At 45.0% G+C, this 72,089-nt stretch overlaps 1 protein-coding gene across 2 annotated transcripts; it reads right to left on the bottom strand.

Annotated features, from left to right (window-relative positions):
* Positions 1 to 12,858: 12,858 nt before the first annotated feature.
* Positions 12,859 to 61,684, bottom strand: BABAM1 (BRISC and BRCA1 A complex member 1). 2 transcript variants are annotated; one of them, XM_069216430.1, is made up of 9 exons: positions 61,496 to 61,684; positions 57,277 to 57,601; positions 51,770 to 51,828; positions 47,213 to 47,333; positions 39,847 to 39,925; positions 35,265 to 35,289; positions 34,671 to 34,800; positions 33,537 to 33,623; positions 12,859 to 14,346 (listed from the first exon to the last, which is right to left on the bottom strand). In XM_069216430.1, the coding sequence occupies exons 2-9, from the start codon at positions 57,547 to 57,549 to the stop codon at positions 14,146 to 14,148; spliced, it is 975 nt and encodes a 324-aa protein (XP_069072531.1). In that variant the 5' UTR covers positions 57,550 to 57,601; positions 61,496 to 61,684; the 3' UTR covers positions 12,859 to 14,145. The 2 variants fall into 2 exon arrangements, with proteins under 2 accessions (XP_069072531.1, XP_069072532.1); XM_069216431.1 differs by having other exon boundaries at positions 61,589 to 61,680.
* Positions 61,685 to 72,089: the final 10,405 nt, after the last annotated feature.

Here is a 72,089-nt window from a genome sequence, read left to right as displayed (position 1 = left end):
AAGGCGTTTGATACGCTGGAGTGGGACTTTCTGCTGACCACAATGAGCCACATGGGAATAGGCCCCAACTACATACGCTGGGTCTGGACACTGTACTCCAGCCCACAAGCCAGGGTGAAGATGGGCGGGGTGATCTCCGACAGTTTCCCGATCACTAGGGGTACGAGACAGGGCTGCCCACTATTGTTTGCGATAGCAATGGAACCACTAGCGGCAAAAATACGCTCCATGGGACGCAGCTGGGGAATAGTCAGGAACGGGGTCCATCATACAATTTCGCTATATGCAGACGATGCCTTAATATATATCCGGAAAGGCTATGAGGCTGTCCCTTCAGTAATATCTCTATTGGCTGAGTTCGGAGACCTGTCAGGTCTAGTGGTAAACTGGGAAAAGTCTTGTGCGTTCCCGCTGGTAAAGTGGCCATCCGAAAGACAAGGGGCTCCCCCGCTGGGGCGTCTGAAATGGTGCTTTGAAACGTTCAAGTACCTCGGGATAAACATATACCATAGTACAGAAGATCTCAGAGACGGGAATCTGGGCAGGCTCGCTGCAGTTTTGGAAAAAGCTACCGCTCTCACCGCCAGGGAAGGTGGCGATCGCAAATATGCTGATATTACCCTGCTATACTACTTCGCCGCCTTACCGATTATTATCCCCAAAAGCTTTTTTGGCAACCTGAATACAGCGCTGCTGCAACTCATTTTGGGCGGGGGCAGACCGCGGGTGGCCCTAACCACGCTGCAACGACCAGTAGATGTGGGGGGCCTGGGAGCCCCCAACTTCGACCCCATTACGCAGCCGCACAGTGGGTCCAGAATTGTTAAAGTGGCTGGCATCCAAACGCCCCAAGGCGGAATCTATTAATCCACTGTTGGCAGTGGCACACGCGTGCTGGGCTAAATATGTGCAAAGTGGCGGTAACAAGCTCCCCTACTCCCCGTACATTCCGCTGGAACACCTCCCTGGGTGGACGAGGGCCGGTACGCAAGCGCCGACTGTGTGGACAGAGGCAGGAGTACAGACAGTGGGTGATTGCTTCGAAGACGGCAAGCTGATGTCCTTCGAGGCCTTGCAGGCCCTCACCGAGGTAAGCCCCGGCCAATTCCTGCCATATCACGCCATATGCCATGCAATTAAACAAACGTGGTGGGCAGGTACCACAGAACCAGTCTCCTCCCCTGTAATCCATCAGATTCTACAACATAATGCCCAAACAAAAGTAACACCAAGTCTGTATAAAATCCTTAATAAACCCCCTGAGCCGCACGCAGAGAGAGCTAGGGAGAGATGGAACGCCGTTCTTCCTGACCCGATTCCACAAGCCGAGTGGCCGAAAGCTCTGTATTATGCCCGAGGAGTGTCAAGGAACCCCAGATTCAGGTACACCCAGTTCAACCTCACACATCAAACATACTTGTCCCCGGCCAGGATAAAGCGAATGTTCCCCGACTCTGAACCGACATGCCCTAGATGTAAAGCGGCATCTGCACATTTCTATCATATGGTCTGGGAGTGCCCTAGCATAAAAAAAGCTTGGACGGAGGTGGTGCAGGGGATCTCCGTACTAACGGGGCTCGATTTGGCAGTAGACCCCCAAGTCCTGTCTATTGGGGCTGAGGACAAGAGCTAAAAAACAAAGATACTTGCACAAATTTGTAGACCTAGCCTGTTTGATGTATAAAAGATTGATAGGTATGCATTGGAAGGCGCCCTCAGCGCCCGATCTGAACTCTTGGCGCACCCTAACACTACGCTGGGCCCGCACGGAACACCAGGTACTAAAAAAGCTGGCGTGGGAGGGACAACAACACACAGGGTGTGACGCCTGGGGAACATTGGTAACTAAACTTGAGGCCAAAAACGATGATAAGCCCCCATGAACCGGGGAATACACAGATTGAATAAGCACAGCACAAATCCTTCCGTGCACTCCACGCGGAGGCTCAACTCGACGGGCGGCATGCCATCACTGAACGGGCAAGAATATTTATAACACATAGGGCAAATATTCAACCTCCATCACCATTTGCCGTTACAAGGCCCGCACTAGGCCACCACCAGGCGACACGTGGTACAGGTTCAGCAGTAAAAGGCCCATATTGGTCACACAAGCGCAACCCCTCAGATATGTAACACACTCTATAGTTTCCAGCCACTGCAGCAAGTAATGTTACTGAAGGTTAAGAAGTGGTCCGAGACGCGTTTAATGTGTGGGGTTGTTATATGTTTTTCATGCAGATCAATGGGATCCTGTTGTCGATAACTGTATAACTTGTAACGTATATCTGAAACATAAAATTTATAAAATATAAAAATTAAAAAAAAAAAGATGTAGGATGACAGTAGGGCGACTGGGGACCAAAATGTTAACAGAAATTAAAACTGTCAAAAGCAGATGGATGAGGGTGTCTTAAGTAAGGAATGAGTCTGTGAGTGGAAAGGGGATAAAGAAAGGGACAGGCTTGTCAACCACAATACACTGGGCTCTTCAGACTGCCCAAGGGTACAGAGACTTTGTGCCTGGTCCAGTGGTGTTGGCATCTACCTACCTCTACTTGACAGAGTGGCCCCTTCACATATATGAGACTTTCTAGGACTTGGCGATGAAAGGTCCAGCTCCATCTTGAGGGTTGGTGGGATTTAACGAGTTCCCTCTTTTTTTGTGCCCGAGAATCCCAGGGGGATAGATGCCTGTGAAAAAACCCAAGACACCTGAACCTACTTGGCCTAATGGTTTTAAGCTGGAGGGCAATCTCTGCCTCCAGGCAATAATTACATAGCCTAGTGATATGCTTAGGTTCTGACTGGAATGCAGGGCCTGGAATGGGCTTGTGCGGGGGTTGTTGCGGAGACCGGCAGTTGGAGGAAAGGCGAAAGGACGTGTTCAAAAAAATCAAATCATAAATATTTATAAAGCGCGCTACTCACCCGTGCGGGTCTCAAGGCGCTAGGGGGAAGGGGTTACTGCTGCTCAAAGAGCCAGGTCTTGAGTAGTCTCCGGAAAGCGGAGTGGTCCTGGGTGGTCCTGAGGATGGTGGGGAGGGAGTTCCATGTCTTGGCCGCCAGGTAGGAGAAGGACCTCCCACCCGCCGTGGTGCGGCGGCGAGAGCGAGGTTGGCGGAGCGAAGAGGACGGGTGGGAGTGTAGAAGCTGTTCAAGGTGGCTCCTATATCTTGTTACTCAATAAACGTGCACAGCCACGTACCAAGTGTGTCTCGTTATCTCTAATCGCAACATATATTTGGCGCCGAGCGGTAGGAGCCACCTCAGGAGCCTGCACGTTCAAGGTACAGATTCTTGCATGCCTCCATCCTTCCAGGAACAGCGCGGAACGGACGACGTGGAAGGAGTCACCTCGCTTTCAGAGGCGGTGAGAGCCGTTTTGGGACTTCCTCAGAGGTCGTATTTTACGACTTTGGCTGACAGTTTTACTAAGCGCATGCCGCTACACTCACGGTCTGCGTGAGCAGAGTGTTTGCGCGCGCGCGCGCGCGTTCCCATCGGACGTCGCATCCGCTGTGAGCTCATTACTTGGTAACCCTGCAACAAGAGAGCTCTTACGGAAGGGCCTCATTGTGTGGATCGGTTACTAGGCAACGCCAGTAATCCTTGCTGTGCCTCTGATTTCTTCTAGTTAACATTCGCTTTTTTTTTTTTTTTTTTAACTATAATTAACGCTGCATCCTCAGAACACATTGGAGAGCACCTTTGCCAGTCGCATGGACTGTTACCTGCATTCTTCGCTATAATACTTATTTGGAGTGCAGTTTCACAGTGGTTTTGCAGACATTACTCAATAATACACAAATTAAAGAGCAATATTAAAAGTAAAGGTAGAACGTGTCCTGTATCATGCAATCTGTGTCTGCCCCTCCACCATTTTTAGAGTCTCCAGGAGAACCTCCAGTTTTATGGTCTCAATGGTTTGATGCATTTGAGACTTATTTGGGTGCTATTGGTGCCTCACGCTACAGACCTGAAAGGAATTTTTTTTTGTTATTGCACTCCCTAGGCTTTGAAGGCCGAGAAACTTTAAAACATCTCCCTGATGTTGTAGTTGCAGAAGGCGAAGAGTTGGACGAATACCAGGAAACAGTAAAAAAACTTGTTCTGAGATTTGACAAACAGCAGAGCCTCGTCGTGTTCCTTCATAAATTTTTCAAAACATCCCAGTTACAGAGTGAGTCAATTGATGAGTTTGTTAGTGCACTTAGGAAATTTTGTGCACAATGACAGTTTGGAACATTCTGGGATCAACTTATCAGGGATCAACTCATAGGACATTGCGTTGACAGACACATTCAACAAAAGCTACTTACGATGGGTGACCCGTCACTGGAAGAAGTAATCAAACTGGCTAAGAGTATTGAACTTGCTCAAGCATCTCTTAAAGAATTATCTGTCCAGCATGAAGAAGAAGAGAAAGTCAGTGTCAGCGTCGTATCCACACATAAAGAACACAAGAGTGTGAACAATCAATTTTTCAAACAAAACAATATTTGTTTTAGATGTGGAAATTTTCCGCATGCAAAGGACTCTAAGGGTTGCCCGGCAAAGGGTGTTGTATGCCACAAATGTGGTTGTACAGGCCGCTTTGCAAAAGTGTGTCAAAGTAGTGTGAACAAGAATGTCAAAATCAACAGCGTCTCTGAAGCCAGAGAGGTTTCAGATCAGTATTTGGAGAATGAGTTCCGTGATATGATTGTTGTGGTCACAGATGAACAAGCTATTTCAGGGAATCCTGAGGAATGTGTAGACCCCTATGTGGATATTGTTGTAGGGGGTAAGACCATACATTTGCTTGTGGATTCTGGTGCACGTATCACCATGGTTACGTCAGAGTTATTTAATAAGACATGGGGTTCTAGGAGATTGTTTCCGCCTGATAGAGCTCCAGTTTCCTATGAAGGCAGGAGGATAGAACTTGAGGGTTTTATCGAAGACATTTTGGAATTCAAAAGGCGCAAGATCCGGGGAAAAGTGTATGTAGCAGTCAAGGGGCTGAACATTCTGGGTTGGTTCCATCAGGGCCTTTTCGGTATGGTACTTAAGCCCGGTACGAGCGAGCAGGTTATGGTAGTTAAGGATCAAGGTGGTTTAGATCTCCAGGGCCTACATAGAGATTTCCCCAATGTGTTTGTGAAGAAATTGGGATGTATTAAGGGTTTTAAACATAGAATTAAAATCAAACAAGGTGCCATTCCTATTAAACACAAACTGAGAGCAATTCCCTTCAGTTTGAGGGATGACCTTAAGTTAGAGTTGGAAAAACTACAAGGATCAGGGGTTGTCTAGCCTGTGGTTGTCTCCCATTGTGGTGGCTCGCAATGGCAAAATGTGTTTATGTGTTGACTTAAGGAGCTTGAACAAGGAGATCTGGATTGACTCATTTCCCCTTCCCAGAATTAATGATTTGTTGGAGAAACTCAATGGTGCTGAGTGGTTTTCTAAGATTGACTTAGCTTCAGCATACCACCAGGTGGTGCTTGAAGATGACTCTAGACATTACACTGCTTTCAACACGCCTTTTGGTAGCTTTCAATTTCGCAGGATGCCTTTCGGTCTTGCCTCAGCAGCTTCAGTTTTCCAGCGTAGTATGTCACAACTGTTGAGGGATATTGAAGGGGTTCTGGTTTTCCAGGACGATGTCCTCATTTTTGCTAAACAGTTAGCAGAACACGACACTGTGCTCAAGTTAGTTTTACAGATTTTTGAGGATAATGGCGTGATTGTGAAAGGCAAAAAGTGTGAATTTTGGAAGAGAGAGATTGAGTTTTTGGGACATGTCATTTCTTCGGAGGGCGTCAAACCTAGACCTGGTTTAGTCAATGCTGAGTTGCGCTCTTTTGTTGGATTGTGCGAGTTTTATTCCAGGTTTATTCCTGATTACGCTATCAAGATGGAGTGTTTGTCCAATGTGTTGAAAAATGGTGTTGCATTTGTTTGGGACAAGGGTTGTAAGGACACCTTTGAATTAGTAAAATCTGAAATGACCAATGCCAAAGCATTACGTTCATATGATCCCCTTTTAACGTGTAAGATCATGGTGGATGCCAGCAAGTATGGTTTAGGTGCTGTGTTAGTCCAAGAAACTGCACAAGGAGAAGCCACTATTAGTTATGCCTCTAGAGTATTGAGGGAAGCCGAGTTGAATTACTCTGTAATAAAAAAGGAGTTATTGGCATGTGTCTGGGCAAGTGAAAAGTTCAGAAGTTATGTTTGAGGTAGAAGATTTGTAACTGTGACTGATCACAGACCACTACTATTATTTTGAGGGGTGACAAAATCAATTACACTACTCCACGTATTGCTCGTCTTACCACAAACCTTTTGCAATACAATATAGAGGTTGAGTATTTACCTGGTAGCCTTAATGTAAGGGCTGGCTTCCTTTCAAGATTACCCATTGTTGAGTTGGATGAGTTTGATGCAGAAGAAGATAGGGAAGACTGTTTTGTTGCCAGTGTGGATCTTCTAGTGTGCTAGGCTTTCAGCAAAACTGATTGGAAAGAAGGGGACCGCGATTATGCAGTTTTAGCCAAGGTTAGAGAGTATGTGATCAGTGGTTGGCCGAAAGAAAGGAATGTTTCCTTGTCTTTACAACCATTTTGTAAAATTGCAGACGAGATTTCCACTGAAGATCAGATACTGGTGAGAGGTGTATTCCGCCGCATGGTATTCGTTCTGGTTTGATAAATTCAGCACATGAGGGTCCTTTTGGTGCAACAATGACCAAACGGAGATTAAGAGAGAATTACTTGTGGCCATCTATGGATAAAGATGTGGATGTTGTAGTCAAGGGATATGTGATTTGTAATACTGCTGAGAAGGGGCTGAAAGTGTGTACGCTGCCTCTACACCCTATTAATATTCCAGAAAGTCCTTGGTCAAAGCTAGGCATAGACATGGTTGGGCCATTTAATTTTCTCCCTCACGATTTGCGGTATGCTTTTGTTCTCATGGACTATCACAGTAGGCGGCCGAAGGTTCGTTTTTTCGCCACACCGTCTGCAACCAATGGAGTCAATTTCCTTAAAGATATTTTCATGTGTGAAGGTTTCCCTGAAGCCATTATTTCTGACAATGGAGTGCAATTTGTTAATTCTGAAATAGAGAGTTTTTTTAGAACAGTCTGGCATTAGGCACTTGAAAAGTTCATAATCATCCGCAAACCAATGGTTTGGTTGAGAGAATGAATTGAGTGGTTGGGGATTGCATAAAATGGGCAAGACACAATAATTTTGACATCCAAGAAGCAGTTAAGACCATGTTATGGTTTTATTGTTCTACACCTCATTCTTTGACTAAGGTGTCTCCTTTTGAAGCGTTAAGAGGTCGCAAACCAACTTCCATTTTGTTTCCATCCTGGTTAGCAAGTTCAATGAAAGGAAAGGGGATGAGTGAAAGGAATGGTGTTTACAAGTGGGAAAATGTGGATTTAGGACAGGAACGTTTGAAGAAGAGATACGACTTTATCAAGGCCACCTAACTGTATGATTTGCCGGGGGATTTAGTGCGGATTTAAAAAAGTATGTTTGTTAAAAAAAAAGGTGATGCTTGTTTTAGTGAACCTGTTAGGGTAAAACAAAAAAAAATTGTGGCAATGCAGTAATGGTTGATGGAGGTCGGTGGTGGAATTTGTCCAAGGTTGTAAAGATATCCGAAGACCCTTCTCAAGGTGTTGAATGTGAGAGTGGTTGTAGTAACAAATGTGAAAGAAGTTGTAGTAACGGCCCTACTATACAGGTTAAAGATTCGTTTAGTTCAAGTACCCAAAAGGGAGCCACTGATTCTGGGAAGATGATTGTACGCAGGTCTACCCATAATTCTTTTTTTAACCTTGGAAGCGAAGATCAGATGTGTGTCATTTTTAGGGACTCACAAACCTTATGGCGGAGTCCTAAAAAAAAATTATAATATAGAAAATATTCTTTTTTTTTCTTTGGGGCCTGGAATGGGCTCGTGCAGGGGTTGTCGCGAAGACTGGAGACCGGCAGTTGGAGGAAAGGCAAAAGGACGTGTTCAAGATGGCTCCTATATGTTGTTACTCAATAAACATGCACAGCCACTCACCAAGTGGGTCTTGTTATCTCTAATCGCAACACCTAGCTTGACCTGATGGACACTTAATTTTCAATACCTATCCTGCCTACTCTTCAGAAGGATTTGAAGTTTTTCTGGAATGACGAAATGTGGCAGCTTTACTACCTTTCCATCTGTCACTCTATGTATCTTTGTTTTTTCTTAAAGTTTTTCCAACCATTTTACTTCATCAAGAACTCAAGTGTTCACCTAATCTTTTATCTTACCAGTATCCTTCTAATGGCCCACAGAACTTCCATGATCATAAACCTTGACTCTGGATTTCATATTCAACCTTACGAGATTAGATTGTACACTGCATCAGTTAGTGACATTCCTAGTATTCATCACGGTGTCCCAGTTTTGCCCCTTGGAGCAACCCAGGACAAGCTCCTCTGAATTAACAGGGAACTGCATATAGCCCTAGATCACCCCAGCTTTCCCTTATGGGAGCCTTTCAACTTTATGGAACTTATTTTTGCTTCACACCACCTTTTCAAGCTACATGTACTAAGCTTGGCTGAGGCATTGTTGATCCTCCAGGGATACAAGGTCTCAAAAATCGTCTTCTGTACACAAATTGCTCAGAGCATCAGGCTGGGACATTTGTAATACTTTCCTGCAGAACAGACTCCAGTGCTGTGTTTTGCTTTGGTTGGCAGAATCTCCACTGTTTGCTAGGTGAACAGGCTGCACACAGGAAGGAATAAGAACAACAATCTTGATTTGAAACCCATGGGACTACTACTTTGACAGCAATCCAGTTGGCAAAGCTGACCACCTTCAATACAGTAGGAGCCAAGACAGGTAAAATCAATGGTTTCCCCGCCACCCATTAAGTATAAATACTAATAATATGCCCGATTTGAACTTTAGTCGACAAATTCAATATCTTTGATGCTGTGCTACAACCCTTGATTTGTACTCTATTATCTCTCGTGCTCTGCTACAATCAAGGTACCAGTGATGTTTCTTTAAAAAAAAAAAAAAACACACTGGAGGAGAAACCTCACAGTAACTACCAGTGGAGTCATTTACATTGTTGTGCTCCTTAGATCAATCAGTAGGAGGCGGGGCTTCACAAGTCATGTGTGTTGTAATCCTAAAGTCCCTTGTGCTTTGTGATTGTTTATGGTGCCACACTCCCCGATGCACATTATTGCTTTGATCAATTCTGCAACATTGCAGTGAGCAACTAGGTGTTTTAAATTCTTCATAAGGTATACGGCTTTTTATGGTTGAAATGTTTAATAGTCACAGTGATAGATAAAAAATAACCCATTACTTTACCTACATAAGGTTGGATCCCAAACTCACCATGGAACATCAAGTCAAGAGAACGCCAGCCACCTGTTTTGGGATTCTTAAGCTACTAAGGAAGATTATTGGTCTGCTTCCGCCATTGGCCAAAAGATTGGCCGTACAAGCCCTGATTTTATCCAGATTAGATTATGGAAACAGCCTCTTTTTGGGATCTCCAGGTTATGTGGTTAACAAACTACAGTTGGTACAAAATGCTGCAGCACGTCTGCTCTTTAATCTGCCTAGGACCACATCAGCTAAAAAAGCTCTGATTGAACTGCACTGGCTTCCAGTGGCAAAAAGGATAAAGTTTAAGGCTCTTTGCTTCTTCCACAGAGCTCTATATAAAAAGGATCCTCATTATCTAAAATCATTAATTTCACTATATACACCCACAAGAGTTTTGAGATCGGCCTCTAAAGCCCTGGTAGTGGTACCCAAAGTAAAGAGAACATCATGGGGAGGAAGATCCCTGAAGTACCAGGGGGCCAGACTTTGGAACTCCCTACCCACGAATATTCACATGTTGAATCAGGAGACAGAATTTAGGAAGGCCATTAAAACCTGGCTATTCTAAATTCTTCTAAGTTCCCTCTCTCCAGGGACGTTTGAGATTCCTCAAGTATGTTCTAAACTTTCAAACTGATCAGCGCTACGAGGCCTCTGGGTAGCTGGCGCTATACAAGTCTCAATAACATAACAATAACATAACATAAGTACACAACAGCTGTAACCCAGAGAATGGTATTGAGAGAGATGTTGATATGAGATAAAGCACCACTACATTTCATCATAAACATATTGCAAGTCACAAGAAGTTCCATGACCTTTGTAAGGCCAGGAACTAATGTACAGAAGAGGGTATTTTATTCCTTATACACATTAACCTTCTCACAAACCATTTAAATACTTGGTGTCTTGTTTTTTCATGATCGTTGTAGACATGAAGAATGCAAGCAAAACCTGTACTGGAAAATTAAATGGACTAAAAAGTATTATCTGTTAAATGTAAATCAGGCTAAAATATTATGCCTCAGATTATGTAGAAACATGCAGAGATTCTACCTTTCCAGTAACAACCTTTAGCAAAGCTAAAAATGTCATTAATAGTTCCTTTCTACTGACCATATTTTCTTTTCAGAAAAGCATATCAGAGGAAAAGCCAGTTCCCATCTTACCTGTCTAAAATGGCAGCTTGAATAATCCAATGTGAGCTGCCCATAAACCTGGCTTCTGGCGCAGGTACTGTGACATAAAAGTCATAATAGCTTATATTTGACCAACTACGTCATTTCTTTATTAAAAGTGACTAAATACATCACAACTTGACTAGAACTAAGAAATTAGAGACAGGCTTTTGTACAAGGATTTCTAGCTCCCAGGTATTATAGAAATCACAAGGCTAGTCTAGCTGCGCACAAAGCCCTACAGATGTATTCCATATTAACCCTTGTAACAAGTGGAGTGAAACATGTTGCTAGAGATGCACACTTATATGCTTTGCTGTGTGCAGCCTGATAATGATCACCGGACACATTTGTCAAAGTGAGAAAGAATAAAAGTACTGATTAATCAATTGTCAACACTTTTAGATATTGTCTGGAGAGTGATGAACATGAATAGAGACTAACAGGTGACATCCTTTATGGGAAAGGACCACAGTGGAACTGGTCCCCTGCTGTTGTGTCCAGTCATGAGGGACTGGCTTTATAACAGTGCTGATGAACATGCCTGACACTGAATTTTCACTAGTTTGGTGCACAAACAAGTTGGCTCAAAATCAGAAGGGCCTAATGCCGGATTCTCTGTTCCAATGTCACAGTAAGGCTGCGACAGGGTGCAGGATTTTTCTAAAAAAAAAAAAATAATACACTATAAGACACAAGCAGCATTGAAATGGTGGTGTTTTGTTCAGCTACTCCCAATTTCCTGTTGAGAAACAGACATACATCTTCTCAGCATCTTGAACTTCTGCAGAGGAGAAGGAGTTCAGACTGTTAAGATCTAAAATGGGTTCATCCTCCCCTTTTCCTTACAATGAGTAGTGGAAGTAATTCACTTGCCCTCTTTCTGCAACATGGTTGGCTCAGCTGCCCAAAAAAAGGTGGAGCACTTCCATTCCACGCAGAAATTCTTGTGATACTGACTGGGGAAGATGAGGCGTGGATGGTGGGGGCTCTAAAGCATAGTTGCTGAGAGTACGCATTCTTCAGTGCCCTGGGTACAACAATGGTAGTAGAAAAAAAAAATACAGCATCTCACATTGCCCACGTTAAGTGGGATTCTGAAATGGCCTGGAGGAAGATGGCTGGTCTGGGAAAGGCACAGGGGACTTCTTGGGTGATAAGGAAGTGGCCTGTTCTTCACACCCTATGGCAACATATCCTGTGTGTCTGCCAGCTTCCTGAGAAAAGGAAGGTGCTAGCTACAGGCTTGTATCTAAATGACTCCCTAGCCTTGACAAACTATGCTGGAAGGCAGAAAGGATGGCTGCTACAGCCTGAATGACAGCAATCTGGCATCTTACATCTTGGGATCAAATACGTTCTTTTATCAGAGTAAAGATTGATGACTCTCTTGGCCTTTAGCTGCTGCATGGCATATCCATGAAGTGCCTGGAAATCAGCAGTTTCTGCCAAACTGCTGCCTTTGCCCTGCTTTAGCACGCACGATTGCTCTTCCTGGACATGTTAGGAGCAATAACGTAGTAGTCAAAATTATGCCAGAGAAAGTTGTAATTGGCCATTATCCGGTATTGGATCTTTCATAAATTCACATGCTTGAATCATCCCAGTCTTCGAAGTGGGAGTCCCACGGTACATGAAAAGCATGAATAAACAAACAAACTTCTTTTTTTTCCCTATAGGCTATAATGGTAACCCAAATCACTCTTATAGCCTATCTAAGTCCTTTTGTGAAAAGGACCCAAACCTGGCTGCTGGCCAATCAGGCACCAGCACCCTCTAGAATACTCTCCAGAGAGGCTCTTTCCCTAGATCCCGCATAAGGAATAGGCTGAGTGGGTGAGAACAAGTTCCAATCCATAGTTTCCAAAAAAGGAAACAGGCAAATGTGCTCCTATACACCGAAATGGCGACATAATGTGCATGTTTATCACATATAAATGTGGTATCAACATGGACACTTTTATATTAAAACAGCTACAGAATGAGAGTCAGGACCTGCAACTAACTAGATAAAAGCATAAATATTATGAATTTTGGTTACGTTAAGCATATAGAGTCACATAGTGAAATAACTACGCAAAAAGTGATGTTGTGAAGTTATCAAAGATTTTGAATGTTAAACCAAAGAAGAACATGATATTCCAGACAGTGCACAAAACCTTGAACACCAATTACTATCAGCACAGTATTTGACAGATTCTAAACTGACAAAGTTCTGTGACACTGCATAACACCGAAAAAGCACTTCCACAGAAAAAAACAATGTGAGAAAGTCACAGAGCAGTGTGAGTGGTGGTGTATTTTTATTACACTAAATCAGAAATGTTCTCAAAATATCCTGATTAGCTAATAAGACAAGAAGATAAGTGAAATCTATTATAGTAGAAGGTACAAAAAATCCTAACTTTATTGGTTCACCCTGAAACCAACAAAACATAACATTTCACCAACAAGATCCTCATCAGACACCTATACATATTGCCACGATACTTTACACAAGGTTGAATTTGACTTCCAACCTTCTGCTACAGGGTCACATGAGCTTACAACACCCTTTCATCATGATAATGACCGGTTATAGTGTTCCTGGACACCATCAATATAATTGAAATGATAGTTATTTGGCTTTTGGTTCTTTTAAATTTGTTTTAAAATGTTTCTGCACTTGTTATCATGGTTTTGGCTTTTCTGTAACTTAATTACATCTTTGCACATCTATCAGACTTCAAGAATAATTGTAGGATTTCATGTCACACAAATGTAATATCATTTATGTCCACATTAGTTTAAAATGGAAACATGAATGTATATTTGCATGAGCGTCCTACTTAAAACCCCGCACAATGTGAGACAGCCATTTGTTATTAATCAGAGAATTCAAAAGACTGGAACACAGTTGGATGAATCATCTCTTTTCACTGGGCCTAAATAAGTCAGAAGTGCTCAACTGGTCGTTTTCTGTGTTCTCTGTCTCTAGTGGAGATGTATCCACTTTGTTTCTCAGCTGCCAATATTAGTGTAGCATGGAGCAGTCCAGGCTGTCAGAGGCCACAGGGAAGCAAAGATGGATACTGGCGAGTATAAATGCAAACTGTGATTTAGGGGGAGTAATAATATAAAGCTGCAGTGCTACATAATAATGCCTTACGAACTCTGAGAACTGATCTAGTAAGGGAGGAAGATTTTTTGCATGCCAGACGTGGCAAAACAATGAAAAGGTCTGGTTCTGGTTTAAAAAAAAAAAAAAAAAAAAAAAAAAAGGTACAAGATTTTGGGAAAATAGCTGAGGGGAGCTGTAATGTGGTGCAGCGACTCTACTGAATGAGCAAAATAAGGCTTAAGTGCAAAGGATGTGGTGTTTCAGAGAAGTGCAAGGAAGTGCCCAGGAAGATACTTCACGCAGGCCTCAGTCGTTGCTGTTTTTTGCATCATTGCCTTTCACCCACAATCCATATTTGCAACACTCTGAACTATACCAAAAATGCCAGATAAAAGCAACTTTCACAGTGCAAGCGCTCAAGAGTCCACGAGGGTAGCAACCCGCTCTGGGCTATGGCTGCAGTCCCGGCCATCACACCGTTGCTTCTACGTCGCTCGGCTCCTCCTCCTCCAGGAGGCTGTACGAGGCATGCGTCTGGAAGGGCCGTTGCAGAGGGTGAGCAAGTAGCTTGGCCATGCAGTTGTGCAGTTCTACCGCAGGGCCGCTCAGAGACACTTCGTATTTGTAGTTGGTGCCTTTAGTGTCCAAGATCCCAAAAAAACTAAACATTTCCTGGGAATATAAAGAAATTATTTTGAGAAAGGCTAGTGGAATAACTTGTCACAGTGACTGCTTAACGAATGGAAATATGCCCATCTGGGCAATCGGAATATCTGTGCTAATTCACAATTATTTCCATCATTACAACATGAATACAACTCATCATCTACTAAAATATGCTTTTTATGTGACCGCGTTCAGTTCCAGTCCTGCTTTTGAAAGCAGCAGTAACCTTAGGCAGGAGTTCAAAGAGCTGACAGGCAAGAAAGCCTTGGCAAACCCAAAAGGGCTAATCAATAACATACGAGGGTTGAGCTATTGGCTTTAGTAGTGTTCATTTGTAAAACAGCTGTAATAAAATATACAGTTGCTGACAGTCATGGCAAATGCTTGGGCAGAAGTTTGGAAGCAGGTTTGCGGATAAAACAGTGTTCCAACATGGCCAACAATGCGTGGATATATTGTGATCTGACAACACATCCGTACACAACGCACTAGCAGTCATCTTGACTTTTTCATTGTGGATTTAGTTTTCCTTTCTAAGATGCCCAATGTCTATGTTTGAACAGTAAATTAAATCCCCGAAACATGAGTACAAGAGTGCAAAAATAAAGGACCTAATGGGCCCCCAGCAGAGTGCAAGTCTCCGGCTCTAGCAAACGAAAAATAGAACAAGCACTGGCAAAGCCAATAGGTTTTACCCTTTGTTTTTTCTTTTGCATTCTATCTTACTAACCGGATAATAAACATTTAAAAAAAGATTATGATGTTTGTTTTAAATTTGATGAACCGTTACTAGTAGTTTATGTTGTGATGTATGTTGAATTAATATCCCAGGGTCCCAAACTTGTAATCTGTATCTTATTTAATATGGAACTGTATTAGAGTATAGTAATGTGTAGTTAGTAAAGTGCCACTGCACCTGCTGCACCATTCAAATCATGCCCCTTTTAGCTGCAAGGTAACCGCAATTGTGACTGCCTGTTTAGTGGCAAAATATAGCTATATTTGGTGCTTAGGAGTTATGACAACTTATGGGTCCAGTGCTGCTGCACTATTCAAATCATGACCCTACTGCCTGCAAGGTAACTGCCTGTTTAGTAGTAAAATATTGCAATAGTTGGTGTTTAGAGGGGTTCCTAAAGCTTTTGATCCAGGTGTCACTGCACCTGCTTCACCACTAAAATCATGACCGTAGTGCCTGGAAGGTAACTGCACTTGGGACTGCCTGTTTAGTAGTAAAATATAGCAATAATAAGTGGTTAGTGGGGTGCCTAGAGATTTTGTTCCCAGTGCCACTGCACCTGCTGCACCATTTAAATCACAACCCCAGTGCCTGCTAGGTAACTGCACTTGTGACAGCCTGTTCAGTAGAAAAAATTAGCAATTGTCTGTGTTTAGAGGGGGTTCGGACACCCTGTCGCCCTGGTGCCACCGACCTGCAAGATTACTGCACTTCCGACTGCCTGTTTAGTAGTAAAATATAGCAATATCTGGTGTTTAGCGTTCGGACATCTTTTGGCCCAGGTGCCACTGCACCTGCTGCACCATTCATATCATGGCCCTAGTGCCTGCAAGATAACCACACTTGTGACTGCCTGTTAACAAGTGACTGAGAGAATAACAACTTGAAATAAAACAGCTCCTAATTATACAAATGACTTTTCTTTCAAAACAAAACAAGTGAGTGGAAATTTAAGAAAGGAACACAAATAATTTTAATATTTACAACAATTATTCATCAGAAGTGTAATTGAATAAAGAAAAACACAACATAATGAGCCCACTTGCTGCTTGCCTTACATCTGCACTCGATACTCCATTGAAAGATGCCCGACATGGTTACACACATTTCAATGTGAATTGACTTGCGGTCAGTTCATCTTTTTGCATATAAACACTAACAAGTAACCAAACAACATAACCGGCAGGTGTACTTCGTACACGTGACGGCAAAAGCAGAACAGCAGAGCAGGAAGTGACCTGCTAGCCAATAAAAAGCAAGTACATTCAAGCAACATTGGAGTAACGTTTTCCACTGCCCGAATTACGGGCAGTGGAAAGCGTGACTGGTTCTGCTGCACCCGCCACACCGCCACATTGCCGACAATGTTAGGCCCCGTTTTCCGCTGGACTGGCAGGTGGAAATGCCGGGCCAGCGGGAAACTTGTAATAGGGCTGGCGGTGTTCTGGCCGCACTGGCGGTCAGATGGCAGCAGCGGCTTCGGCGGTTTTGCAAAAAAGACCGCCGAAGTAGTAATGAGGGCCAATATGTCTTCGACACAGACAGCTAAGCTGTCTGAATGAGATACATAAAACCAGTAGGAAACAAGGCTCCTTTTCCCCAACCCCCTCCCCCATTGCCCCCTCTCTACCTCACATTGGGTGTAGCACAGTCTCACTCTGGGTGCACGTTTGATATGCTGGAGTTGAATATCAGTTACTGCCTCACTCATTTTGTGCACACCTCAGCAGTCTTACTCAACTGGCATGAGACACACACCTTGGTGCATATCTCTTTGTGAATCCAATGATTTGGGACACAGTCCCATTTACTAGATGACAGTCTCAAGCCTTGCTCTTACTCACAGCTGCCAATTTTTCAGTGTGTTTGTCTGTGATATTTCCAGGTCTCAGAGTTATTTCAATGTCTTATGTTTGACACCAAGTGAAAATTTGAGTACAGCAAAGCAATGAAATCAGAAATAACCCCCTTTGTTTACATTTATGGCCTCGATATAGTCTGACAACAGCTGCAACATCCATAAAGTATTCATGTAAAGTCACTTACCTAAATGCAAAGAGTATTGGCCAGAAGGGTGTGTATTGCTAAATGAGCCCATTTTGTAAGGCAGTGCCATTGGGGGCTAGGACTTGAACCAAACACCCTCCTCCCACTTATAAAGACGGAGAGGGGGAGCAAGTATCAGTATTAGACTAAGGACTGAATGCTTCCTTTTCAGAAGGAGTATAAAATACTAAAAAGTGTTCTATTTGCTTAAAATGTTTTAAGGCTTGGCTGCAGACATTTTTAGCTGCCTATTGTCGAAAAAGAGTGGCCCACAATACCTTTTTTTTTGTTTTTCAGTGTGTTCGGCAGCCTCAGTTTGCTATTGGGCCCATTTTTCTCTATGTCCTGCCACAACCACACACTTTTTAATTTACTGTTCCAAGATGGACATTCTCCATTTTGGAACAGTAGAGTAAAAATAAAAACATAAGAAAATGTTTGTTACATCTTTATGCTGCATATATACTGACCCCTTGGAAACTAAAATACGATAATGCGGAGCCAGCTGTTTTGATTTTTTAATAGTTTTCAACCAATGCAATTCATCAACAAGAAGCATTAGTGAAGTTAAAGTATGCAACATCATAAACCAGCATCTGCTTTTTACTAACCAAAATAGCAAATTGCATTTTGTGACTGCTAGTTTTGCCTTTTAACATTGGAAGCACAAGCTATTTAAAAAAAAAAAACGTAGGTGTGTCAGAGTTCAAGCTCAACGCAGCAAGCTTAGTGCTAGTCTGATTTAGAGACTGTTAGAGAAGGTGACAGTGGAAACGGAAAAGACCTGAACACTAGACCGCTCAAAAGACTAGCACACCTGCACACTCACTTCTTGGTTTGTAGTCCACTTCCGGGGCATGATTGGTAGAGGCAGTTTTTAAGGCAAAACTGATATGGAGTCTGTGCCTGATAACATGTTGTTAGTTGTTGTTCTTCACTATATGTTAGTTTTCATCCTTTTAGTAGTCAGTAGTCCTTCATGTTATTTTCCCCTCCCTAGCTGTGTTTGATGCCTTCAGTAAACCTATCTTGTTTTACCTTCTCAGAGCCTGTCCAGTTTTAGTGCAATGGCTGTAAGGTGATTCCTCACAGAATCTTCTGCTATCAACACAGGTAAGCCTGAGTGTTGAATGCTCTCTACTTTCTCAATCTCGTCTATGCAGTGTATTTACCTGTAGCCCCCCCCTTACTTTTACTACGGCCATTCAGTGACTTTCAGTACTCCACCACTGAGGTTATCCATTCTTTCCCACGACATACATTCGGAGCATAAGTTCCAATCCAGTGTGTGTCTCACTCCATTTCCCCTGCCCTAGCCTTACTGAATACTACAAGGGGTGCGTGGTTTCCTTCACACAACTACGTAGGTGCAAAGGTCAACAGTGGCTTTTAGCAGGCCTGCTTGCCTGCCAGGGACCTGACAAAGTGACACATTTGCTACAGTAAATAAATCTTTTCTGAACTTCATGCCAAGGAGAAGTGATACAGAATAATTTAATATAGAGACAAACTGCTCTTCAAATTTCTGTCTTAGAGGGGTCATTACGACCCCGGCGGTCAGTGCTATATTGGAGGTATTACCGCCAACAAGCTGGCGGTACCTACCTCCACTGTTACGAATGGCCAAACCCCCAAGTCAACACACCGACCGCCACAGCGATAACGACCGCCACTAGGCCACCCATGGCATTTTGACCTCACCCAGCACCATGATTTCCGAACCGCCACGGAAACCATGGCGGTAGGCACTATCAGTCCCAGGGAATTCCTTCCCTGGCACTGATAGGGGTCTCCTCCGCCCCCCCTCACCCCCTCCCCAGAGTCCTCCCCCACCCTCCCCTTCCCATCCCCCAACATGAACACACATACACACACGGCAAAACACATGCATACACACATTCACCCACGCATGCATACATACACACTCACTGCAAAACTCACAAACATACATCCGGGCACACTCGCAAGCACATGATACAACATGCATGCACTACACATGCACGCATTCAAACACAGTCACACACACCCCCACACACAGCACACCTCAACCCCCTCTCCTTTTGGAGAACCCAACTTACCTGCTTGCAGGGGGTCCTCTGGCAGGAGACATGAAGCAGCGCTGCTGCCAGCAGCAGCGTCCGCCAGCAAAACACCACTAGGCCATATCATGGAACATGATACGGTAGGCGGTGTTTTGCTGGAGTGGCGCTGCTGCTGGCTGCAGCGCCACCTTACCGCCGTCCGCCACAATGACTGTCACCTGAATTCCACCAGCCTTCGGGCAGAGTTCCGGCTACGGTCATAATGGCATGGACAGTAGGTAGCCACGGCGACAGTATTTTGGTGACCGTCGCCGTGGCGGTAGGCGCCATTTGCCGCCAATCTCATAATGAGGGCCTTAGTATTTCGTAGCCAACTATTCTGCTGTCCTTACAATCAAACAGCAAAAGAAAACTAATTATTTAAGACATGCATGCTGTATTTTATTAGCACATTGTCATTGTTCTGCCTACGCAGACAGGGTTGACAAACCAGGGGTATGAGCTAGCAGTCCTAACTCAGAGTTCCCGGTGGTGAGCTGCCTGTAGTATTCTTTTGCACCTCATCAGCTCCACTCCCTTGAGATTAGCCTCCATGCCTATTGGGCAGTAAGTAATAGTACACCAGCTGTGCTTTAAATGCAAGAAGCAGAGTTTCCATTTTGATGGGTAGGGAGCAGTGCAGCCTAGCAGAGATTTATACCTAGTCCATGCCTCGAAAAATCATAAAAATGTTACTAGACCTGCAGGTAGAGTAACTTAAACAGTTTACTCAAACAGAACTGTAATGTACTTGACCTGTAAACGGGTCTCAAATTGTGTGATCTTAGGCAAATATTTTAGTTTACAGTTGCCTTTTTCTTCATTGTCACATATGAGTGTACCTTCAAATATGTGAGCATAGCATTTCTGCTGTACAAAAAAAGTCTTTGTTTGATTAAACAGACTAAACGTTTGCTCCATATATTAAAAATTAAAACAAATCTAGCCCAGGACGTGCCTCTTAGTTTACTAATATTATTGCTACCAGGGCAGAAGTATTTCTAGGTTTCTGTTTAAACACTCCCTTTTAATAAATATATTACTAAAGCATGATGTGGTCACGCACTGTCGTTTACAGACAGACAATTTCCAAGAAATGTCCAAAAACTTTCCCACTAACATTCAACTTTTCTGATAAAACTACAGGGAGTGCAGAATTATTAGGCAAATGAGTATTTTGACCACATCATCCTCTTTATGCATGTTGTCTTACTCCAAGCTGTATAGGCTCGAAAGCCTACTACCAATTAAGCATATTAGGTGATGTGCATCTCTGTAATGAGAAGGGATGTGGTCTAATGACATCAACACCCTATATCAGGTGTGCATAATTATTAGGCAACTTCCTTTCCGTGGGCAAAATGGGTCAAAAGAAGGACTTGACAGGCTCAGAAAAGTCAAAAATAGTGAGATATCTTGCAGAGGGATGCAGCACTCTTAAAATTGCAAAGCTTCTGAAGCGTGATCATCGAACAATCAAGCGTTTCATTCAAAATAGTCAACAGGGTCGCAAGAAGCGTGTGGAAAAACCAAGGCGCAAAATAACTGCCCATGAACTGAGAAAAGTCAAGCGTGCAGCTGCCACGATGCCACTTGCCACCAGTTTGGCCATATTTCAGAGCTGCAACATCACTGGAGTGCCCAAAAGCACAAGGTGTGCAATACTCAGAGACATGGCCAAGGTAAGAAAGGCTGAAAGACGACCACCACTGAACAAGACACACAAGCTGAAACGTCAAGACTGGGCCAAGAAATATCTCAAGACTGATTTTTCTAAGGCTTTATGGACTGATGAAATGAGAGTGAGTCTTGATGGGCCAGATGGATGGGCCCGTGGCTGGATTGGTAAAGGGCAGAGAGCTCCAGTCCGACTCAGACGCCAGCAAGGTGGAGGTGGAGTACTGGTTTGGGCTGGTATTATCAAAGATGAGCTTGTGGGGCCTTTTCGGGTTGAGGATGGAGTCAAGCTCAACTCCCAGTCCTACTGCCAGTTCCTGGAAGACACCTTCTTCAAGCAGTGGTACAGGAAGAAGTCTGCATCCTTCAAGAAAAACATGATTTTCATGCAGGACAATGCTCCATCACACGCGTCCAAGTACTCCACAGCGTGGCTGGCAAGAAAGGGTATAAAAGAAGGAAATCTAATGACATGGCCTCCTTGTTCACCTGATCTGAACCCCATTGAGAACCTGTGGTCCATCATCAAATGTGAGATTTACAAGGAGGGAAAACAGTACACCTCTCTGAACAGTGTCTGGGAGGCTGTGGTTGCTGCTGCACGCAATGTTGATGGTGAACAGATCAAAACACTGACAGAATCCATGGATGGCAGGCTTTTGAGTGTCCTTGCAAAGAAAGGTGGCTATATTGGTCACTGATTTGTTTTTGTTTTGTTTTTGAATGTCAGAAATGTATATTTGTGAATGTTGAGATGTTATATTGGTTTCACTGGTAATAATAAATAATTGAAATGGGTATATATATTTTTTTTGTTAAGTTGCCTAATAATTATGCACAGTAATAGTCACCTGCACACACAGATATCCCCCTAACATAGCTAAAACTAAAAACAAACTAAAAACTACTTCCAAAAATATTCAGCTTTGATATTAATTAGTTTTTTGGGTTCATTGAGAACATGGTTGTTGTTCAATAATAAAATTAATCCTCAAAAATACAACTTGCCTAATAATTCTGCACTCCCTGTATATAATGTATTAACAAACTGTCAAAATCATGTTTCAGAAAACATTTATTCTTTGCACATCACCAAGTAAAGTGTTCTGATTTGTTTTCATCCTAATAAAATATATATATTTTTTTCCAATCACACAAAAGTACAAACAATGGGTTTTCACAACTACTGAAATATATTTTGAAATGTTTACACAGTTGACGTAGCTATTTAAATGTTGTGCGTTAGGAGAAGCCGGGCAAAATCCTGAAACTCTGCGGTCAGAAGGAAAACTAATTGTTAGACAAACTGACTTTCGACCTCTGTCTCCGAACACAGAGCAAATGTGACCAGAACAAGATTTAAAGGCATCTTTATTGCTCCTCACTTTCTGACTGAACAGAACATCTGTTCTTTGTCAACTCGCCAGAAGGGGCAAGTAGGTCCTAAAAATAGCTCGATCTGATAAAAAATAAATATATTACGTGCCATAGCGAGTAGGCAAGTAGTTTTTTCAATAATTGTCTGGAGCTGTCTGCAGCTTTACCATTAATGTTCTCTATGCACTTACTGTACTTACTCACTGTTGGTATCGGTGACCAGTGGGAGTGCTTATACCATTTGTTCTTTCTATTCCCGAACACAACAGAACCCCATTCTGTATTTCCACAGAACCAATTGGAAATTGAAAGCAGGTAAATACAACTCTGTATTAAAAAAGTCCCCGTTACAATTATAAACAATTCACTTATCACCTTCCAATCTATCATTTCAGGTTAACTAGTGTTTACTAAATGTGTAACCTCAAGTTTCTTTCACTCTTGTGATCAATTTTTTTTTTTTTTTTTAACAAACCGCTTTATTGATTTTATTGCTGAACAAAAAGACAACACAGCATAACAACTGGCCACAATTCACCTCCTCCGATTGAGCACAACACAGATAAGTAGTTTTCACTGGACTTATAATCCCCATATAATCTCCATAAAGTCTTGGGTGTGCTTCCCCCCGCTCACACCTAGGGTGCACGCCCCACGTCTTCCTCCCAGGATCCCATCCATCTCCCCCACACCCACTCATATTTAGCCGGACAACCCGTGCTTCATAAACCAGTTTTTCTTTGGAGGCGCACCAGTCCATCCCTCGGCGCCACTTTGCCAGCGTAGGGGCAGACTCCGCTTTCCAGCCTGAGGCAATATCCCTTTTGGCCACCAAACAAGCCATTCCTACAAAGGTGCGCTCTGCCCGGTTGGAGCCCACTCCCTCGGGAACCCCCAGCAGGACAGGTAGGGGGGCGGGCTCTATCTCCTCCTGCAAAACCCTGGGCCCCTCCGCTAACACTGCGTGCCAGTAGGAGCGATATCGGGACATGTCCACACCATATGAAAAAAGTCTGCAGACGGGCACGCACACCGTGGGCACTCCGCTTGCCGCCTAAGGCCGGCCGCGTATAGCCTTTGGGTGAGAGGTATGCTGCATGAAGAAAATAGGTGTGCACCAAGCTCAGTCGTGAGGACATAGTCAACAGTCTCGGGGTCATCAGGGTGTCTCTCCAGTCCTCCTCCGTCATCGGACCCACCCAGTGCTCCCATCTTGCACAAAGCTTATCAAGTGGCTGTGATATATTAGTAGTCAACATGCGGTATATACGCGATAAACCCCTCCCCCCCCCCCCTTTGCCGAGGTGTCCCATAAGTGTCTTGGTTTCCACAGGACTGAATTCTGGGAGAACCGACCCTGCCTGAAGGTCCACCTGAAGGGCATGACATACCTGCAAGTATTTATGGAACTTGGTCTGGCTGAGCGAGAATTGCCGTTGAAGTTCCTGGAAGGATCGCATGTGTGTACCCACCCAGATGTATCAGAGTGACAATATTCCAAAAAGATCCCACTTATGGAACTCCCGGAGCGCCGAGACCTCCCTTAGCCAAGCACCTTGCCACAATGGGGTTTGTTGGGTAAGCCGACGCCACCACCCCGATGGTCGCTGCGCCGCCCTCCACCCTGTAAGCACCACCCTTGTCACTTCGGGAATCCCACGTGATACAGGGTTCCCGTAGAGCATCCCGAACAAGTCAGGGAAACCGACGGTCAGGAGCTCCAGCTGATAGGCAGGGTCCGACCATCCACCCCGTCCCCCCACCCCAGCCAGTCGTTAATTACCAGCAGATGCATCGCCAAGTGATAAAGGTGAAGATTGGACATCCCCAGGCCGCCCTCGTAGACATCCCGCTGACAGACCTGAAGCGCCAGGCACGGACGGGACCCGTGCCACAAAAACTGTTGTGCCGCTGCCTCCATGTCGGCGAACCACTGTCTGGGAACATGATTGGGGAAGTTTTAAAGTACGTAAAGGAACCGGGGGGAGTACCATCATCTTATATAGCGCGATCCGCCCGAGGGTATTGAGCGGAAGAGATCTCCATCTTTGGAGGTCTTCCCAGACCCGCCTGACTTGACATTCAAAGCCCATGCCAACTCCGGCAACAGAGCTATATGGATCCCCAAGTACCGGAAGCTATTTTGTTTAATAGGAATGCTGTGCTGCCAGTCATAACAATCCCTAGAGTGGTTGAGCGGGATCAATAAAGATTTACTAGGATTAACCACTAGACCTGACGCCTCTGCGAACAGCCCCAAAAGCTGCAGCACCCTGGGACCACTGCTGGCCGGGTTAGCCAGGTACAAAAGGACATCGTCCGCATACAACGCTATACGGTCCTCACTCCTGGACCATCTCTTAACCAGGGGGTCTTCCCGAATTAGTTTCGCCAGACCAAAGAGGAGCGGGGAGAGGGGACAACCCTGGCGGGTCCCCCTGCGGATGGGGAACCGATCCGAGACCGCCCCGTTGACTTGCACCCGGGCTGACGGGGTAGAATAAAGGAGGGCCACTACAGCACGGAACCGCGGGCCGAGCCCCATCCTCACAAGGACACAGCGTAGGTACAACCAATCTACTGTGTCAAATGCCTTTTCAAAGTCCACCAACAGAAGTGCCAGTGGAGGGGTAAGAAGAGCCCTGTGGGCCAGAGCCACGTGCAAGCGCCTGATACAGGGTCGGGTACTTCTGGCAGGCATGAAACTGCACTGATTCTGGTGAACCAACGCGGGCAGCACCCTCTTCAGTCTCCGGCCAATACTGTGGAGAAAATCTTGAGCTCCGTATTGAGGGGCGATATGGGGCGGTAAGCTGAGCAGTCCCGCAGCAGGAGGGGGTGGGGGGGGCTAGTCTTTGGGATCACCACAGTAGTGGCCAGATCCAAGTCTGAGGGGAAGCCCCCTGTATTTTTGGCTTCCTCATACATTGCCAGAAGGTGGGGGGGGGCCAACGTATCCCGGAACCATGTGTAAAACTCAGCAAGAAACCCATCCGGGCGTCTTCCCCGTCGCCAGTTCCGTCATTGCTGCCTCAACCTCCTCTAAGCGGAGAGGCTCATCAAGCTCCCGTCTCTCCACGCCAGAAACAGTGGGGAGGGTCACTTCTATCAACAATGGGGCCTCAATCTCAGCAAGTGGTCTGGGCCATTCCTCGTAGAGTCTCCGGTAATAGGCAGCAAAGCCCTGCGCAATCTCACTCGGGGTCCGCAAGACAGCACCAGAGTCGTTGACGATCTCCGGGACCACCCTGTCTACCATCGGTCTGGTGGCGATCCAGTGCAGGAGCTTGCAGTTTTTGTCCCCCCACCCGTACACACGGGCTACGGAGGCTCGCCACATATGTTTCGCGGTCTCAAGCGTTACGTGCTTAATTTCCTCTCGGACGAAGGCCAACTGCTGCGCAACCTCCACACCCGCCGACCCGTCAATTTGGCCTTCCAGGCGCACCACTCTCACCTCAAGTACCGATATTTTATGGTTGCGTGCGCGCTTCCTTGCTCGGAGGAGCTGCCTGGCGTGCCCCCCTGACTGTGGCCTTACAGGCCCCCCAAAGGATACCCGGTGACGCCACGGATCCTAAGTTATGCTTAAAAAAATTTGGTCGCCCAATTCCTGGGCATACTCGCCGTCCTGCAGACACCAGGCGTTGAGTCACCACATTGGTCGTCTTCCAGGACTCCCTCCGTCAAGACAAAGGAGAAGTGGTGCGTGATCTGATACCCCATGAGGAAGGATCTCCACTCCCGTAAATCGGGGTACGTCAAAGGCGGGTGCTAGAAAGATATCAATTTGCACGAGTGTGGTGCGCTGCCGACATATGGATATACTGCCGCAAATGGGGGTGCCAAACCTGCCACACATCGCAAAGACCCAGACCGTCCATCCATCTTTGCAAACCGGACGCCCCCACTCTGCGACTCGAGGATGGGGGCCTCGTGACATCAACCTCAGGGTCCACAACAGAGTTAAGATCCCCTCCCAGCACGGTCAGATCTGGGGGAAGTCCTGCCACCCCCTCCCCAAGGGACACTAATAACTGCTCTCACACCCCCGGAGGGGCGTAAACACTCAGGAGATTAATCGGATGCCCTCCAAGCCAACCGGACACCACCACGTATCGCCCCTGCGGGTCGGACTTGGAATCTGCTACCACCAGCGGCAAGGAACGGTGCAGCAAGATCACCACTCCTCTCGAGCCCCAGGAAAATCCAGCATGATAGACTCTGTCATACCCCCCCTCATAAGCACCGGGCACCTAGAACCCAACAGATGGGTTTCCTGGAGCAGAACCATGGAAGGGGTAGACCTGCGGATAGAGGATAACACCGCAGACCGTTTAATTTTTATCTACGAGCCCATTTACGTTCCATGAGAGGACCCGTTTAGACTGTTCCAGCGTAGATACTTGTGTGATAGCTTCCTGTGTAGTGCCCCTACTTTAGCCTCCCTTTGTGACCAGTGGACCAAACATAGAAAAACAGAATACGCGCCCAACCATGGGCAACAATGTTTGAGCAATCCCACCTTGTCCCCCAACTACCCCCCACCCCATACTTCCAACCACGAAGCATCTGTCGCCCAAAACTGTGAATACAGAGTGTCAACAGTAAGCGTGGAGTGGTGGACCCCTCCTGCATGTCGGAGAATTGCAATACTGCCCTCTGCCGCCCCAAGTCCAGTGTCGTACAGACATCAACGCCCGGACCCTCTCCTTTGGCCCGGAGCTCCGAGAGATCAGCCACAAGAAATCCGAGGGGACTGGCTGAGGCGCTCGCCCTACTGGGCCGGCACCTGACCCTCGCCACCAAGGACCTCCGGTGCCGCCCCGTCCACAGGCTGGCTCGGGCCCGCCCGGTCATCCTCCGTCGACCCTCCACGCATGCCGCTCCGCCTGCTCCTGCGGGACCAGGTCCGCTTGCGCTCCCTCCCACCCCCCCGGGCCCCAGGGGAGCCACCGGGAGCGGGCGCCCACCTCTCCCTATCCAACCTGGGAAGAGTTCCTCTGGGCCATCCGGTGCTCCTCCGTAAGCCAGTCCCAAGCCGCCTCCGGGGACTCAAAGAAGAATGATTTTCCGTCGTGGAGAACCTTGAGGCAAGTGGGGAAAAGGAACATATAGGTCAACTGCATCGCCCAGAGCTTCTGTTTGACCCCTTCATAGGATCGCCTCCTGGCCTGCACCTCCCGGGTATTGTCGGGGAATATGAGGATCTTATGATTGTCCCAGCGAAGGTCCGACTGCGCCCTCACCTCCCGAAGGATGACGTCGCGGTCCTTGAAGTTGAGGAACTGCGCGATCATTGGCCTCCGGGGACCGCCCGGCGGGGGCCGGGACGCCAGGGCCCTATGCGCGCGTTCAATGGCGAACCAGGGGGAGAGTTTCTGGGCGGGGACCCACGACTTTATCCATCTCTCCAAGAAGTCAATTGCGCGCACTTCCTCTGCGTCTTCGGGAAATCCCACAAAACGCAGGTTGTTGCGCCTGGCTCGGTTTTGTGTGTCCTCCGCTCTGTGATGTAGCTCACCTGTACACGTTTGCAACTGCGCAACCTTGACTTTAAGATCTGCGATCTCGTCTTCGGCCTGGGAAACGCGGTCTTCCACCTCATTGTTACGACCCACCGCGGTTCGCAGATCTTGCCTCAGAAGGCCCACGTCCTCACGCACCTCTCCAACTTTGGTCTCAACCGCCAACTGCGAGGATTTGATGGCCTGTAGGATGGTGTGGACCCCATCAGTCACCCTCGTCTCGGGGGTCACGGTGCCCTCCTCCCGCGGGATGTCTGTTCGGCAAAGTGGTCAATACGCTGCTGGGACGTCGGAGGCTGCGTACTTGCTTTGTCCTTCTCCATCGCCGTCTCCGGATCAGTAGTTGCGAAACGCGCCAAACTCTTCCCAGGGCCCAAAGTCGGGGTCCCGGGGCCACCACAGAGTCAGACCCAACTCACCGGGGTCCACAAAAGATGTTCGCCCGGCCAAGGGCGCCTCCCCCCCGGGGCCAGGGGACCACTCCGAGTTGGTCCAGGCTGCCGCAGTTCACTCGGGGCCTACTCCTCCCTGCACTGGCACCAATCCGATGGGCGTGGGTCCCAACTCAGGTCTCGGCCAACGTCTGTCTCTCTCTTCCTCTTCCTCCTGCTGCTCCGCTCACCCCTGCGCCTCACTCCACACACTGGTGTCTTCAGGGAACTGCAGCCGATCCGCTGCCTGATTGCGCCGCCACTACACCTTCCTTTCCGCTCGGCTGTGGGCCTAAAAGCCCTTGGACCCGGCTGAGACCGGCAACCGCCAATGCCACACTCCGCCTGTCTTCCACTGATGCTCCGGTGAGGCCTTCTTAAGCCCAGGGGGCGCCGGGCGTCAAGGCGTCTGGGGCCCGACTGCGCCCTGCGGTGCGGGATCCCACTCGCCAGACCTCACGCAGCCCTCAACCCCGCTCCAGGGGGGAGGAAGGGGGGAAGAGGGAAGCCCAGGCGCCCCCCCGTCTCCCTGCCGCCTCACTCCGCCACGTGGGGGAAGCCCGGGAGCGGGCACGGTCCTCTGCACCCCTCCCTCAGGCCACGTTGCTCAAGATGCCCCCCACTCCTAGGGGGGCTGCCGGCCCAACTCACCGGGTGCAGACAGCCAGGCCCGGCGAACCGAGCGGAGGGGCCCAACCACACACGCGACGCAGGCCTCCACCTCCAGATCCTTCACTCCCCGGCCACGGCTCAGACTGCCTCCCATGGCCCGGGCGGATCTCCTCACCGCATCCCCCGCAGTCCAAACGTCACTCGCAGCGTCCCTCAGACACGGGGCGCCACTCTGGGAGTGCCTCCGCACCACCGGGAGGCCGCCGCCCCTCAGCAAGAACACTGCGATCCCTCGGGCCTCTCCCGCAGACCCTGAATGCCGGCCCCAGGCTACGAGGACGGACACACGACCGGGCCACCCGCGCAGGGCTCCAGCCCGCCACTCGCCCCCCGCCGCTCCCCCGACTCATGGGGAGCCCACCAGGACCCGGAAACATCTCGGGGCGGACGGGCCTAACAGGGCGGATGACGGAGGGGTCCAGAGCACTCCTAGAGTGCGACCGCCATCTTGACGCCCTTAGCCACGCCTCGTTCGTGATCTATTTATTGACATCCTGGCCACATGAAAACTTAAAAAGCGTAGGAGAGATAAATGTGTTCTTTGGGACGTTGCTGATCTTACTAACTATAACCACTGTTTTACGGTTGAAATCTTGGAGAAATTCCCTCCTTCAATAACACCTTCAATCAATTAAAAGCACAAATAGTTTTGGAATCTTTCGATTCATGGGATTCATTTTATAAATATGAACAGTATAATAAACCCAGGCATGAACCCAAAACCCACTTAAAATTGTAAAATATTCATTTTTGAAAATATTTGTGTATAAAATGTGCTTTGAAGCAACCTTTTCTGCATTTTCAAAACAAATGTTATTTCTAAATTTATATATAATCATTTTTATAACCTGTCTAACAAAGAAATGCAGGATATTGTGCCTAGAACATCGGTTACTGCATGAAGAGAAAGTAGGACCCTTCCTTCTCATGGATTGAATAGCATTTATGGCATTTACACAGCAGTTTGCTTCTAGTAGTGTGGCACTATAGCACTGTGCAGTCCTTGTCAGTTTTGGTGCAAGTCTTGACTTGTCTGCATGATTGATGGAGAATATGGTTGTCCTGTGACGAATGTTAGAAGGTTGTGTATATGAGACCCCGAGAGGTGCTCCTGGCTTGGTCACTGTGAACTTGGCGCTACACCAATGACATGTTGGTAGAAGCAGAGGAAAAAAAAAAAGAGAAAAATTGATGAGTTGCACCCTCCAGAGGATCCTGTTTTTTCCTGGAAGGGTGGTGGGGGTTGGAAGAAATTTTCTTGTACAAATCATTCAAATGTTTCGTGAAGGAACACTGCATAAAGTTTTGTTCAGTCACAGAACCTTCTTCTTGCCGGGCAGCTACCTAGTTGTAAAATTAATGACATTTGGTGGTTCAATGAGTTGAGGAGAAAGCCATGTCATTAGCTCTGTTAAGAATTCTCAGCAAGCAATTAACTTTCTTATTCAGGCCAGGAGAGTGTTCCTGACCGTGTTTGTCTGTATTGAAAAGGTTGCACCACAGGCTTGCCAGACTGTCATTAACTGGGAATTCTAAACATAGGGTCCGCCTTTCCTTGCAGAAGCTGCAATGCATATTCCGGTTAGCTGGTTTATTTATATAAAAAAAAACAACAACAAAAAAAAACACTTCTACATTTGTCATTTGAAAATTACATTTGGGTTAAATGAATATCTTTGGATGTCAGCAACTGTTTTCTTCAGACCATTTCAGAAATATAGGGTTTTTCTTTTATTTGCCTGCCATGGCGATTCTGCGCGGACATATTTTCTCAGCTAATGTATATCCATCTTAAATAAGTGAACAGTTTTGTTCTGGGAAGAAATCCTGTTCCATGTTTGTGGTTGCTCTTCCATATAGCTATTTTATTGATGGTTGTAATCTCATTAGAAATCAAGGGATTTAGATTTCAGCTGAATATCTGTCACTGTATAGACAGAGTAACCCGTCTGCCAATATCTAAATTAGGCTCATAGTTTCTTCAGGGTGGTGTGGGGCCATCATAGCAATTACCATGTGCTTTAAACACGGTGACACCAAATCGTGACAAATAGCTCCACAAATAGGCACAATGTAGGCAAGGTTTGCATCGACCTGGAGATATCTTACTCCTTTGGCATTACACTGTGCGATAGCCTCCAGGCAAAAGGGTAGTGCTGTAAAGAAGCCTTCAGGCACTGTAGAAAAGGAGAACTCCGTTTTCCCAGGTACAGGCAAACAGTCTTCCTTTTGTTAAGTCCCAGAGACTAGACACCTTGGGAAAGAGAATGATGAGCTACTAGTGGGGCACCAGCATCATGGAAAGCTCCACCACCTTTCCTCCAAGGCAAATTTCAATATCCCTAGCAGGCGCCACAGTCAAGAGAAAGACCAGGCAGTGGGCTAGGCTAGGTTAGGTTAAGGCATAGCATCACTCAATGACGCCTGTGCCACTTGAGATCTAGATCTTGCAGGCAACATCGAACACCACCATAAGAGGACACTTGGTTTGACTGAGAGGGAGTCTACATCCAGTCCCCAATTCCATACCTCAGGTCAAAGTTACGAAAGGAAGCAGGAACGCATGAGAAGCTTAACTTCATCTCTGGGAAAATTCCTAATAATTGCTAGCCTACGGCTCCACAACTCTAATCCTACCTTTAATTAAGTATCTGTTTGGCAGACTTGCTGCCACCTTGATAAGAGTGTACGAAAATAATGTTTGCTAACTAAATATTGTTCAGAATGTGTGCAAGCAACAATTCGGTGCTCTCTGCCTAACAGATCACACAGGGCATCAAGAACCAGTCTTCTACACTTGCTGGGACACTTTCTGCTCCAAACAAATGCAACTGGAAAAGTTTAAAATCATCAAATAAATATTAGAAAAAGGAATTTATGCTCACTAAATAATTTTGAAAAAGGAGACTGAACAAAAATTGTCAACCTCCCTATATGACAAAGCAGCCTACTAGTGGCTATGACAAGAGAAAATAAGAATGTTGGTTTTCCACCGAGTACACTTATAAACTCTTTAAAATGTTACATTTCATTGGCACCACAAACCTAAAATTAAAATACTTTGAAGTGGAAAAGAAAGTCAGAATATGTTTCTGTTTCAAAGTGTGAGCTAGTTACTGCCGGTGTAAAGTCCTGCTCTTCAGCCAACAAGATTTTATGACTGCAGTAGTTCTACACAACCTGGGCCTGCAGATAAATGACAAGGTGTCACGATCAGTCCAACTCCAATTAATCCCATTACCTAAAAGCACTTCTGAATGCAAAACTGCAAATGTGTTTCCTTCAGTGTGTTGTCAAACATATGGTGAAAAGATTCTGAAGACCAAAAACCAGGACATTCCACAAATATAGGACTACAGCTCTGCGACATTTGAGAGGCACAGAGGCATTTACCAACATAGAAAATGCAATGAGGCAGAAAGTGGAATTAAAATCAGCGTTTACACCCAGTATCATGTGTGTTGGCTCCACTGCTTTCTGCAATGGGCTGCCAACGATTTGTGTGCTGAAAAAAATGAAAACATACCTCCTTCCATGCTAGAAAACTTATAAAAAAAAATAAAAAAAGCGACACTGCTAGATTTATTGAAATGTGATGATGACAACCTGGGGCTGTACCAACAACTCCAGGACACCTGGTCTTACCATCTCTCATCAATAGTCCACAAGTGCTGGCAATTACAAAAAATCCCCATCTGTCAGTCAGACAAATGGCTTCGCTGCTGAGAACCATGGCTTTGTGCATCTGCATGACTGAAATTGGGGTGGTTTCAAGGATCAGTGGTGCCAAAGGACAAATGGCCTAAGCATCAAGCTGGCTCTGTCCCAAGACACTGGAACACTAGAAACTCAACATACTTGTTATTTTCCTCTTTCAGAAATGTATTTCATCACAATGTTGCAATCTTACGAGATCTCTTGATGGGTGTGTGGTACATCCTGGACGGAATGAGTAGGCTTCAGATCAGTTCTCTTCTCTCTTACTTCCGACCTCCTATTACAGTAGTCTTTTCTGTCACCCACGGAATAACTAAAATGTGAAGGCCTAGAACTATAACCTTGGAGATGGGGAGAGTGGCAATGTGGATGCAAGTGTAGGATTTGTGTTCTTCCTCGTATTGCCTACGTTTATGCCAAGGCAAGCATTAATGGGATCATTTTTGGACTGCTGTCCCACACTGCTGATCTTTACCGATGAAACGTATCCTAATTCGTCATATCGATAACAATCTGTGAAAACATCAGCATGTAATCTAAGGGGATTGGCCTATCTTCCATATTACATTTTCAAAGCATCCACAAAAGGCAGCTCTCATTACATATACTTCATAATACCAGACTACCTATGGAAACGTCTGCTGTGATCATCCACAACCAGAATACAGCATTCGTGAACGGAGAACAACTGATGGACTAAACGCGAGAATACGTGACTTGGAACAAAGACAAAAAAATAGCAAGAAACATATAGGGCTAAAACAGTCTCAGGAATGTCAGAAAACCTGATTTCCAGAGGTGCCAGCCCATCATAAGGCTTTGAGTTGACAAACAGCGCAAAAGGGCTGCCATAAACAAACATGTTAAAACACAGTTTTAAATGTTAGAATAAGTCACTAGAAGTATTGATTCATTTGCTCCGCTTTACCTTCCAGCTGATCTCGTCCTCTTTCTCTTCTGTGCCATTGTGGATGTAAACCACATCGAAAAAGAAATATGGACACTGGAGCATTTTCTGTAAAGAAGGAAAAAGGAATTGATTGGAGTGCATGGATATGTATATTCCACTTTTTCAAACTCTGTTAATAACTACACATCCACATTCAGTGGCAGAGTTCAAGTACAGCCATTATGTCCAGACTTTGAAGGAATTTCATATCAGATGAAGAAAGGACCACTAAACAAAAGGACAACCTTCACAGCACTTACAGTTAAGTTCAGAGTTCTTTATGATAGAACTGTAGAGTAACTTGCTGTTGTAGGTAGCTTTGACTCACAGTCAGCCAGACAGTCGTTGGTGGAATTCAGTCTCAAATAGAAAAAGTTAGGTAATCTTTTATTTTGTTACTTCTGCTAACTACATGGTATGCCGGACATCCCTGTTTGGGCCCATGCCTGACATAAAAGACTAGACACTGTAGAGTGGAGTGGGTTTGGGGTTAACACACAGTATGCCAGTAACCCCTTAGTGGGGCGCTGGTAGTTCAGATCTCTGGCCAAATATATTTTCTATCTCGTTTTTGAGCTAGTTATGAGAAGAAAAAAGGACAAAAACAGTAAATGATCTGAAGTACATCTAGAACAATCTTACTTATTAAGCAATGATAAAATTAAATACTTATTAGTGTGTGTAGGTAAGTATATACAGTTTACTGCATATGCCTGGCAGTATTTTTTATGGCACTAAGGGCACTATAGGTCTAATTTAGATCTTGGCGGCGGGAATACTAAGTGACGGATATCCTGTGTGCGTTATTATGAACTCCATAGGATATCATTGGATCGTAATATGGCGGACGGGATATGCGTCACGTTTGTGACAGAGTATTCCCCTCCGACAGGATTTAAATCAGGCCCTGTGTCTTTTCATCTCTTTCAGAGCATATTGGCCTTTATACAGCATTGCAGTTTTTTTCTTTGCAAAGCATAGTGCATTTCGACTGAATCATGAATTAAGTTTAAAGGGGTAATATAATACCCCCCCCTCACCCCAACAAGTCCAGCTCAGCGCTCCCTCCCACACTCCAATAAACCTGTATCTTATGCCAGAGTAGCAAATCACCTTCATGGGTTCCGTCACAGCGAGCTGTGGCTGAGAGGCTGTGCGGCTGTATATGAGGATCATACGTATCACGTAGGGCGGAGGTATGGTCTGCACATTCTCTGTGACCGGGAACTCGCTCTTCTGCTGTCTTGTTAGGGAAGAAAGAAGACTCTTTCAGTGGGGTAGTAGGCTGCAATAGTAGATGACTACCGATGTGGCGGACTCTGCATGGAGCTTGAACATCAGTGGATTTGAGAAAGACTTGCTGGTAAGGGCAGAGAGAGATAGAGTTGAAGAAGGGAAACAATGAGGTGGTGGTCCGACAGTGACGGAACAGACAGTGCGGGGGAGAAGGACAAGACGAGGCCAGTGAGAAAGGGGAGGTAACAAACGGTTTTTAATGTAGTGACCCAGAGCAAGCAGACAGAAACCCTTTGTCCTCTTTAGAAACAGATGAGCATCCCAGAAAATAAACCCATGCTTTGACAGAGCTGGTTCCTCAAATTCACATTTCTTGGTGCATATTAAAGAAACAGATATATGGGTGGCTTTTGCTCTTACAGGTATCTCTCATACAGGTATTAAAAAGCACAGCAATATATATATACTTACATTAAATTGAACAGGCCTTCCAGATCTAATTAGGAGTTAAGGCTAGATATTTTAATCAACCAGTATGATCAGTAGAAATAATATTAATAATCCGCCGCACCACCACGGGAAGACATTTTGGATCTGCACAAAAGTATGTCTGAAAAAGCCACAAATTGCAGGTAAGTAGGACATTAATTATGTCTGTATGCTGCTGAGCAAGGAAGTGGAAAATTAAGTACAGGTTTCTCTTCGTAACGACATTTGTATAGACCTGGATTCAATTTTAATTGTACCACAGTAATTTGGGAGATTTCGCATTACTCTTTTGATGCAAAATTACCTTTACCTAAATTTGGGGGTTATGCCTGTTCACATAATTATGAATAATTCAACATAGGAGGACAGGAACAACAAACTTATCTACCAGCTGCTGCTGTTCTGCTGCCTGTAGTGCTATTTTCGTTGTACAAAATGCATCCTCTGTTCCATTTTGGATACAAAGGTGCATTTTGCGCTATAAAAAAGCACTAAATACTGGGTTACGCTTCTTGCATAATTCTGCCTAATTTTGCATACTTTCTGTAATTTCAGTAATTGCACTTCTTTTCATGTTCTACAGTGTATAAACCTCCAGGAAGTTGGGCCAGAGATAGCAGTAATTGATCTAGGCCTTATTATGAAGCGACTAGGTGGAAATAGTAAAAATTAAATTCAATCAATGTTCAGAAAGCAATCTCAATGAAGGAACCATGTATAAAGTGTTTGATTTTCCAACAACAGTTCATAACACATGTATGTGTGCCTATTTTCAGTTTCTTAATGTATACCGAAGGCTGTGTGCATATTAGAAAACATCTTTGCACACCTGCAGATTTTCATGTCAATATCCAAAACCCTAATTTGTTTTTCTTATTAAAAAAACACCTCTGATCTGTTAAACAGTCCACCTTAAGAGATGCTTCTTGGAATGAAAAGATAACTGCATGCCAGTAGCTTTCCCATGCAGAACAGCTCGCCTTCAAAAGGCAACACTGTCTAATTTCCTGATAAAAAAGTAGCCTGTGCAACAAAAAGGTGCTGCCACATGAGGTCAGCTATTCAATTCAGAAAGTTATTTTAGCAGGTTGGTTCACTGGGTAATGCAACAGAATGGTTCATATTTAATCAGACCTTTTTGTAATAAAGCTGTGTCAACGGTAATACGTTTTATGTATAACATGGATAGTGTAGGGCGCAAAGGTTTTTAAAGCCGGCGTAAGGTAACTGATCCATCACTATCCACAAAGCTGGCTACTTACAAAGGAAGAAGCCTGTTCTTCGGATTTATCCTCACACTTCAGAAAAAAAAAAACGAACCAGAACCCGAAGGATTTAACCAAATACAGATTCATCAATAATCTTTCATTTCTTATGAAGACTACTAAACAGCAGTGGGCAGCCAACTACATAGTAGGCAGCGTCAAGGCCATTAGGGCTCGCCTGTACAAAGCAAGAGCCAAGCTATTGGCTTTGCCAGTGCTTGTTTGTAAAGCACTGTATAAAAATGTAAAAGGAAAAAAAAGTTCAAGCTACAAAAGGAACAAGCAAACAATTTAAGAGATCTCAAAACTGCACACTGGATTAACTATTTTCAATCTTTGTAAATGGTATTGTTAATTTTTCAGATACTTTTCATTCAGGAAACTGTTAACATAATTTAACTTAAAGAAAAATGCTTGCCGAGGCCTAATCTACTTTCAGAAGTACTCTGAACTGAAACAACTGGTCAGCCATTTGGTCCTCTGCAGGATCCCAAGGAACATACGTTTGGGCCTTCAGGAGAAAAGTCTCCTTTTTTTATTCATGCAAAATATGCTTCCTGACCCAAATACCACCTGAGAGAGTGCAGAAGCCAGCACCAACCTAATGCGCCATAAAAGCCTTTGTGTGCTACGGCATGGGCATTCCATGCAAATGTGGAAATACTGAAAGTCTGCTCTTTTTTTTTTTTTTAAATACCTGCCAACAATATACATTTCGCTCTGCTTTTACAGATAAGCTGGGAGGGGTAGGGGGACCACTGAAGCTTTACTGGTAGGTATATGAGAGAGGGGGTAGCACAGGAGGATTGGAGCAAGAAATCACATGCACTCACATGGAGTGGTGGAAGAAAAAGAAACAAGCATTTGCAATGAAATGGGTCTCATGTTTGCTCAAGGTAGAGCTATTAACATAAATTCCTAACTGGAGTTTTCTTGCCACATACATAGAAAATGAAAAGTAAAACAGTTGACATAAGCAAGTCAGTTCAAAGCGCCACGGCCGCTGTGAGCGCGAAGGAGAGACACAAAAGGAAAAAGAAGTTCACTCGCAGTCAAAGTTATCGGCAAAAGTGCAATTATCCATGTAACAGGATCAATAGCTAAGGCGTTAACAAAACCACCCTAAGGAGGGACAAACGTAATACATTTACCAATGAAAACAAAGGATTTTTGAAAGACAAGCCCACTAACTAGCGATAGTGATGGGTGTGCGGTAGGTGTACTTAAAAGCCCAGATACATACCAGCTTGCGCGCTGCAATGCGCGACCTAAAAACTGTTCCCTGAATTTGGGCAGTGGAAGGAGACAAGTCATTCAATAAATGGATGTTAAAGAAATGATGTTACTGATCAGGGTCAAACACAGGAAGGAAACCCGTGAATAAGAAGCAAGTAAGAGTGTTAAGACAGTTACCAAGAAGCCAAGAAATAAGAACTAACTAAGAAATTATCTGACACAAAACCCACTGTATGTTTTCAGTATGGCCCACAAGATGCATTTTCAAAATCTGCCGGCTGTAACCAATCTACAGGTGAGACTGAAACAGCCAACCACATCACAGTCTGTCCCTTTTTAAACCCTTAGGTAGCACATAAACAGCATATATACAACCTCATGGATGTCACCTTCCACGTCAGAGGACCTGCAAGCAGGCTGACAAGGCCTACATGGCTTTAAACCAATAGAGTACACTTCTAGTGCACAATTCCTTATTAAGGAAATATTTAATTTAGCTAGAAGCGAACTGCACCCCATTGTCTGTCAGGATGTCATTGGGATTGCTTTAGAGGCTGAACACTCCCTGGGTATTTACCTAATCACCACATGCGTGATCACCTCCCTCACCACAATGATCTCAGGACAACAGAATGAAGATTCTTCAAAACTGAGAGATACAGTGACATAGCACCCTTAGGCACAGGTACCACACTTTCAAAAGCGGTTTTTCCCCAGGGTTCCTTTGAAACTTGTCTGCACACCAGGGGTGATGGCTTATCTTTCTTATGCATTCTCATGCGGCAGTCAACACACTCCATTTGCATCGTTATTCACCTCTTCCACCCACTTCCCTCAGTAGCAAGCTTCAGTGACACTGCAAACGCTGACAGAATAAGCTGTCCACTGGTCTTCCCTGTCATCCATACTCCCCATTTCCTACTACCCCATGCAAGCAGTCAGCAACCTTGTTGGAGACACCATGAATGCTTTTGACATCAAATTGGTAATCCTGGCAACCAATTTAAAATTAATCTCACCACTTTCTCGCAAAGAACTCTTGAAGAGGTATATCCTCAGGAAAACAAAACAGAAAACAAAACAAAAAACAAAACAAAAAAAAAAGCACAAATGTACTTTCTACAGAGGTTCTTACATTTTCTGATGGCCCAAAATATAGCCAATGCCTCATTTTCGATGATGGACTAATTACATTGTGTATTTTCCACACCCACGAGACAAACACCAAAATTACATCCTTATTCTCTTGTTGAGGCTTCAAGCCCCCACCCAGGCCCTTTTTGTTGGCGATTAAGTGAAAATTATTCAATACAAGAGGCTCCATCCATCAGCCCTCTCAGAAGCTAACATTACTGTTACCACACAGAATCTCCAACCAGATCACAAAAACACGTTTCTTAACAGCACACACTAGACTTGGCTGCCATCCTAGTATACCACATTGTCCTTTATAAATACATAACTATACAAAGAATATTTAGGCTTGTGTTTGTTTTACACATGCTCATGTCAACAACAAAAACATTGTACAATGCAGAAGCATTAGAAGTGCAAAAATGTAAACAAATAAAAAGTACTACATGTTTGAGCGACTTTGCAGAAGTAACTGCATGAGAAAAGGAATATTCCATTAATGAACACAAGCAAAAATGTAATGTAAAAGTTTTTCCCCAAAAATGCTGTAATTTGCCAACTAAACAATTCTGCACACACAAGTAGTTATGTAACTATTAAACCTGCCTGAGTGTATCTCACTTCTTTTTAATGTTTATTTGTATTTTGGTAATATTCTCTCACATTGGTAAACCTAAAATTTATTACATGGGATTCAGAGAAGTAACAATTCCGCCGTCCCATACACTGACTACACACATAAATTAATGGGTCTTAAGAAGCTTTAGCAGCGCAAGGAAAGTACCACCCCTAACTTTCTATGTGGACAATGTGACATGAATATCGGAATTTAAAATACATTTCATAGAGTAAACATATGCAATTCAATGCCATTTTATCAAATCCAGAAAGTCCATTGAGTCTCCATTGTGCCCTTTCTAAAAGGATACTGAAGTGATCACAGATATTCGTGTCCAGGTCGTATAAGCAGCTGCACACCTCCCGTGGGTCTGACGTGAACCCGGACAGCTGCAAGAGAGCAAGAAATTAAACCAGGATGATAAACAAAACGGAACACAGTAAATCAGACCACAGACTGCATACTTATCTCCCAAGCAGTGTCACTGATAATAGTCACCAATGATGTCATTTATTTTATGAACATCATCTTGGGCAAGGGCTATGGTGGAATAGCTCACCACACCTTACACATTTAAGTGGTTATTTGCTTTGAATACTAACCATACACTCCCTTAAATTAGTTGACTGAAAGGGATATTCTTATAAAATGTGCATTAATCTTCAATGCCAATGAAGAGCCATCATTTTCTATTTCATTTTTTTCTGTGAATGTTTCAATTTTGTATAGTTGCTGCTGCCTCGTTTTTTGCTTTCAGGCACTATCAGCATTTGTTGTTAATGTGCCCCATCCAGCAGTTTGCTTTATTGACCTATAATTGTTAAAAATCCGAAGGTGCCCCCGTGGGCTCATCCTGTTGTATGTTGTTAACTGGCACACTTCTGCAAAAGCTATGTTAACCCTCTGAGTTATCTTGTCCGCTCCTGGAGCCGGTGAACAGGTCTCACGGATGATAAATGCACTTGTGTACTCTTCTGTCCATTCTCCGAGGACCTCAGCAAAGGCGACACGCCAGGTAGTACAGCATTTTGCTAGTTCTTTGCAGAAAGACAACATTTAGCTTATCTTCTGGTATCATTGCACCACCAGCTTCATCTTATCGAGCAAAAGTGAACTATTGATGGGGAATTAAACAAGTCAAGTCAATAAAGTCTTTATTCGATATTTCATCATAAAAGACATGCTACACGTCATAATACTTATAAAATTATCATTACTAACGATTAAAACAATAAATACAATATTTCATAAAAGCTACTAAGAACGTATTAAGTCTATCTGATGCTTCATTTGTTAAATATATTAACATATTAAAAAAGAAGTACATTACTTTAAAACTCAGTTCTAAAGTTCAAGATAATTTACTTATCTAAAACATGTAGCTGTTTTAGTAGTTCAGAACAAATTATCCATGCCCACCCCAGGAATTTGGCCACCCCTATTGCTATAGTAGGTGAAAGATCAGTTTTAAGGATCCTACAAGCAGTCTCGGCCGATTGTGTGCCCAGACTTTTGCATAGGGGTACCAACCACTTCTTCCTTGGGGCAGCATATAATGGACAAACAAAGAACAAATGGCTCACATGTTCCCGCATTTCAGTACACAATGGGCATTTATCTGGGCCTCCAGTGCCCCAGGTTGAGGTTAAACACCTTAATGGTATTGAGCCCACTCTAACTTGGTGATATAATTTGCGGTCCATAGGTTTAGTAATAACATCCCAGTACTTTTCAATTGCAGAGACATCTTTCACGAGTACAAATGTTGTTGTAAGGGAACTACCTATAAGGGATGAGTGTCTCATGCCTACCACCCATTCCCAATATAGTTGTTTCAGCTCTTTTTTTGAAGGAAAAGTAGCGGAGTCAGGGTTGTGCCAAAGGGCACCTAGACCCATGGCACAAAGGGTGGTTCTAACACCCTTAAACCAACCAATCTTATCGGATCCTAGGGTGTCCCTTACCTCGAGGCATGCTTTCGCATATAATAACAGCTCTGGTGTAGACCACAACCTCCGCCAGAAGGCCAAGGGCCGAAATCTGGCTTGATCTTCTACCGGTTGGAGCCCGAGGTCATAAAGGAGCGGAATACGTGGGGATGACCTCGGAAGACCAACCGCCCCTCTTGTAAATCTGTTTTGGGCCAGCATTAGTCGATCCAGATTGCTATAACCCCAAAGCTCTGCCCCATACAAGACTGAGGGAAGAATTTTTGACCCATAGATTTCCATAAGTGGGGACATCGGGCGGGTAAATGATCTTTTATATTCCTTAAGAAGGGCACCGCCTAGTTGCACATGTTTAAGTGCTTGGATATCAATCTGGGGTTTCCAACTAAAATTATTACTAAAATGCACACCCAGATATGTAAATTCATTAGTTTGCTCAAGAATAGCACCACCCATTTTAACCCTTGCCACAGTTTGTGTTCGACCTCTTAGTACCATGAATTTTGTTTTAGAAACATTGACTTCTAGCTCATGCTCGTCACAAAATAACTCAAATCTGAGTAGGGCCTGCTGGAGCCCTTGCCTTGTCTTTGATAATAACAAGGTATCATCCGCGAACATGAGCAATGGTACTTTCATTCCCGCTATCTGGGGAGCATCCGGGGGATGTGTTGCAAAATATTTGGTAACCCCGTTAATAAACAGGGAAAACAAAGTGGGAGCCAGGACACATCCTTGTCTAACACCTTTCAAAACATGGAACCTGTCCGTAACCTCGCCAGGCTTACCCCAGCGGACTTGGGCATAAGTGTATGCATGAAGATTCATTAAGAGTCGCACTAGAGCCCTGGGCATTCCCTGTTCCAGTATGCAATCCCATAATTTAGCCCTAGGGACCAAGTCGAATGCAGATCGTAGATCCACAAAAGCTGCATACAACTTGCCCTTACCCAAAAAAACTGTTTTCCAATATAAAAGGGCATGACGAAAGGCTTGATCAAGGGTGCTTACACGAGGTCTAAAACCCGCCTGCAACGGAGTCAAAATATCTGAGTCTGTTATCCATTCCTGTATCCTCCCTAAAATGAGGCGCGCTATGATTTTTTGGATCGCATCAATAAGGCTAATAGGCCGGTAATTTGAGGGTACTGAGCGATCGCCTTTCTTGTATATAGGAAGGATTTCTGCCCCATACCATGAGTCGGGAATTTTAGCGCCTGCTGCAACTGCATTCACCAGGTGGAGTATATAAGGTACCCACAGGTCCTGGCCTTCCCAAAAAATGTCAGCTGGAATACCATCTGGGCCAGGGGCCCTCCCTTTGGGAATGTTTTGCAGGCAATTGATAACTTCAGTAGCTGAGAATATTAACGGCTCGACGTGCTCGAGACAGTAGGGTATAGTCACTTCAACTGTATGACACTTAAACTGATCCTCAAAAATTTTTACCCACTGATGATTAGAGACAGATGCTGGGCTATAGTGGACGTCCTGCGAGATACCCCTTTTTATGAGGTACCAAAACTGTTGCATATTGCGTTTACCACAGGCTTCTGATAGCATAAGCCAGCGTTCCTCGTCCCACTTTTGTTTTGCTTTGCGTTTTGCCTCATTATAGAGTTTTCTACAAGATCTAATCTGGCTATCATTTTTGTTTTTAATAGCCTCAAAGAGAACTCTTTTTGTCTTGCTACACTCTTTATCAAACCAGGTAGTGGATGAGTATTTCATGGTCCTAGGTTGTTTAGGGATAAATTTGATGAACAACTTTTTAAGTTCCTGAAACAAGTCAGAATGGGTACGTATAAGTTTGCTGTTAATCTCGTCCTGTGAGCCACAATTGTTTAAAAGCTCCACAGAACTAGACACTAAGGTTCTTATCGCCCTGCGGGCCCCAGCGTCCACAGCTATTTTGGGCCAGCGTACCCTGCGCATATCATTGCTCACAATGACCTCTTTTTCTGTTAGATTAGGACCACTGCCCTCAGACCTCTGAAAGCTGGAATCCCTTACGGTCAAAACCAGCGGGTCATGATCGCTCTCTGGGCGTCCCGTAACTAGCATATCAACAACTGCAAACCACTGCCTCACATCGACCAAAATATAGTCGATACGACTACTGTGTCTGCCCTTGTTGAACGTATGCCTGCCCTTCCTATCTGACTTGACCCTTCCATTAACAGCTCTTAGACCCATATCCAGGCATAGCCCCTTGATATAGGTGGCTGAGCTCAACCTCTTAGCAATCGGAGGTATCTCGAGTTGGGGAATACCCCAGGATAGAACCTCGTCCTCGGTGAGCGAGCCGTCCTCAATACCCAACGGCTCAAAACAAGTATTAAAATCCCCCATCACAATCTTGTGGCCATCAGTCGTTGTTCCTGATAGAATGTCATCCAACAGGAGGAGGGTCGGAGAAACCCTTCCTCCCCTGGAGGCCCCTGACATAAATATTAACCAACAGGATGTTTGTACCTTGGTTGGACCTTATCTTTAAAGCAATTATGTCTGGACTATCAATTGTCACTTCTTCAACTCTTACACCCGCACTTTGGCGGACCCAAATTGTAAGACCTCCAACAGGACGCCCTTTCTGACCTCTAGTTGCTGGCTTGCTAAAGTTCAGATACCCCACCCGAAATATCGGTGTGATAGCCCATGTTTCCTGGAATGCAATTATATCGCCCTGATCTATGAAGTCCCTCTAATCAGGAATACACTGGCTGGACTCCAGACCGGCTATATTCCAGGATATATACCTTGATAACAGATCAACAGGCTCAGCTAGAGCAGAGGGTGTGTCCGTACTAAGATTGGGTAATACAGACAATGTACCAACAGGGGTAGTGTCAGGATTATTACTTTGGTCTGTGGCACTAGCCTTCCAGCTTATATCTTCTATGTGGGGGGATTTCAATAGAGTTAAATTAACTATTTCTTCTCTACCGATTAGTCAATCGTTCTCATCTAGGCAGGATAACGGCCCATATCTCCCGGCAGTAATCAAGGGTTCAATGCTTTCTGGTGCGAACCTACCCCTGGGAGGGTTAATGACATTTTTGTTAATCTGGGAAGGCAACTTCACCTCGGGATACACCATAGGATACAAATCTGGTAGTTCCCACGTGACTATTGGTCCATCTGCAAGTTGCGGGCACCAGCCTCTCAAAAATGGGACCACATTAGTACTCCTGAAATTAACTATTACCAGATCACCTGGGATATCTTTAATCATGTGGCCAAGCCAACCCACCCTTCTCACATTTAAGATTTTACCATCAATGGTAGGGGGGAGGGGTCTATTCTTAGTAAGCCAGAAGGCTACTTTGTTTTTTAAGTCATTGTAACCTTCTTTTTTACCTGAACTAAGTTCTGGGACTCCTGACAATATACATACAAATGGAGCGGCCTCCGGTGGGAGATCAATCCTAACATTATAATTATTGTTGTGCTCTCTTGCTTCCTTATGGACTCGAGTTGGTTGAGGCCTACCCTCTAGGGACCCTCGAATCACTTCGGGTTCCCTAGGTATAGTGGGCTCCGCCTCCAAACTTATTTTGTTACATGGGGCTTTATGTCTTAAACTGCTGCCTGCAAGTATTGCCTGCTCAACACAATTTCCAGATGGTAAATCTAGAGGTACCGTTAGTACATCTGCTGGTGTCGATGTTGCTTGTACCCTCAGACTATGAACCTCTTGGGTAAGTACTTCAATTTTCAGCAATAATGTGCTAAAAATTTCAGCCATTTTTGTCGCTAACTTATCCTCTACTGTTGCCAGTATATTTTCTATATACTGCCTGTTATGACAGCAGCCCACTGGCTTATCAGATCCCCCGTCTAATCCTTTTGTTTTAATAGTATGGGTTTTTGCTTCGAGGGGCTTTCGAGAATTGCTGACCTTCCCCACTCCTCTTTTGCCCAACGACTTTCTACAAGCCCTAACTACTCTTGCTGGTTGGGGGGGGGAGTCTCTGTCATAACCACGGGGCTAGATGGGCTCTCGCCAATTATTCCCGTTGAGTCTAAGGGATTAGAATGTATCTGAGCCTCAGTTAGTATCATATCCATATCCTTATCAGTGTTGACGCCCAGATCCTCAAAAGTAGACACTATATGTGAGGAGGAACTAGGGTGTGACTGAACGGGGGAACCTCCTTTCCCTAGGGAGACTCTGCGATCGCTATTAATCTTTTTAACCACTTTAACCAGGTAGTTATCAAGCATAGTAGCCCCTAGATTTTTGGCGGAGTTATTACAGTTAGCCATCACAGGTTGGTTACAGTAAGTACCACCAGCTATAATTCAGCAATACAAAACACAAAACCGCGTAATCAAGATGTAATACAGCTAATTTACAGTATAGGCAGAGTCCCGTGCCCAGTCCAGCCCAGTCTCTTCAGGCCTCTGAGGGCCACAGAGGGCCCACCCTTTGCCCGGGCGGTGCGGTGTACCTTGTTGCAATTTAAGGGCCCGGGGGGCGTAACAGCACTTTCGCGCCACTTGGTGCACAGGAAACCCAGAGGATTCTGGGTATTGTAGTCCTCCCAGCGTGTTTTTAGCAGGCAGCCTACAACAGCGATGGTCCGAGCCGGCAGCTCTGTGCCCCAACCAAAGCACGAAGATGCCCACGCTTGGCACGGGGGTACCAAAAATAACGGTCCACACCGTCTCTCCCGTCACTATGGTCACACAGTAGCCAATAAAGAATCCATCAACCAATATGCCTCCGGGCAGCGAGCACCAACTTCGGCGACCTCCAAACTGCTATAACCCACATGCGGGGCCGTCACGTTCCTCGTGGCCGAAGCCCGTGGCAGTGGCCCACCCTTACTCCAGTCTGGGCTGGGGGCGCTGTCCTGCCAGCTAAGTCCCCGCTACTGCAGTGGGCCGCTGCACCCCTCCGGTGCTTTCCCAGCGCCTACAGATGCTGATGCTGCTGTGCAGGGGTGCAGGGGTACAGGGGTGGGGTGGCGCACGGCAGCTGTGGAGGGAGACGTGGAGGGAGACGCTGGGACTCAAGGACGCTCAGCGGGTAGAGCCGCCGTCCTCCGCCTACCGCAGGCGCCACTGCGTCCCTCGCCTCACCGGCGGCAACGAGGTGCTCCGCCGCAACACGGTGCCTCCCGTGGGATGCCGGCCAAGAGGAGCGGTTGCACAACCTGCTGATGCCGTGGCCACTGCTGCGGTGCCTTCTCACCTGCAGGTCCACTGCTGATCCCTCACGCTCTACACCTGGTGCTGCTGGTGCTGCCGGGTCCCTCGCCGGGTCCCTCGCCTGCTCCCGTTCTGTGGCTCCAATGGAAAAATGGCAAAACCCTCTAAGCAAGCCACGCCGCTCCACGGACGGCGGCGTTGTTCGCTCCTCGTTCGCTCCTCGTCAGAATTTTCCTGGCGAGAGTTCCCCTCGCCCTCGGCCCCCCCCCCAAAAGCAGCAGTAGCGGTGGCCGCGGTAGTAGCAGCGGCAGTAGCGGCAGCGTTCGTACTCCGCGCCGCGCTGCACTCCGACGTGAGCCACCCGGCAGCTGCGTGCAGAACGGTTTCGGCACCCGCGTGTAGCTTCCTCTGGGGAATTAAACATTCAATTTTATTTTCAATTCCTCGTTGACAGTGCACAGACCTCCTCAAAGACCCAGGAAGATACATTCCTGACAACTACTCAAACTAAAGAGTTAAAAATCCCAAAAACCCAGTGCCAAGTCTCCACTTTTTGTCGATCCTACTCACCCACATGGCATCTTCGTTCACCACCACCAAGGCAAACTCGTGTCGCTTGTCTATCCTGTGTTTTGTCCTCACAAACATCTCAATCATCTTCTGTGAAACATTAAGGGCATTGCTTTTAGACCTGGTGAGAAAATAAACACAAACTTGAACACAGAGCCAAGATTGGACTACAGCCTTCTGAAAAACAATTGAACTAGTTTTCAAACCCATTTATAAAGTAATCAGCCCAAAGCTGCACCCAAGACAATATTCCAAGAGAAGCTGGAGAGAGACAACATACTTCTAAGAAGAGCATGTGTTTGGAAGCATCTTGGTATAGCCACATATTCTATAGAATCAAAGGAGCTTGGCAAGGCAAGCTATGCCATTGAGATCAATTGGCAGGTATGATGCTGCAGGGAACAAGGGGGCTGCCAAATAACCCCCTTTGTTTTGCTGCCTCAGTTTAAGCTTTACATTTGGGTACACACTACTTCTATGCCAATTTTTAAGCACTGCTAATTTGGGTGAAGCACATGAAGCTTGTGAGAAAGTGATGCTGGGAGCAGGAGTAGCAATCAAGTCACTTGATCTGTTATTTCAAACAATGACAACTTTTTCTAAGAGAAACTTTAAGAAGATAACTTCAGAAAAAATGACTGTACATTTACAGACTTTGCCACAGATTGTACCGCCCAACTATAGCTTTTGTGGGTCCGCTGTCATTGGCCTGCTGTCCACTGGCATTGAGCCATTCCTCTCACCTATTAAACCATACTCCTTTACTGCATCATCCCAGCCTTGCAGCTCATAAGAGATCCTTCTCCCTGAATTTTCAAGCACTGGTGTTTCACTAACCTATGATATCTAACCTTGCAGTTACAGATTTCTTGGGCAACTCTAAACTCAAGAAACCTTATGTCTACAAGTCGCCTTGATAATCTGGGAACTTTTTCTAAGCTTCCTTTCTAAGGAAAACTCGTCCATCCAAGTTTGCATCTACAACTTCCTTGCCACATGACACAACGTAAAGTCCTATATTATTTTTAACCCAGGTTTTCCCATCAATCTTTTCAGTGATGATCATTGGTGAAATCCAATTTAATGTTTCAATTGGTTCAATAATCCCTTCTTTACCCATTATCCATCATTTTCATTACTTTAACCCTCAGCAGTATTGGTACTCTCCTACCTTTATGCGGACCTGGAATAGCATCATGTTTCATCCCACTTTTATGTACATACCCAGTATGTTCACATAAGACTTCTCCAAAAATATCTTCAGCTCCTTTGGCAATATCAAAAAAAGAAATTCCCTCAATGACCATGACTTAGTTCGGGGCCCCGGGATTATTTATAATATGCAAATCATATTGGTTAACTCAATAACAAATTGGTGGTCCACTCTATTTCCCTTTATATCCACCTTGATGTAGATCTTTTGGAAGAAGACTCACATAAAGCCACTCTGCAGGGAACATACTCTTCGGAATAACCGTGAACATTGAGCCTAAATGTACCATCAAATCCACCTTCTTATATAGCTCATCTATTTCTGCTTTAGGCTTACATCACCTGCTCTTGTCCTCCGTACCATTCTACAAGCTTTATTTGAAGTATTTGAAGGCATGTGGTCCCTATTTCCCAACTGCACTAAACAAGAATGCTTTTTTTCTGCTGGAATTTACATTTTGGCCATCCAATGCCTTCAAATAGTTTTCAAACATGTCCAACCACTTTTCCTATTGTATTAGTGGGTTGCCTGGTTGTGCTAAAGGTATTGGTGGTGGAATTATTGCTGAAGATACCATACTGAATGCACAGACAAAATTATTAAATGTTTAAATATATTTTTTTAATGTCCAAGGCTCTTTGAACAGCAATGTGTTTTGAAGAGTAAAGCACAAAATGTGTAAAGAAAGCTGTTTCACCAGAAAATCCTTTGTCGTGGCAGGCTGTTTCTAATGTTCATTCCTCAACTCCTGAACAGAAAATGAAAAGTCCTTTGGTGTGATGCCTATGCATGCCCTATGCCACTTTTGGCTCCTGTCCAGAGCAAGAACGAAATTGGTGTTGATGGTGGGGGCTCGCACGAGTATAGAAATGCTTGTGGTAAGTTTGTTTTAATACGTTTTTAATATTTCAATTTCAATGATACTCAAAGAGATACTTGTAGTTTTTTCACTGTATAGATTACATTGTGTGAGAGGGTAGCGCGCGAGGATATCAGCCTCACAATAATCTTGCGGAAACTGCTTCTTTAAGGTATTGCAACACACTGCACATAGCTAAGAGCCTCGCTGCGTCTTTGTGGAAGTTGTTGCAGTGAGGGTTAATGATGTGTGCCTAGACAATGCGTGTGCATTAAAATGCGATGTGGAATGGTCAGTTCACATGCTGAGCAGTTCTTAAGCATGAACAGTCATGATTTAAAGGAGCCTTGAAGGGGCTGAACTCATCCTTGCTTGTATAAAGGGCAGGTTGAGCTCACCGTCGCTTGTATGCAAGCTAGCACGGTTCCAGTAGAAGATAAGATCCGTTGGAATTTTGATTCGGGGTTGGATGCATTCAATCACTCTGGCCACCTCCCGGTCACCGACTGTTGCGCTGGATGCTGCTCATTGCCAAAATTATGTTATAATCACAGGAATCCAGCAGGGTTATACGGAAGAGTTATTGGATAAGCGACCCGAGTTTGGTCCTTCGTTGCCAGACAACATATAACTGACCTAATTTGGAATTCCCTCACTCCCTCCACAAAAACATAGAACTTAAAACTTGGAAATGGAACATTCTTTATCATCCTTAAAAGGGCTTGATTGGAAAGCATAACAGCTTCACAGCTATTTTCGATGAAAACTGCCCTTGTTGCATAGCCTTAAAGTAATTTTGTCACCCATTATATAAAATTCCAACTTGGACGCTATGAGAACATTTAACAATAGCATCGGTCTCCATCAATATGCAGATGCCATTTAGCACCACCTGAAGGTCACCTTCTCATGGAGTCTCAACTTGGAGATATTTTTATAAATGCTTCCTTCTCACTTAAATTTAACACAGACAAAACAGAATTCCTTCTCTTTCAGCTGACGACTCTCCTACGAAAACCTGATTTAACATTTGGAATCCTACCTGTTCTAGTCTCTAAAGCAAAATGTCTCTGCTTGCACTGGAATCTCCCTGCCTCTCTTGTCACGCCTATTTTAAAAACAAATTAAAATTGCTCTCGATTAGCTCCATCTTCATCATTGTTCCAGAACTGCAGCTGTATCCTCGCTTGGTCACCTGTGGAATATTCGCTTCAGCCTGTCGTGTAGCAGGAGCTAAGAAATCAACTATATAAAACCTTTCTAAAGCTTGATCACTTCTCACTGGCTCCCTCTACAAGCCCACAAAAGTTTGAAAACCTGATGGCTGCTCACCTTCACCTCCAGGAGTGTCATGAGTAGCCATGGGGCAGACCTGAAGTTATGAAAGTTGTCCCCGGCATCACTAGGGCCATTAACTGGTGCTGAATACTTGCAGCTCTGCTGTGACTGCAGTTACATTTAGAGGACACTTTTTCACCACAGTGATCCATGCCCCTAAACGGAAGTTACCTGGGATTAGAGATACTGTCTAAAAAATAGTTCTTCGGTTGGTACGGGTGTGGAGCTAGGAGGCTATTTCTATTCTTTCTTACGCAGGCCCTAAGGATCCTGAAAATTTGTATTTAAAAAAAAAAAAGAGAGATTGAAAGGAGCGCAAATCCTCACTGAAGGATACGGACTATAATAAGAGGATCTTAAAAGTACCTGCTGAGCTTCTGATATCCGCCGACGGTCCAGCGGACTAGAAGACATGTAATCTCTACACTTAGCTCATGGTAACAGCTGGCCTGTGACTTTTGCTGCCTTTGCAGACACTGAAACCGATATTTGTGGGGCCAACAAAGTTAGCTTAGTTCTTTCCCAGTACTTTATGACAATCACTGCCAGCACAGACAGGCTCCCTCTATTTGGTTTCGGGTTCAACACCTATAGGCTTTGCGGACTGAAAAAATCTGCTACTAGCAGCTACAACTCTTTGCAAACTTTTACTTAATAAGGCGGGGGCTCCATCATTTAATAATAAAAATAAGATAAGCAGACAGAGCAACTGCAGTCTTTTTTGGGGTGGGGGGGTGACAGTTCAGTAGTTTGTTTCAGAAACTAGTAAATCGATTAGTGGACTATATGGTTCAGTTGCCTTCATAAAAAAGAGAAGTAAAATAATTATATACTTACAAATGTTGAATTTTAGTGAAAAATATATTTTGTTTCTTACTCTTTGATAAAGGAAGAGACTGTCAAACCTGTTCAGCGCAAGACGCAATTAACATAAGCAATTTTCAGAAATAGAATGCTGAGTTTTCTTTACCTTACTTTTAGGGTGACAAAAGCCATATTAGACATGGAACCATTAAATATTTTCCATATTTAACCTTCATCAGTCAAATATTCCTTGAATCAACGTCTCCCTGCGAAATGCGGGTTTCACAACTGTATTTTATGCAATGAACTTCCCAAACATGATACACACAAATACCTAGTTTACCCATTAAAAGATTCCAACTTCTGGGATGCCATTTCTTCTGACAGGTCCAGGCAGATAACCTGCAAAAGGCAAGAAGCAATCACTCTGTGTGGACAGCCAGGGTTCTTTAATACACAAGTGATATGATATTGCATGCTGGACAGCAGCATGACGTTTTCTTTCTTTTAGAAAGGGGTTATGTTATGTTTTAAACTGTGTAGGATAACTACCATCCCCTTGCTCCTGTGGCTTGTGTCCCTAGAGAAGTTGTCTTCAAACTTTTTAATGCTGCGCTCCACCAGTGGAAATAATAATTATTGCCCCCACCACAACATTTTTCACAATTATTCTATTAAACTGACAATGTTTAAATATGTCTAGACTTATTTAAACATTGCATTTTTAAAATGATAACGGAGCATAACTGCAATCAAAAACATGACGGCCAAACATACTATTCTGGTCAGGCAGGCCTTCTAATGTGCAAAAGTCTCCTTAGTGTGATTATTAGAAATGGGGGTGGTGGGTTTGTAGGATAGTTGGAGTCCCTTCCCTTTTAAAACCTTCTCCCAGCCAGGATATAAATGACAAAAGGTGTTGGTGATGGCCCATTACACAGCAGGTTACTGCTACTCACTTTTTTGCACTGAAAACAAAGTCCTCTTATCAGTATAATGTTTCTTTTGGCCAGAGCCTGGTCCCACCCATGGGATCATTTGAAGCCCCTCAGTTTGAAGGACCCTGCCCAAGAGTAATTTCTTTTCTGATGGCTACAACTACCTGTGGATTCCTCACGTTATGAATTTTCCCAATGCGCCAGCATTCAACGGAAATTTTCTTCCTATCTCCTCACGTCGACGAGGATGTCACAATAGCACAGCTCCGCACGCGCCTTCGTCTGATGTCATCAGAGCCATAAGAAGTCTTCGCCGGCATGCTGACGTCAGTTCCCTTTTTTCCTACGCCTTCAACGCTAACGGTTTTTTCCTAACCTCTTCGTAGTAAACTGTTTCGAGGAAATTGTTCGAGAGTGCTACAATGTCTCCACCCAAAAAAAAATTGAGATTTAAAGCTTGAGGAGTGCGGGGTCACATGTTGGTGACGGATCCGCATGAAAATTGCCTTTGGTGCCTGAGCTCTGATCACGATGTGGAGGGTTGCGCATCCTTCCAGTGTATGAACCCGAAGGCATTGAAGGAGAGAGAGGCTAAGCTTTTCTTGGCAAAAGCTAAGAAAGAGAAAAGAGGTCACCAAAGATCTAAGACAAGGGATACTTCGTCGCATAGATACGCGATGTCTCATAAGAAGCGACGCCGACGGCATAAGTCACAACGCCGTTCATCCAGAGGTCGGTCTCGGTCTCCTCCGAGACAGTGCCACACGGCGTGGGAGGTCAGTCCTACAGTGTCTCCTAAGCCTCAAAGCCCACAGGCTTCTTCGGTGCCAAGACTGATTGAGATCTCTGAGTCCCCAGCAAGCCCAATAGCTCAGGGACACTTTAGTGAAATCCTGCAGGACAGTCAAGCGGCAGCAAAGCAGATCATTCAATCAGATCTGGACAGTTGCTAGGGCCATTGGCACCTCTGTTGCAACCAGGAGGTATGCTTGGCTCAGAGGTTCTGGTTTCTCTTCTGATGTTCAGACTACACTGATGGACCTCCCTTTTGATGGTGAGAGACTGTATGGGGCTAAGGTGGATTCGGCGTTGGAAAGATTTAAAGATAGCAGGGCTACTGCAAAATCTTTGGGTCTTCAGGATTCATCTTCTGCACCCTTTAGTTCTTTTTGGAGATTCATAGGGTTTGGCTGTGGGTCCTCATTTTGTGGAAGGCTGCAATCCAACGTCCAGCAGCCTGCCAACCCTCTCTACATGTCTTATAGGGGCTGTGGGAGAGTTAGGATCAGAGGAGCCGTGCCTCAGCCTTCTGCTTCATCCTCATCCTCGGGGGGCGGGAGTCCAACCAGGAAAGCAGCCCTAGTTTTCATTCCACACATCAGCAAGTTTTACCCTTTGGGGGAAGGCTGTTACATTATCTCCACAAGTGGGAGTTAATTATATCAGACTCATGGGTGTTGAGCATAGTGGAAAAAGGTTATGCCCTTCCTTTTCAGGAGTTTCCTCCCCTATTCGCTCCCACTCATTCATTTTATACGCAAGAGCATCTCCTATTGTTTCAAGCAGGTGGTGCATGCTCTTTTGTTAAAAGGTGCATGGAGTTGGTTCCGTAGCAGAAAAAGGGTCATGGATGTTATTCAAGGTATTTCCTGATTCCGAAGAAGGATGGCCATTTGAGGCCTATCCTGGTTCTGAGGATTTTTAATTGGTTCCTCAAAATGCTGACCCTAGCACAGGTGCTTCTTGTGTTGAACAAGGAAGACTGGATGGTGTCTATCAACTTACAGGATGCTTGTTTTCATATCCCTATTGTGAAGTCGCACAGGAAGTATACCCGGTCAATGGCAGGGTCGCAACACTACCAGTTTGCAGTCCTTCCTTTTGGTCTTACTTCCGCACCTCTAGTCTTCACAAAGGTGATGGCAGTGGTTGCAGCGGGCCTCCGAAGGAAGGGAATATCTGTGTTCCCTTACCTGGATGATTGGCTGATCAAAGCCAGGTCCCCAGAGCTCGTGCTGCACCATTTGCAGGCGAGAACCCAGTTGTTGTTCACCCTAGGCTTTACAGTAAATGCGCCCACGTCCCACCTTGAGCCCTCTCAGCGCCTCTTGTTCATAGGGGCAGTACTGGAAACAACTTTGAATTGGGGCTATTCGCCTCCGTGGAGGATTCAGGACATTCAGATGATGATTCCAATGTTTCAAAAGGCAGCGGCTGTTCCAGTCCTCAAGGTCCTATGTCTGCTCTATCTGTTCACTTCCTGCATTCTGTTGGTAACTCATGCACTTTGGCACATGAGGGCTCTCCAGTGGTGCTTCCGCAAGCAGCGGTTTCAACACAATGGAGATCTCGAGGAGTCGATAATTATCTCTAGAGACGCTGCAGTGGATCTACGATGGTGGACTGTGAATGACAACCTCTCTCAAGGAAGGCTGTTTTGTCTTCTACCTCCAGTGACCACAGTCATCTCGGGGACCAGGACATCAAAGGCCATTGGTCTCCAGCAGAACAGACGTTTCACATCAATCTGTTAGAATTGCAGGCAATACATCCGGCTCTCAAGGCCTTCCTCCCGTCCATTTGTGGTCAGTCATTTCAAGTCTTGACAGACAACACTACCGCAATGTGGTACATCAACAAGCGGGGGAGGGGAGTAGGGTCGTACCTTCTCTGCAGAGAAGCTCTGCGGCTCTGGTCCTGGGCGCAGGACCATCGGATTTGCATAGTAGCAAACCATCTGGCCGGAGTTCTCAACGTACGTGCAGACAGTCTCAGTCGGCACTTCTCGACCGATTATGAGTGGCGTCTTCATCCGTACGTGGTCCTTCACGTCTTCCGGATGTGAGGAGTTCCTGAGATAGACCTGTTTGCCTCTCACGAGAACGCACACTGCCCGTCATTCTGCAACCTCCAGTATCCAGTGCAGGTAGCGCTGGGGGACGCTTTTCAGCTGTCCTAGTGCATCCAACTGCTTTACATGCTTTCTCAGCCTTCCTTATTTAAGTCCCCTATAGTTCTTAGGTTCCTTAAAGGGTTAACTAACAAGTTTCTCCCCACTCCGTTTGTAATGCCTCCGTGGGATTTGAATTTAGTTCTGACTTTTTTGATGGGTTCACCGTTTGAGCCTATGCATACTTGCCCGTTGAGGCTTTTAGTTTTAAAGAGAGTTTTTCTAACAGCCATCACGTCAGCTAGATGTGCAAGTGAGCTTCAGGCTCTTGGTGTCAAACCTCCTTTTACTACCTTTCATGCTGACAAGGTGGTGCTGAGAACTAGGGTGGCTTTCCTTCCCAAAGTAGTCACTCCCTTTCATCTGGGACAATCTATAACACTCTCGTCCTTTTACCCTCCTCATCATCCTTCAAAGGAGGAGGAAATACTGCACTGCTTGGATCCAAGGAGGGCTCAAAGTTTCTACACTGAGAGGACGAGAAACTTCAGAATTGATGATCAGCCCTTCATTGGATATGTGGGTAAAACAAAGGGCAAAGCCGTCCACAAGAGGTCATACTTTGCATAAAGATTTGTAATAGATTAGCAAAGAAGGTTCCTCCTGAGTGTATTAGGGCCCATTCCACCAGGGCTAAGTCTGCCACTTTGGCTTTGGCTAGAGGTGTACCAGTTGTTGATATTTGTAAGGCAGCAACCTGGGCTTCCGTACACACTTTCGCAAAGCATTGTGGCTTAGACTCGGAAGTTAGAAGGGATGGCCATTTTGCCCGCTCTATTTTGCAGGCCTTCTTGGTTTGACCAGTTGGGCACCCACCTCCGAGTGTGGTATTGCTTTGGGATTCTATTCATGAGGTGAGGAATCCACAGGTAGTTGTATCCATCAGAAGAACAGGTTGCTTACCTTCGGTAACACTTTTTCTGGTGGATACAGTAGCTACCTGTGGATTCCTCACAGTCCCACCTGCCTCCCTATTGCCTGTCTGGTCATACCAAGTGTTCAATTAATGTTATAGATAGCATGTATATTTTGTAAATATTTATTTATATGAACAGATATTGTAATTTATATATATTTTTTGATTGGATTGGCACATGTTGTGCTTGTGAGGTAGGTATTCACCTGTTCGCCTGAAGGCCCGGTTAAAAAAAAAAAAAAAAAAAAAAAAAAAAAAAAGGAGGTTAAACTGACGTCAGCACGCCAGCGAGGACTTCTTATGGCTCCAATGACATCAGATGGAGTCGTGTGCAGAGCCATGCTATTGTGACGTCCTCGTCGACATGACGAACTAGGAAGAACATTTCTGTTGAATACTGGCACATTGGGAGAATTCATAATGTGAGGAATCCACAGGTAGCTACTGTAGCCACCAGAAAAGCTGTTACCGAAGGAAAGTAACTTGTCTGTTGATGTTAATCCTGCATGAGCAGTGTTAGTGTGAGCTGTCCAAGGAACCCTCGCTCTATACAGGTGGTATGGCTTATATTACTATAAGCTCTGCAGGGAGCTCCTTCTAATTAATTTTGCCTGGGAGTCTTTTGTTACCAAGATCTTAATACAGAAGCTCTCTCTTGCTTGCTTTGCACCTGCATGACTTAAGAAACGCAGGTATCTTTTTACTGCTCTATGATCTATACCTTTTTATCTAAAATCAGGAAAGTCTTGGTTCAGCATGTACACTGAACTTTGTTCTTTTTTTTAACCAGCTTAAGATTGTTCTACTGCTAACACATAAGCAAAGTTCTTTAATAAAAAATTAAATTTGCTGCCAAGGGTGAACAATTCTATTGAATTCACTTAAAGTCACATCAGCGCAACAGTGTGTGATTGGGTTTTGATCCACATAAAAGAACAGTTACATAAGTGCTTTTGGGAGCTGGTGCTTCCACTCACAACATCAAAGCTGATGCTTTGATATATTTTGTCTTAAAAAGCTATAATACATCCGGGCAATTTTCTTACCAGTTTTTCTGGACAGTTCACCCTGGGTGTCCGGACTTGGAAATCTAGGCCCTGCACAGGCACCTGCCACTCCTTGCCACTGGAAGGAACTGCAGCTGGTTGTCCATCACTGACCCGGGCAGCTTCTCCTTCGCCCTCACTCCGGCTACCAACGCTGGCAACAGCATTGATGGTTCGGTCTTCAGCTCCCTCAGGGTTGGAGCGTGTTCGCAATCTCTGCTCCACAGCGCGCTCCTCGCCGTCAGGAGCACTCCCAGGTTCTGAAGTGTCCATGGCACAGCCGGGCTCTTCCGCAGGCTCCAGCTTTCCTAGCTTCACAGAAAACCTATTTTTATAAATAGGAAAAAAAGGATGCGATTGGATTTGTCAAATAAGCAAACCCATCAAGGCTGCTTTACCTCAGTGGCTCTTTCTGATATATTTTACCATTCTACGTCCCAGGTGATACCCTTGATACACTCTGAAGCCACGATTGAAACAAAAAAAAGATGCTGGAGCTAAGCCTGCTCCAATGATATTATGAACAACAATGGCTCTCCGGGGTAACATTATCTATCAGGTATTGAACACTTAAAAATTAAATCATTACAGGGTAAATCAATCGTCCCAAGTCATTAATCAATCAAAGCAGTAATCAGTTAGATCCATAGAAACTGCAGCTACACTCCATTTGCACATTTAAGTTTAATTAAAATAGGATGCATGACAATAGAAAACACGTATTACATGCTCGTAGTGATGAAATGACAGGAATCACTGAGCAAACATGTATATATGATGATGTAACGACGAAAGACCAAGGTCACAGTTGGAGAAATCAATTAAGGATAGTCCAACAATTCTAATCTAGGCACACAGTTGCTAATCTAAATGTTGATAGTGTTGGCAACTTTTAGATCCAGTACCCAAGTACTGAATTGCAGGTCTTCGGGACAAAAGTAGGGTTTTTCTCTTTTTAGCACAAAAACAGATTCTTACAAACCGTTCAGTTAACGAGGACCAGAGAGAAAAGAATCTCATGAGCTATTGTACATTAGACCAGTGGTTCCCAATCTGTGCGCCGCGGCTCCCTGGTGCACCGTCAAAACTATCCAGGGGCGCCGCACACAGTTTGGGAACCACTAGTAGGTGCTTTGAATCTGTAGCTTTCATCATGGTACTGTAAACAGAAAAAGGACCCTGCATTAATTACTGTAACCAGCGGAGGGCACCAAAGTACCATTAATAATATCCCTATGACAAAAGAACAAAAATAGTTTCTAATAAATGATTTTCAGCAACCTGAACAACAGAATAAAGAAGACAAACTGTAAATGGTGTAGGAACAGGTAAATAGAGACAGACATGAGACTCCAGAGCGCCCAGCCTCTGTGACTAATCTGAATGTGGGAACAATGAAACCAGAGGTAATATCTCTGGCGCTGACAAAGCAAGACGGATACCAGAAAGACATAATGCCTAGCAGTTACAGCTGTTGACTTTAGAACTGGGAAACCAGGCTGGAGTCCTGGTGTTGGCTACCATCCTTTGATTCTGTGCAAATTACTTAATCTCATCAGTGCCTATTTCAAAATAAAGCCTGACCCTATGTAGTGTCATCTCGTGCTCTTCTAAAGCTCTCTAATGCCCTCATCAGTTTCATCCCAATTATTTTCTAGGCTAAAAATGGTAGTACTCCCGAGGCTGGGATTACATTCCCCCACCCGCCAAAAAAAAGTAACATAATGGGGAGCCGTGGCCAACACGTCCAATAGGTCAAAGGAGCCGGGGATCGAAAAAGTTTGGGAACCACTGCATTAGACCATCTACAGTCCTTCTTGACAGAGCATCATTGCTAAATCTTTAACAATTCTGCTGCAAACGTGTTCTCTTCCGACCTAAAGTGAGTTAGTGAGACATAGTGAACAGTAAAGTCGTTAAATTGGTCAAAATCCTAACAGTTAGGATAAAGACACCAATTTGCCTTTAATATAGAAACTTTTAAGGTGGTGGAGATTGAGGTACAACTTGCTTGAAGCTATTAAGTAGAAAGCAAGAAATGTGAAACCAAGGCAAAGCAACCTTACTTTGCGTCTGCTAGTTGCTTTTCCAAGCGGCCAAAAAGTTATAATTTGAAACTCCAAAGAGCCTAAAACAAGGAGCTCTTAACAGTAAATCACTCCACTTGCACAATAGAACAACTTCCTGACACTGAAAAAACTTCCTAAAGTGCTGCAGCGGTGTGAAAATCTTAACGCCCATGACAAAACTCCTTCATTTTTTAGAGACTCCTCGGGAGTACACCCATGTAACCTTTAGCCACCACTGCCCGGTCAGATGGGTGCCTCATCCCCAGGGAACTTCATATTGGGAGCTGACCCACTGCTATATCTGTCCCCATTAACGGGTCCAGCCAGTAAATGAAGTCACAATATGTGTCAAAACCCAAGCAGACATCATTGTACAATGGAACATTCTAGAAAACCTACTGATGGTGATTATTATCCATGCAGGAAGAGTTAAAGAGTTCAGTTCTATATTTTTTCTATGCACGAATGGCCTCTTTAAAAGATACCTACAGTAAGTGGAAACCATCCTGCCACAACGTAGCTGGTGCAAAAACTGTCAAAAGTACTACAGATGCTTGGAGTCTCCTGGTCAGGGTGGAGCACATCATCTCCCATGTTTCACCCAAGTAGTCCTGAACTTGTCTTACCCGTCAAAAGTGCCTTAAGCACCCTACTGTATGACACGCTTTATGAATGCAGTAAGAATATAGCACGACGCAGCAGGATTATAATACATGGGAGTCTGCAATCCATGTATAAAAGGCAGTCTCTAATTTCATTATTACAGGCAAGTTGTGATGTCTCTTGTCACCAGTTTGAAAGAAATGATGTAGCTGCTTCTTTGTAATAAGTTATTACAGTTGAGTTGTGAAATCACAGTGCCTACTGCCTGAGCCAAACATTCAAGGGAAAAGGAAGGTCACGAAGCATAATGAAAGCTGCAGCTTAAACAACAAAAATGGGAATTGTCTTTTACTTCTGATGTATATTTTTCCTAAAAGGAAAAGTGATCAGAAGAAAGGAGATGTTTATAGCAAAATGTCTGCTTTTTCCAATAATAGGTCTTTATATAAGTGATAAAATCTCTTCATGTTTCTACACTATCTGAACTACAGCATTTTTGTAACCGACTGTTACATAACTGATTTAAAAAAGTTTTTGCAAAAATTACTAACTTCCTTTTTTTTTTAATTTTACAGTACAGATTCTGTTTTTATTCTTCTTGTCTACAATGAACATAAAAATACAAGACACCAAGAATTTAGGCGGTTAATAGGAAGGGTGATGCTGTGACTGTGTACTATATTTATAAAATAACCACTGCTGTACATTATAAGAATAGTACAAGTCAGCTCACAGTTCCATGATCTTATAAATGAGCTTGGTGTTCGGCCTCATTCCTCTGTATAGTCACTGAACTCCTCGGTTATGTACAGCAGGGTGTATTTTGTCCCACTGCCATGCAAGCCAACCATCCCAATTCAGACAGGAGGCTACAGATTTCAATGCTAGTCTCCCACCTCCTGATTCCTGCATGCAAAAACCAGATTCCTTTGCTGACAAGAACTTTTTTTTGTGACTCGAAGAATGCACTGCCAGTAACCTGCTCCTGCAGACCAGTGCACAACATTTTTGTCACGCTCTGTCTGTCTGCCATTGCACTTTTTCAGTGCTCCTGACAGGCAAGAAGAAAAAACGTATATCTGCATTTCTGGTATTCTATCCTGCAGCAGCACACTTGCAAGTCCCATACATGACAACAGACCAAATTCAAGTCAATGGACTAAATATATTCTCCTGATTCTTTTTTTTTTAATCCGCTACTTTCCGCATCTAAAATGTTGTCATGTATGCACTACAACTACTGAAAAGTGGTTATGAAAGTATGCAGTAAAAGGGATGCGTAAAGTCATTAGGTCTTAATTTTTTTTAAAAACCTCAGGTTGAAAATAAACTTAAGTAAATAATACAGGTTGTTTAAGGAAAAGCATTGACAGACAACATCCGCCTTGAAAGATATGGTTTGATGTTGAATTCAGTGTTCACTGCCGATGCCTTTGGCAGCAGTCCTGTTATGGGCCTGGGAAGGATGAGAAGCCGAGGGGAGCCCCGGGATCGGAGCTGTGGTGTGCAGCTCGCTGAGACACTTGTGCACAGGGATCCCCACTCACCTGCCCCCGCGCCTACAGGCCACACTCTGGTACTCCTGGCGGCTTCCGGGGCTGCCCCGCTCTCCCCGCCCAGACAGTGACCGCAGGTCTCACCTCCGCCGGTGCACGGACAGACCCCCTGGAGTCCGTCTACTGCCGCTGGTTCATCTCCTAACAGGTGTCACTGTTAGCACTTCCGGGTCGCATAACAACCAATGACACGACGGGACGTAGCCCGCAAGGTAACCTTAAGGTGTACGGCGACCTAGGATTGGAGCTCAGCGGGTTCTCTCCGCCAATCCAAGGCAACCGTTAGGCTTTCGAAGTGCTGATTGGCTGCGGAGTGCACGCGGGCCTTGTCGGAGCTGTTTCCCTTCTCGGTGGTGCAGTGGCCGGGCTGTCCGGGGTGCCTCAGCCGCGGAGCCGGCAGGGATTGCGGTGTGTGCCGGGCTGCTCTCGCCCTCCTAGACGGCGCGGGGGAGGAGGCCCTTGGTGAAGAGTGAGCTCCGGCGGGTGCCCGCCCTGACAGCGGCTCCCTGCTGGGCCTCGGCCGGGGCATCAGCCCCACGGGGCGCCGGTCCTCCAGGGGCCCTTGCTGGCTTCACTGACACTGGGTACCGCGCCGTGATGACAGAAGGGGTTTGACAGCCGATGCTCCATTGACTGAGCTATGGCACGTCGGGGTGACCAGGCGTCCCGGGTTTTCCGGGAAAGCCCCGTTTTTCACCAGCAGCCCCGGCAGATTTCGAGAAATTTACTTTTTGTCTCGTATTTTTTTAGAGAGGGTCTCCTGAAAATATATATTTTTTGTTTTTCAAAACAGATAGTTACCAGGCGTTATCGGAAGGCAATTTAATTCACATGCATTGTGCTGGCTTTGAAAATGGCATTTTATTTATGGTCTAGGTGCATCTTCTGTAATTGTATGCTGATGAGCGATGTCACTCTGTGCCAGTGGTCTTCAAACTTTTTAATGCCGCGCCCCCCCAGTTGAAAAATAAAAATCATTAGGCCCCCCCCTCATAATTTTTCACAATTATTTTAGAACGATGGCAATATTTAAATAGGTCTAGACCTATTTAAACATTGCAGTTAAGTACTGTTACCGTTTTAAAACTGCAATAACATGCTTCTGCTTAAAACGAAGGCATGTTATCTCTATAATATTTCTTTTGGCCAGAGTTTGGCGCCCCCCCCCCCCCCCCAGGATCACTTGAGGCCCCCCAAGGGGGGCTCGCCCCCCAGTTTGAAGACCTCTGCTGTGCACTCAGCTGAAGTAAAATTGCAGTCTCGCTTCCATTTTTGTGAAATGTCCCCGTTTTTGCCTTGAGAATTCTGGTCGCCCTATGGCATGTCCGACATTATGCAGATGTTTGAGGCATAACTGAGAGGGACGTGCTGTTCTACCTACGCAAGGGACATGCTATATGGCATTTGTCCTGTGTCACGTTCTGCAAGGCATCTGTGTACAGGCTGTGTAATGCACACGTTTAGTTCTGCATGGCACCTTTAACCAGCTTGTGTATGCTTGGCATGCATACACACGTCACCTTCTCTTGGTTACCCCTCCCTCCCCCCCCCCCACACACACACACACACACACACACACACTCTTACTTTGTGTTCAGCCTGGCCCCCGTAACCAGGTTGTGTTCTATATATCACACATACATGGGTTGCATTGTGCATGACACACTTGCACAGGTCACATTCAGCATGGCACTTATGGACAGGTAGCTTTATGCATGACACCCAATGGGCAGGTTGCTTTATGCATGGCACCCATGCACAGGTTGCTTTATGCACAGCACCCATGCAGAGGTAGCTTTATGCACGCACCCATGGAAGGGTTGGTTTATGCACAGTGCCCTTGGACAGTACCCATGCACCGTCTGCTTTATGCACGGCACCCATGCACCGGCTGCTTTATGCACGGCACCCATGGACGGGTTGCTTTATGCACAGCACGCATAGACAGGTTTCTTTATGCACAGCTCTCATGAACAGGTTGTATTTTGGGTGGTACCCTCATAAAATTTGCGTTCTGCATGGCATCTACAACCAGTTCGCATCCCAAATTGCACCAGTGCACAGGCTGTGATCTGCAAGACAGCCCTATATAGAATATGTAGAAAGTTGGCTCTGTATATACTATCTCAAAGTAAGAGCTAGTGTGCACAGAGTCCAAGGGTTCCCCTTAAGATAGTGGCAAAATTAGATGATTATAATGCTCTATTTTGTGGTAGTTTGGTCGAGCAGTAGGCTTATCAGAGGGTAGTGTTAAGCATTTGTTGTACACACACAGGCAATAAGTGAGGAATACACACTCAAAGACTTAACTCCAGGCCAGTAGTTTTTATATAGAAAAACATATTTTCTTTATTTTTAGAACTACAAGTTCAAGATTTGAAGTAAATCCATAAAATGCAAGGTAAGTTAGGAACTTTGAATTAGAGCAGTAAAATACACAGTTTTAGTTGAAATGGCAATAAGCTATTTTAAAAGTGGACACAGTGCAAAAATCAACAGTTCATGGGGGAGATAAGTAATGGTTAGTTTGTCAGGTAAGGCACTTACAAGTCTAAGTTCCTGGGCATAGGCAGCCCACCGTGGGAGGTTCAAGGCAACCCCAAAGTGACCACCCTCAGCGGCACAGGGGCGGCCGGGTACAGTGTGCACAGCAGGTGTTGAGTTTTGTATAGGATTCAATGGAGGGACCCAGGGGTCACTCTAGCGGTGCAGGCAGGGCACAGGGGGGGCTTCTCGGGCCAGCCACCGACAGGGCTAGGCAGAGGGTCGCCTGGGCGTCACTCCTACACTGAAGTTCGGTTCCTTCTGGTCCAGGGGGCCGCGGGTGCAGTGCTTGGTCCAGGCATCGGGTTCCTTGTTACAGGCAGTCGCGGTCGGGGGAGCCTCTGGATTCCCTTTGCATGCGTCGCTGTGGGGGTCCAGGGGGTCAGCTCAGGTTACTCACGAGGTCGCAGTCGCCTGGGAGTCCTCCCTGTAGTGTTGGTTCTCTGGAGCTCAAGCTGGGGGCTTCGGGTGCAGAGGGTGAAGTCTCATGCTTCCGACGGCAAGAGTGAGGTCTTTAACAGTTGCAAGAAAGTTGCAAAGTTGTTGCTGGAGTTGAACAGAGCCTCTGTTAACAGGAGTTTCTTGGTCCTTTGGTTCAGGGCAGTCCTCTGAGGCTTCAGAGGTCACTGGTCCCTATTGGATGCATCGCTGTTGCAGTTTTCTTCGAGTCAGGAGACAGGCCTGTAGGGCTGGGGCCAAAGCAGTTGTCTTTGTCGTCTCTGCAGGGCTTTCATGTCAGCAGTTCTTCTTGTTTCAGGTTGCAGCAATCTGATTTCCTGGGTTCTGGGGTGCCCCAAAATACTAAATTTAGGGGTGTGTTTAGGTCAGGAGGGCAGTAGCCAATGATTACTGTCCTGGAGGGTGGCTACACACTCTTTGTGCCTCCTCCCTGAGGAGAGAGGGGGGGCACGTCCCTAATCCTATTGTGGGAATCCTCCAGTCTCAAGATGGAGGATTTCTAAAGGCAGGGGTCACCTCCGCTCAGGACACCTTAGGGGCTGTCCTGACTGGTGGGTGCCTCCTCCTTGTTTTTCTCGTTATCTCCTCCAGCCTTGCCGCCAAAAGTGGGGGCAGTGGCCGGAGGGGCGGGCATCTCCACTAGCTGGGATGCCCTGGGATGCTGTAACAAAAGGCATGAGCCTTTGATACTCACCGCCAGGTGTTACAGTTCCTGCAGGGGGAGGTAAGAAGAACCTCCACCCAGTGCAGGCTTTGTTCATGGCCACAGAGTGACAAAGGCACTCTCCCCATGTGGCCAGCAACTCATCTGGTTGTGGCAGGCTGGCAGAAACTGGTCAGCCTAGCTAGGAGTTGGACTGGTATTCAGAGGGCATCTCTAAGATGCCCTTTATGTGCATTTTACAATAAATTCCACACCGGCATCAGTGTGCATTTATTGTGGTGAGAAGTTTGATACCAAACTTCCCAGATTTCGGTGTAGCCATTCTGGAACTGTGAAGTTTGTATTTGACAAACTCAAAGACCATATACTCTTTATGGCAACCCTGCACTTACAATGTCTAAGGTTTTGCTTATACACTGTAGGGGCATAGTTCTAATGCACATATTCCCTCACCTGGGGTATTGTGCACCCTGCCTTAGGGCTGTAAGGCCTGCTGGAGAGGTGACTTGCCTATGCCACGGGCAGTGTGAGGTTGGCATGGCACCTTGAGGGGAGTGCCATGTCGACTTGGTCATTTTCTCCCCACCAGTACACACAAGCTGTGAGGCAGTGTGCATGTGCTGAGTGAGAGGTCCCCAGGGTGGCATAAGACATGTTCCAGCCCTTAGAGACCTTCCCTGCCATCAGGGCCCCTGGTACCAGGGGTACCATTTACAAGGGACTTATCTAGGTGCCCGGGCTGTGCCAATTGTGGAAGCAAAGGTACAGTTTAGGAAAAGAACACTGGTGCTGGGGCCTGGTTAGCAGGATCCCAGCGCACTTTCAATCATAACTGGCATCCGCAAAAGGCAAAAAGTCAGGGGGTAACCATGCCAAGGAAGCTTTTCCTTACAGAAAACAAAAGTTTCTAGCTTCACAACAAGAATTTTAGATTCTATTAAGGACACGGAGGCGAGGATTATGCTTCTCAGTCTTTACTACTCAAAAACAGCAGCCAATGAGAAAACAGTAAAAACTGAAAACATACTATAAACAATACAGCTTTGAACCACACCTCCTCTTTAATCCACCAATGGTAGTCCACTATAGTATCCAACCAAGAGAGGCATCATCTTGACCTCCTCTTTCTTTGTGAAGGCAGTCTAATTAAAAAAAAAAAAAGGTCCTCAATTAAGAACATAAGATACCCAGCGTGGAATCCAAGAAGAGCTTAAGTCCAACAAAGGAGAACGGAAGCCAAAGATTCCAGAGCCTACTATCAGGCAACAGCTGACCAGGGATGCTTCACGCTTATTTAGATTCGATTCCTGAAATAAAAGAAAGAATGAATCCCATCTCAACCCTTAGTGACATAAGGACAGGGAAAAATATAATCATCAGCGCAGTGCATATGACATACAGAAAGCTCAGACAGTTTATTTGTCCCAGTGGGAGGGATAATCCTCAACCCCGTGTCCCTAATAGAATCTAAAATTCTTGTTGCAAAGCTAGAAAACTTTGTATTCTGTGTCAGGACCGGAGGCTCCGATTATGTCGGTTCAAAGCTGATCAACATCCAAAGAAGATACATGCACCATAGGTTTGTAATACAATATATTAAACATAGAATCATTCGACCAATCAGCTGCACAAAGGATATCTTCCAATCTGGAGCCCAAAGTAAAAGCCTTGGAAGCCATGGCCCCTCTAGTGGAATGTGCCCCATACCTGGAGACATCAATTCCAGGTTCAGACATGACCCAGTGGGCCAAGGTTTCTGCCGAAACAGGACAAAAATGTTTCTGAAGGGCCAACAATAGAGTGCCAAAAGGGTCACTTCTATGAACTGCTGTATGTTCCTCGCATACTTTTAGACATTTCACAACACTGAGTTTGTCACTGTGTGGAAAAGTAGAGTATTCAATAGACCTAGACATGCATTTAGTCCTTTTGGAAATAATAAAGGAAACACCAGTAGGCAAAATCAACCAACTTGCAAGATGCAGTGCCCTCACATCAGAGACTCTGCAGCATGATATTAAAAATAGTAACATAGTCAACTTAGCTGAAAGTTGTTTCAAGGACAGCAAATAGCTGTCAGGCCAAACATTCAAAAAGGACAGAACAATATTCACATCCCATAACTGGGAATAACAAGGTTTAAATGGATTATCCACCCTTACACCTTTCAGTGGCTTACACACCAAAGGATGAGCGCCAACAGGTTTACCATCTATCCACTCATGCCCCACTGAAAGAGTAGACCTGAAATTGTTTACCGACCTGTAACACAATCTAGAATCTTCACAATCTGAAAGGAAATTCAACACATCCTTTAACTCGGATCCCACGGAATCCACCTCCAGTTGAAGGCACCAACCCACCCATTCCTTCCATTTTCTGCGTTGGAAGCAGTAATTGGGCTTTGATGAAGTCTGTCTGAAACCCCAGGAATTCCAGTTGTTGTGACAGGATTATGGAGGATATTTCGAGGTTGATCACAAACCCCAACTCCTGAAGAAGGGACACTGTCCAGGACAAATTAGATAGAAGCAGCTGTTTTTCTTGGGCCAAAAGCATCATGTCGTCTAGGTAAATTATCATGAGTACTCCCAGACCTCGAAGGTATTCGACCATCGGTTTCAGTAGTTTGGTGAACACCCACGGGGCAGACCACAGGCCAAGCAGAAGAGATTGGTATTCATACCATTTGTCCCTCCAACAGAAGTGAAAAAACTTCCTGTAAGAGGGAGAAATGGCGACTGACAGATATGCGTTCTTGAGATCGAGACAAACCATCCAGTCTCTTTCTTGAAGTAGATCCTTCAGAGGATGGTGTTTTGCTTTTCACTAATGACAGAGCTGAAACACTCATGCACTGACAAAAATCTCTGGAATGCGCTTCTTACTCCAAAGAAGACCTTTATTATTTCACTACGCAAGGTTCCTAAAAGGAAATTAGCATGTTGAAAGTACAGGTTTAAAAATGGTCACAGCAATAAAATGAAAAACATACATGAATGGTTCACAACTGCAATATATACAGCAAGTATATGTATCTATATTATAATGCAAAGCAGTGAATTAAAAAGAATGCATCACCATGAGGCAAGGACCAACTCCTTCATCTCCCTCCTATCAGCATCAGATCGCCAGATCACAGAATCGATCGAGGAGAGAGAGAGATCAATTATCCTCACGGGAAGGATGACATACTTCAGCTTCCTGAATGCGCTTGAGACCTGCTCTGTCCCCGGTCCATCTGGCCTCGGCCTCTTATACTTTAAACAAACAAGAGAGGAAATTTCCAGACTTCCCTCTCCCTGCAGAAGTTTATTGTTCAAAAAATGCTATTTACTTTAGGCCAGCTCTGAAAATAACATGTTGGGGCATGGCCACAATCCCAAGACGTCAAGTCAAAGCAAGGCCGTTCCCTACCATCTGAGTACATTCTTATCAGACAAAGCCCTTGGTGAATGAGAACAAGACAGAGCACAATGTACAGGGAGGAAAATCACTTGCAGCTTTTAACGTGGCAGTGTCTAATGCTAAGATAAAGTCAATAGGCAGATTAAAAGCTGGTGATCACTGATGTGACTATGTACTGCTAGGCCAAGTGCAACATGGAGTCAGTGGTCAAAACTCGCATATCATTACAGATGGATACATTTCATCTTGAAGTGGCAGTAAACCACAAATGGGTTGAAAATCCTGAGGTTGAGTACTAACTTTGGCCGCCCTTTTCTTCTGCACCAGAAATGTTGCTGCAGAAACCTTGTGGATTTTGGGAAGAGAGGGTGATGGCCTGCTTTGATAAAAGCCCTTGAATTTTGCAATCTCTAAAAGACCTGTCTTGCTGGGAAAAATGGATAGGATTTGGAAGAGAATGCTGAGATGGAAGGCGTACTTGTCAGCTCTATGGACTAGCCTCTTTTCGTGTTCAACATAGATCTGAGGAAGTTTTGGCTCAATTGTGTTAAAAATGGCATAGCCTGCTCTTCCCCCGCCATCCCCCCTCCCCCAAATGTAAAAGAGGAACCAAAGGATTTATTGCCTGTGGGAATGTTTTCGACTGCTCAGTAGCCCCAGTTGGAGCCTCTGTAGTTGCGTCCACATGAATCTCTTGATCTGCTGGGGTGAAAACCCACGTGTCCTGGGCGTATCACCTGTGCCTTGAGCAGGAGCCTCGCGGAGGACCCTGATAGTAGAAGCGGCAAGTCGGCCGCCTTGTGCTGCGACCAACCATTCCAAAGAATATTGAGATTTGTCTAAAGAAGTGAACGTGCTCATAAGTTTCTCAATGTCTTTCACAAAGTGGTTGCCAAAAAATTGCCCCTCAGTAAGGGAGCCTGTTTCTGCTAAGGCAAGATCAACCAGTTGAGGGTGTATTCTTAACAGCACTGATCTGTGGCGTTTGGATGCCAGAGCTCAGATAGCATTCCCTAAAAAGCATATAGCACATTGTGTCCTCCCAGCCAAGACTTCTGGATGAATGGAGGCCCCGGTTTCTTTGGCTTGAATCCCATATTTTGCCTTGGGATTGGAAATATCAAGGAATTGGTCCTGGCAGGCTCGGAGGGCCCTGTCATTACCTTTCTTTGGGTCTTTATTATATTTTTAAAATAAAAGTCAGCATTGTGGCATCTATTTCAGGAGTGTTAGTCGTGTAAGGTAGATCTGTCCGAGGGCATTTATATTTTAGTGTAGATCCGACCTCTTTTTCGAATGTGAAGTTGATTTATTCCGCTACATCAGGAGTGGGGGACCAGTCGGATGACCTGGGGTGGATGAAGGCTCGAAGGTAAAGAGGGGGATGAGAGGCGGAGAGGGAATGTTTGGGAGCTTTCTGGGAGGACGAGGAAGAGTCAGTGTCCATGCCTGTAGTCGCGGAGGTGAAAGGGGGGATAGTAGGGTTAGAAGTAGCTCGGGTCGAATAGACATGATCAGTTAACACCACTAGTGAAAGTTTTGCGATGGTGTTGGAATGGGGCCATGTCTGTTCTAAAGGAGGCAGAGCTTCCTTGAGGGAGAAGGGGCTGCAGGACGGGACAGCTCATCAAGGTGCTTAGAAATGGGCTGTAGGGCCAAAGGAAGAGCCTCATCAATGGATCTTTGGACAAAAATGTCAATCACCTGTTCCATCCTAGGATCATAGTAATAATCCTCATCTTCGTTTGGGCCATACATCTCAAGGCTCTGCTCATATGTCTTAAAGTCAGACATGTTCAAACGGTAAATTACTACAATCTCAAAGTCCCCTAAGGGAAGCAAGGGTCTTCCAGATATAAAAATTAATGATGAGAAACGGGGGGAAGGGTTTTTGAAGTATGGACTCTGAAATCCAGTTATTACAGCCCTAGCCCATAAATGGGTAGGACGTCAGTAGGAGTCAATGCTGGTAGCAGGCAAAGAGAATCATTCAAAGTTTCCAAAAAATTTGAATTATCTTAGCCACATATTCTGTTTGATATATTTCACATATTGAGAGAAGGAGAAGGCGCAACAGGCTCCAATGTTAACAGGGAAACGGGGACCAAAAAGCGGTTGCATAGTCCGATAGGCGCTGAGCACCGGCAGCGTAACCTGTAGAAGGAACAGTGAGACTACCACGAGAATGCAATTAACTTATGAAGCATATATGATGCACAAAATAGAGAGGCACTTAGCTTGACTGCGGAGCAGCAAAGAAAGAGGAGGTCAAGATAGTGCCTCTCTGTTTTGCATACTACACTGGACTACCATTGGGGGGGTGGTTAAAGAAGAGGCGTGGTTCAAAGCCTCATGGTTTATAGTATGTTTTCGGCTTTTACAAATTTCTCATTGGCTGAAGTATTTGAGTAGTAAAGACCGAGTGGCATAATCAGAGACTCGGGTCCAGACATAGAATCTTGTGAAGAATGTACATTAAGTAAACTGTGATTCTGTACAGAACACATAATGGATAAGTGTGCATAGCCATAGAGGGTGCTGGCGTAGATTAAAGACAGACAGCGTCTGCATTAATTAAAATCATTTGTGATGCACAGAATTCCAGTGCTTCTTGGAAATCCAAAGTTAGTACCTCATCAATTGAATGGATCTCGTAGCTGGACCCATGACCTCACCCCAATAGTCTGGACACATAATTTTACTGACTTCTTGTCCTACTCAGTTCACTGTTTTCAAAATATTTTGTTTTTATGATGTAGAATTCCCACAAAGCTCAGGCTTTTCCAGGTAACACCTTCGTTATCTTTAGGGTCTTCACACACAGAGTTGTCATCAACCATCACAATCTGCTGTCACCCCTCCATCAGTATTCTTTCTGACAAGGGGCTCTGAATGCTCTTTAATTTTACAGCTCGAATTGCCAGTGCAGTTGCCTCATGTCACTTTATATGCAATTCGTTTGATGTGGATTTCCTTAACCTGTTGGGTGCCCGGGACGTAATGGTTATGTCCTCGGCGTTCGGATGCCGAGGATGTAACCATTCCATCCTGCACCCGGCCCACGGGAAGGGGAATTGCTTCCCGTTCCACCCCTGATCCCCAGTGATGTCTGATGACATCAGCGCGTGATCGCGTGCTGGCCTCATCAGAGGTCACTTCCAGCAGGATCAGAAGAGAAAAGCTTTTGTTTCACATCTGACAACAATTACCTTTATTCTGGAACATTTTCTCAAAGTATCAAGAGTTGTAAAAGATGTCTATCTGTAAGCTTATTAGTTTATTGTTTCAAATCGTCCATTGTAGAAAAAGAAAGTTCACATACATGCAATGAATCAATCATACCTATTTTATGTGCCAATGTATAAAGGACAGGACGTTTCTCAGAGGACACAATTTTCCAGAATTCTTGTGGTTTCCACACACGAAAGGGGCTTCAAAATCAGAGATGTACTGCATGTCAGTAAGTTCTATCTCAGCTTGTGCCATTTTCAAGCAAGTACCACACTCACT

This window comes from Pleurodeles waltl, chromosome 12 (genome assembly GCF_031143425.1).
Source record: "Pleurodeles waltl isolate 20211129_DDA chromosome 12, aPleWal1.hap1.20221129, whole genome shotgun sequence".
Taxonomy (NCBI): Eukaryota; Metazoa; Chordata; class Amphibia; order Caudata; family Salamandridae; genus Pleurodeles; species Pleurodeles waltl.
This window is presented reverse-complemented; position numbering and strand designations above follow the sequence as displayed.

Excerpts from the sequence above, each read along its gene's own strand:
- BABAM1 (XM_069216430.1), bottom strand. The coding sequence starts at position 57,549 with ATGGACACTTCAGAACCTGGGAGTGCTCCTGACGGCGAGGAGCGCGCT. Across the intron at positions 39,926-47,212 it reads TGAACGAAGATGCCATGTGG|CTGTCCGGGTTCACGTCAGA; the intron begins GTGAGTAGGATC and ends GCTCTCTTGCAG. Across the intron at positions 14,347-33,536 it reads AGGACGAGATCAGCTGGAAG|GAAATGTTTAGTTTTTTTGG; the intron begins GTAAAGCGGAGC and ends TTATATTCCCAG.